At 38.9% G+C, this 72,089-nt stretch overlaps 2 protein-coding genes across 3 annotated transcripts; one reads left to right on the top strand and one right to left on the bottom strand.

Annotated features, from left to right (window-relative positions):
- Window positions 1–23,843: 23,843 nt before the first annotated feature.
- Window positions 23,844–26,242, bottom strand: LOC18429822 (lycopene beta cyclase, chloroplastic/chromoplastic). Of its 2 annotated transcripts, XM_011623495.3 has the most exons (2): window positions 24,725–26,242; window positions 23,844–24,193 (listed from the first exon to the last, which is right to left on the bottom strand). In XM_011623495.3, the coding sequence occupies exons 1-2, from the start codon at window positions 25,989–25,991 to the stop codon at window positions 24,186–24,188; spliced, it is 1,275 nt and encodes a 424-aa protein (XP_011621797.1). In that variant the 5' UTR covers window positions 25,992–26,242; the 3' UTR covers window positions 23,844–24,185. The 2 variants fall into 2 exon arrangements, with proteins under 2 accessions (XP_011621797.1, XP_006839161.1); XM_006839098.4 differs by lacking the exon at window positions 23,844–24,193 and having other exon boundaries at window positions 24,273–26,242.
- A 1,540-nt stretch (window positions 26,243–27,782) lies between these two features.
- LOC18429814 (Early-responsive to dehydration stress protein (ERD4)) lies at window positions 27,783–55,214 on the top strand. Its single transcript, XM_006839096.3, has 9 exons — window positions 27,783–28,126; window positions 28,619–28,762; window positions 35,311–35,374; window positions 38,344–38,556; window positions 39,330–39,628; window positions 40,581–40,856; window positions 42,051–42,333; window positions 42,608–42,841; window positions 55,059–55,214. The coding sequence occupies exons 1-9, from the start codon at window positions 27,834–27,836 to the stop codon at window positions 55,212–55,214; spliced, it is 1,962 nt and encodes a 653-aa protein (XP_006839159.3). The 5' UTR covers window positions 27,783–27,833.
- Window positions 55,215–72,089: the final 16,875 nt, after the last annotated feature.

Raw genomic sequence — 72,089 nt, 5'->3', positions numbered from 1 at the left:
TCTGCATCTTAAGCTATATCTTCTAATACGTACGAGATTTCATCATGCCATAAAAAGAAAACTTGAAGTAGATATCTGCTTTTCATTTGAGACTAATTGGTCCCATTTGGACGCCATTTAGTCATTGAACATATAGATGCAAAAACATTACAACTCTGGAAATTCATATTCTCGAGTTAATACGCTTTTAAGAAGCACTTAATATTTCATGGCCACAGTACACTTTGGGCGTGGAACCTTGTTCATGTTAGAAAGCCTCACAATGAGAAATTTCATGAGTCTTCATGAATAAAAAAATCATCTATGCATGGTTCAAGTAGTCATGGCATTTAGAAGCATAACTCTAAAGTTCCATCCTCATGTCAACCCATTCACACTTCACGTTTTCCTTTATATCATTTCAATATTTTTACAACAGTCATGGATGCATAAAAACTAAACCCACTTAGCTTGATTCTCACGGTGTCTTCAATCTCCTTCAATAGCCTTCTTTGGCTTTCCCACACCTTCACCCGTTGGTTGTCTTCAAGGGGCAACAGTGGGCTCCAAAGTTGAGAAAATGGGGAAGATGGTGTTACATAGGGGAGGAAAAAGGTTTTAAAAGGAGGGGGTGGTTGTAAAGCACTGTGGCTAACGCCATCACTCATGGCTCTGACACATACGGAGCGGCGCTGACATGTATGGAGGATGTATGTTTGACCAAGACACTCCCCGCACTACTCTTTCTTACTCCTCTTTTCCATACAGAGTTGGGTCACAGCTGGCGCTAGGCCTTGAATTCACAGACGTTGATGTCTTCCTCTTACTTAGCCGGCACTATGTCTTTGTCTTACTCAGCCAGCACTGTAATTTCAAACACCCAGTCGGCGCTGCGCTTTCAAAAACCTAGCCGGTGCTATACTTTCAAACACCCAGCCGGTGCTGCGCTTTCAAACACTCAACCGGCGCTACGCTTTCAAACACTCAGACACTGCGCTTTCAAACACTCAGACACTGCGCTTTCAAACACTCAGTCGACGCTATGCTTTCAAACACCCAGCCAGTGCTATGCTTTCAAACACCCAGCTGGTGCTGCACTTTCAAACACCTAGCTGGCGCTGCTCTTTCATCTCTTTTTTGCCGCTTCGTTACTGACGGCGTTAAGATTCAAACACCCAGCCAGTGCTGTGCTTTCAAACACCCAGCTGGTGCTGCACTTTCAAACACCTAGCTGGCACTGCTCTTTCATCTCTTTTCTGTCGCTTCGTTACTGACGGCATTAAGCTCCTACACGTGGCGATGCCTCAGATTATGCTCCATACACCTTTCATGTGCAGTGATAATCCTTGCGCCTTCTCGCTCGACATCACATCTCTCTTCTCGCGCGGTGATACTGTATTCGGAGAAAATTGTGGCCCTTACATGTGCAGTTTAAGGTCATGCATCTAGGATCGTGCAGTTTAAGGTTGTGCAACTAGACCTCCGCTGCAGTTTAAGGTCATATATTTGGGACCATGGTTATGCAGTTTAAAGTCATACAATTAGGACTATGCAGTTTTAAGGTTGTGCAGCTAGACCTCTGCTACTGTTTAAGGTCATATAGTTTGGACCATGGTTATGTAGTTTAGAGCCATGCAATTAGGACCGTGCAGTTTAAGGTCGTGCAACTAGACCTCTGCTACAGACATGCAGTTTATGTCCATGCATCTAGACCAGGGCTGTTCAGTTTAAGGTCATGCAGCACGGACCAAGGCTATGCAGTTTATGGTCATGTAGCATGGACCAAGGCTGTGCAATTTTAGGTCATGCGGCACAGACCAAGGCTATGCAGTTTATGGTCATGTAGCATGGACCAAGGCTATGCAATTTTAGGTCATGCAGCATAGACCAAGGCTGTGCAGTTTAAGGTCATGCAACATGGACCAAGGTAGTTAGGGTCAGCATGTAGGAGAGACTTCATGTGGAATAGGTCTGTGGGCAGCAGTCAGACTTCCTGGGGATAAGATAGGTAGGACAGATGAGGGGTCCAGATAGGAAAGCTGACCTTATTGGGGAAGAGGTGACAAATGTGGGTCTTTTATAGGCATTAGAGATCACTGGGGGTTGCAGCGGCAATAATGACCTTAACTCTACTGGGGATAATAATACTGACATGGTTTTCTTACTGGCGATGAGAAGTCATGACCGGAGTTTGATTGACCTAGGTTCCACTTTGCTAGGGGCAACATGTCAGGGTCAAGGTGTAACTCTACTGGTGATAATAATGATAGGGCACTTACAGCTTCGGCCTAGGCTGCTTAAAATATAGCCTGTGCTAGGTGTAACAACCATTATTTCTTGAGCAATCAACAGGTGCTAGGTGCAACAACCATTATTTCTTGAGCAGTCAACCTGTGCTAAGTCTTCGAAAACGCAACTGGCACTGAAGACGGCTAGCATTGCTTCTTAACCAGTCAACCAGCGTTGGAAGGTTAAAAACATAGCAGGCACTGAGGACGACACATGCTTGAATACAGCCGGCACTGAGTTGTTTAAGAACACAACCAGCGCTGAGTTGTCGAACGCACAACCGACACTAGGTAGCTTTGACTGGCATTAGGTGTGGATTGACATTCGGGCCATGACCCGAGCCAGACCCGGTTGAATTGTTTTGTTGGTAGCGATGAGAGTTGCCTTGGGCCTTGGGTCAAAGCTCGACCCGGCCCATAGTAGTTTAGCTTTCCAGGAATGACTGGAATTCTCAGTTTGAGAGGGGCGTTTGAGGGTAGTGTTTGGCTATATTAGGGGGTAAAACCCCATTTTCTTCACTTTGCACCGAAGGTGAAAACTTAAACAAAATTTTTTAACAGTGAGCAGAGGGTGCCTAATAGAAGTTTCGGCAAGCAGTGGGATTCTAGCAAAAGTTTTGTGGGGAGGGTTTCAGCGAGCAGAACTCTATCAGGGATTGCAAGAAATGGGAGGAAGAAAAGGAGAGTTCTCTAGGGAATTTTTCGGGAGGACAAGGAGTTTTGAGCTGAGGTTTTGTGGGTTGGAGCTGCAGTGGGCATTTCTAGGAAGTAGGACAACTCCGGCCATGGTATTTCGATGGTAGAAGAGGCGGAAAGTGTAACGGTGGGCATTTCCATGAGTCTTGGTAGACTTCTGGTGATATTTTGGTGACTTCCCAGCCAAGGCACAGGCAGAGAAAGTCTCTCAGTGTGTTTCCGATGGGAGGCCGAAGGGTCAGGGAAAGGAACAATCACTGAAGGTGAACCGTCCAAGGGAAAGTGAATGGTTGCGGTAGGTGGACCGTCGCGGAAGGTGGACCATTACAGGAGGTGGGCAGTTGTCCTTGGAAATCGTGCAACTGTTAAGGAGGTGTAGATACTTAGGCTTTGAAAATGAGGAGTCTCGAGAAGCGAACAGTCACTGCAGGGCCGGCGTTAACAAAAGCACAGCCGGTGCTGAGACAGTCGACGCTAATGATTAGAAGTATAACCCGCACTGACATAGCCGGCACTGTTCCTAAAAAAAGGTAGCCGATGTTAAGAGTTAGGAGCACAGTCGGTGCTAGCCTTTGGAGGATACAGTCGGCACTGGCTTTAGACAACGCTCATCAGAGCGTGTGGCTTGCTTGAAGCGCACAATGTTGCTCGCATGTGGCAGTAAGTTACATGCGGGACTTACGATGCTCGACGATGGGCTACGTGCAGCGATGTTCATGCATGACGCTGTCATGGGTCGGCAAAGGGTGGTGAATGATGGTAAGGCATGGCTTGTAATACCTGTTGGAAGCCAAGTCCTCTCGCACAATAGTGAAGTCCATGTTTTTCTGTGGAAGGGCATCCACTGTGAACAGGGTATGCTCTCTATCATAGGCCAGTTCTTTGACAGAGCATCCTGCTTTGTATGTTTGATATACACGTCAGATGAGATCTCTGACTTGTATGTTTGATATACATGTTGGATGAAGTCAAACTAACTTCTCTGAGTGGTTTCACTTCGTCTTTTGACCTGTAACCATCCTCTTACTCGTCAGATGAATTGAAGTTAACTTCTCCAAGTGGTTTCGCTTCTTCTTCATGAGGAGAGTATTTTCCTTGGCATGTAGGCATATTCTTATCCTCAGATGCAAGAGAAAATCTACAGACTTTCATTTGTAACCGTCCACTTATCCACAGATGCAAGAGAATTGTAACCTCCCTAGTAATGGGCTTTTTAGCTTGTAAATTGTAACTAGTTTTTGCTGCAATAAAAAGAGTTAGACTTTGTTTGGAATGTCTTGCTTAATTTTACGTTGAGCCCTTTTCCTTTGAATACGCATCATAGATAATACTTCTTTAGGTATCGCCCATTGATAGGGGGCATTGCCTCCTCCCCCTCAGGATTTGCCACTATATAGGCTCCATTTGGTGAGACCTTTTTGACTATAAAGGGACCTTTCCACTTAGGCTTAAAGTTCCCTTTATGTCGATCATGCATAGCAATAGGCCTCTTGATAGCAAGAACTAGATCGCCACGGGTGAATGAGCAAACCTTGACAGACTTGTCAAAAGCCCTCTTCATTCTCTTTTGATTGAGTTTAAGGTTATGTTGAGCCTCTAGCCTCTTTTCATCGAGTGCATCCAATTCTTGATACCGAAGTTTGACTCTCTCATCTTTGGTTAATCCTTGATGTATAGTGACGAGTAATGAAGGAATCTGAATTTCGAGGGGGAAAACTGCTTCACCCCCATATACCAAAGAGTAAGGAGTTGAATTAGTAGCATTTCACGTAGTAGTACGATAGGCCCATAGTGCTTTGGGAAGCTTCTCATGCTAGTTTTTCCTTGTCTTTGATGCTGAATTTCTTAAAACATTGCATAGAGTCTTATTGAGGGCCTCAACCAAGCCATTTGATTGAGGGTGGTACATAGTCGAGTACTTCCACTCAAAACCAAACTGATTAACCAAGCGATCAATATGGTGGCTCCGAAATTGAGGACTGTTGTCAGATATTATCCAGTCGGGCACTCCTAATCGATACATGATGTGATGTCAAACAAAGTGGGCCACTGTAGTCCCAGGAACTTGCTTAAGGGGGACCGCTTCAGCCCATTTAGAGAAATAATCTGTTGCAGCTAGAATAAAAACATGGCCCATTGCCGAATGAGGGTCAATAGACCCTGCGATCTCTATACCCCATTGTGAGAAGGGCCATGATGCAATTGTAGATTGTAAGGGCTCTGGAGGCTGGTGAACAAGGCTCGGGTGTATTTGGCACACTTTGCACTTTTTAGCATAGTTTAAGGAATCGGCAATCATGGAAGGCTAATAGTATCCCAACCTGCGTAGTCATTCATAGAGCTTATGACCGGACTGGTGTAGTCCACAAATGCATGAGTGGACTTCTTCTAACACCTTATTTTCTTCTGGGACGTCCACACATCTAAGAAGAATACTGTCAAATGACCGTCAAAAGAGGGCATCTCCTTAAAGGAGGGTATACTTCGTAGACATTCGACGTATGCTGTTGCGTTCGGCACGATCTCTTGGGAGCCTACCATGTTTTAGGAAACTAGTGATGGGCTCTCTCTAATCTTCTACTTGATCAATTTCTACACATATTGGGTCAAAAAATCCTGGTTCTTGATTTCTACCCTTAGCTCCTTGACTCTGTGCCATTTCTTGTTCAGTCTTAATTACTTCCTTAGCTGATAGAAGCACTTCAAATGGATAAGGACACTCTGGGAAGATATTTCTCTTGTCATTTGCATCGACCTCGGTTCTTAGTTCATGTGTCTTTATTCTGCCACCCAAACAAGCGTGGGTCCTGATGAGGACAATTGAATTGTAGCGCCGAGTTTCACAAGTGCGTCGTCAGCTTGCGAGTTTAGCCTTCTGGGGATGTGACTGAGGGATACATCCTCAAACTTGGCCATATATGATTTTGCAGTATTGTGATAAGGCTTGAGAGTGTCATTTCTCACATCATAGATTCCTTTGAGCTGCCGGATAACCAACTCAGAGTCACCATGGATCTTGAGCTGCTTGAAGTCTAGGTCAAAGGCTATCTCTAACCTAATTATAAGGGCCTGATATTCTGCCTCATTATGAGAACTGGCTTCAGCGAGAGAGAAAGAAAGTGGTAGTACTCCTCCTTTTGGAATCAGGAATTCCACTCCGGCTGCTCCTCGATCAGATTGAAGTCTCCATCAAAGTACATTGCCATGCATGAAGAAGCTCAACACATAACACTTCTTCATCAGGGAGGTCACTTGATAAAATTGGTCAAGGCTTGGCCCTTGATAGCCTTTTATGGGACATACGTGATGTTGAATTCCATCAGCAATAATGCCCACTTAGCAAGGCATCCTGACAGGCATGGGCGTGTCATAAGAAACTTTACAGGATATGCTTTTGATATAAGTTTCACTTCATGACCAAGTAAGTAATGGTGGAGTTTTGTACTGTAAAGATTAGGGCCAGAAGCACATCTTCTCAAAAGGGGGATAATTCTTCTCGGCCCCTTGCATCATTCGACTGAGGTAATATAACACAGTTTCTTTTTCCTCGTCATTGTTTTGTGCCAACAATGCCTCGAGTGACTTGTCCAGAGCAGTCACATATAGAAAGAGAGGTTTTCTCAACACTGGTGTAGAGAGCGCTGGAGGGTTGAGTATATAATGCTTGATGTCATCTAGGGTTGCCTGACATGCTTCATCTCAGATGAATGGGGTATCTTTCTTTAGCAAGTTTGCGAAGCGTTTACAACGACCCGAGAGGTTTGAGAGGAACCTGCAGATGTAAGTCAACTTCCCTTGAAGAGAGCGCAGCTCTGGCAATGTAGTTAGTGATGACATTTCTTGGATCGCCTTGATCTTAACTGGCTCAACTTCAAGCCCTCGATGTCTGATAATGAACCCCAAGAATTTTCCAAAACGCATGCTAAAAGCGCATTTTAGGGAGTTCATTTTAAGTTGATTAAGGTGCAACCGCGTGAATACCTTTTCAAGGTCTCTCATGTAAGCATCCTTCTCTTTCGATTTTACCACCAAGTCATCTACATAACACTCCACCTCTTTGTGCATCATGTCTTTGAAGGTGGTCACCATTTCTCTCTGGTATGTGGCACCAACATTCTTTAATCCAAAAGGCATCATTGTGTAATAGAAGACCCCTTTTGACGTTAGAAATGCAGTGGCCTCTTCATCTTTAGACGCCATCTGTATCTGATTATACTCGGAGTGTCCGTCCATGAAGGAAAAGATTTGACAGTGAGCTGTAGAGTCGATGAGCATCTCGGTGAATGGCAACGGGAAGTCATCCTTGGGACATGCGAATCACGAAAGTCAATGCACACCCTGATTTGGCCATTCTTCTTCTTGACTAGGACAACATTTGCTAGCCATTTCGGGTACTTGACTTCACGAATGAAGCCTGCTTGTCTAAGTTTGGTCACTTAGGCATCTATCTGCATTTCAAGATCAGCCTTGAACCTCCTCGACTTCTACTTGACCAATTTGACAGTCGGATCAATGTTGAGACGGTGAACGACAACTTGAGGGTCTAAACCAGGCATCTCATGGTAATGCCAAGCAAATACGTCTTGGTTTGCTCTCAAGAAGGTGGTGAAATCTTCTTTATCTTCTGGAGACATATTCACTGAAATGAAAGTGGGTCTGGGTCCTCTTCGTCTCCGAAGTTTATCTCTTCGAGTTCGTCAGCTGTGGTTTGACCGCCTTCTTCCCATTCTTTTGGGGCTTCCTGCAACTCCTCCTCGTTGTTTTCAGAGTACGACCTCAAATGCAGAGACCCATGATCCTGACATCTCCACCTCCGATAGAGATCTAGGGTGGATCATAATTTCTGCACCTTCCCGAGATTGAGGAACAGAAGGATCTTTTGTAATTATAGATTGTTTCTCAGGTTGCAGGAGTTCGAATTGGAGATTACAGGGAATTTGAGTTTCAGCAATGGTGATGCTAAAAGTGTCCTCGTATGAATCGCACGGTATTTGCATGGGTACCTACTGTGTTTGCCCTGCACCGACTGATACTTCATAGACTTGTACCATGTGTGCAGAGCATGTTTTAGGTCTTTCCCTTTCTTTAACCGTTGGGGAGTGATTTTAACGTTGTCACCCTCATTGGATGTGCGTAGGGAATCTTGTAGGTTTTTCCCTTGCTTAGATTGTTGGGACATTGTCACCCTCATTCGACGTGTGCAGGGAATCTTTTAGGTCTTTCCCTTGCTTAGACCATTGGGGACTGCTTTTAACATCATCACCCTCATTGAACGTATTCTGAGTGGAAGATGGCAAGGAGAATCTTCTTGACAGGATGAAGAAGGAACATGGATTGTGCCAGGGACAAAGTTCAGTAATGTTGGCAATGGGGGAAGGGGCCAAAGAAATTCCTGCTCAACTGATGGTTGAGTGGCCTTGTTTCTCCGACAAGCAGCCCTAAGCTTGTGACTCCTTCTGGTTTTCTGAGGTGATGTTTGATTCGTCTTGCTACGCTTGTGAACTGCCCTAGCTTGGCGAGCTGCTTCTCGTCTTAAGGACTTGAGTTTGCTTCGCCCGTGGTGGACTATCCATGGTTGGGAAGTCGAGGGTTCCGCAGACTTTGAGTCATTGATAGGAAGGTCCTGCTTCGGGAGATCCTCTTGCACCGATGGAGCAGTAACTTGGGGATCACTTACTAGGACATTGTAAAATTCATGACATTCCCGCATTTTCTTTGCGAATATATCATGGAAGCTGGTGCATTCCCACAAGTGATGGCCTCTTATCGGGTGAAACGGGCACCAACGATCTTCAGTTCCCTTAGCAAGGCGACGGGGTTGCCTTGCCTGCTTCAGTGTGATTATGCCTTCCTGAAGCATTATAATGAAGAAGGCATAAAGGATATCAGGCATTTTGTCTTCCTCTTAGATGGTTACCTCATGAGAGGCCTCGGCTGCCACGAAGGCCTTCTTTAAGTCTTCAAGCTTTATCTGACCCTTTTACATCAAGGCCTCGATAATATCTTTCAGCATGTAGCAGTCATCTGTGGGATGATTGATCCTCTGATGGTAGGCATAATAATTTGCCTGAGTGTCAAGACCAGCTTGCTCGGGGAACTTGGCATCTAAAAGTTGAATTATATTATGTTCTAATAATAATCGAAATAGCACAGGGACCCATTCCTTCTCAAAGGGGTAGACCTTGTTCCTATGCCTGGTGAAATAATCACCTCGATCAAGGTCGGTCGGTGGGGGTACTCGGTTGTACGACTGTTGTTGCTTATCTACCTGGGGAGTTGTCTTCACTATGCTCACACCTTTGGAAAGGTCCAAAGTTTGAGAGGGAGCCTTCTTTGAATCAGTGACCGTGATGGTTGCACTGATTACTTCTTTCTATTGGCTGCCCCGTGTGTTGTTCCGAGAGCTCCGGTTATTCATTGAGCTTGCAGGCTGTTGTCATGTCCCGCCGGGGTGGTGTGATAAACTTTCTATGCAGACTGATTTAGAGATCAATTCTGACATGAATGTAGGATTAGAGGCCTCGACATGTAGAGCGATCTCGGGTTGCATGTTCCGCACACAAGTTTAGACTACTTCCTTCTCAGGCATAGGATTAGGATGGCGAGCAGCCAAATTTCTCCATCTTGATATGAACTAGTCCACGGGCTAGCCAGGATCTTGAATCAAGGTGAGAAGTTCGATGGTTTGAACCTCTCTCTCAACCTCATAGAAGCATTGATAGAACATTTTCTCCATTTCCTCCGACATATGCACTGAGTTTGGAAGAAGTCGAGCATACCACTGAAAAGCTGGGCTGTCAAGGGTTTCAACAAACTGACAGAGAAGAAGTCTACCGCTAGCCACTGTTTCTCGACATGTTGCTTGAAAGTGGGCAATATGCTGGTTCGGGGACATGGTTCCGTTGAATAAAGGGAACTTCCCTTTCTTATAATCTGAGGGAAATAGGACCTGGTCAATATATGAAGGGTATGGCCTTTGATAAGGCATTGCACCCTGTATCTCTGGAATTTGTCTGTTCTTTAGACTATGGGTCACCATAGCATCAATGTCTGCTTGAGAGATAGGATGAGGAAGGGGGAGGGGCTTGCCTTAGAGGTGCATCATCAGAGTGATGGGGATTGACCTCATGGTTAGCTGACTGGCATGCAACATCTATACGATTAATCTTCTCCATCATCGTGAGCACCATTTCTCAAATTTGTTCATGCGCTCTTCCTACGCGTCACCAGGCTCGCTTACAACCATCACACTGACTATTTCTCGATGGAGGTTAGTGTTAGTTGCAGCTGAGGGTTTGCGAACTTGACAAGTCATGTGCGGTAGATCAGTCATCAGGGGGTCAACATGTCCTGACTGGACCCGGCTCTTGTATGTCGAACGCGTGAGGACCGGTTCTTAAGGGTGTTGGGATCGTGGCTACTGGGTGATTGGGTCATCTTCCACGAAACTAATCACAGTGCAGGGTTCATGGAGTTTCTCTTCAGGCCTTGTCATCTGAAGAGGGTAGAAGGGGTTCAGGGGAAGAGGGTCCTCAAAGCAGGTTGCCCTGATCGCCTTGGTCATTTCTTTGGTTATAATTCGTAGACCTCTATCAAATTTAGCCTTGAGGTTTTGATGGACCTCACGCCAAAACTACGATCTGGGTTGCGGTTGGTCAGCTCTTCTTTAACAAGAGAGAGCTGTCTTCATTAGGTGTGGTAAAGGTTGAGGGCCAGGGACTGGAGTCATCTTAGGTCGGGAAGGATGAAGGACTCGATCTTCCATCAGGTCATTACCCCGAGATCTCTTGTGGGCTTCAGAGATACGACCAAAGTGACGGGGCTGGTTTAGGATGGTACTCTTGGAGGAAACCTTCGCGTACCAAGGTTGAAGGTGCATGCTCGAAGAAGGAGGAGCAAGCAAGAGCAGGGTTGACTCATGAGGAGTCCTGAGTCGAGGGAGAGGGGATGTTTGTGATGGCGACGCATGTGCACCCCTTGAAAAGGGATCACAGGTAACCTGGGGGTCAACTCGGGCTTGAGCAAGTGGTCTGACCTTAGGAGGCCGAGAACTGCGAGCAAGTATCTGTAAGAGAACATGTGAAGACCTGACCCTTATAGGGTGTGATTGTATGTGCTGAGTAGGAGGACGCGGAGGTCGTCTCCTATGTACTCGGGTTGACACAATGACGGTGTTGCCCCGAGTAGTGAGATGCATGTGATCAGCGTGCGTTGGACCTGGCCTTAGACCGTCTGATCCTGGGTGTTGACTTGAGGTAGCACAAGGGTTGCCCCGAGGTGTGGCTCGAGTAGGTGACCCGTTACTTGCTTGGTCCTGAAGTGAAACTCATATCAAAAGCAGATCATGTAAAGTTTCTCATGACACGCCCCTGCTTTTCAGGGCGCCTAGCTAAGTCCGCAATATTGCTAATTGAATTCGACATCACGTATGTCCCACAGAAGGCTATCAAGGGCCAGGCCTTGGCTGATTTTCTCGCAGTACACCCTATACCGGTGGAATCTCTGTTATCGAGCGACCTCCCTGATGAAGACGTGTTATGTGCTGACCTTGTTCATGCGTGGGAATTGTACTTCCACGAAGCCTTCCAATCATACCGAGGAGCCACAAGAATAGTATTCCTAACTCTGAAAGGAGGAGTATTGCCACTTTCTTTCTCTCTCGCTCAGGTCGGTTCTCATTATGAGGCAGAATATTAGGCTCTTATAATCGGGTTGAAGATAGCCTTTGACCTTGACGTGGAGCAGCTCAAGATCTATGGCGACTCTGAGTTGGTTATCCGATAGCTCAAAGGGATCTATGACGTGAGGAAAGACACTCTCAAGCTTTATCCCAATGACAAATCGTATATGGCCCAATTGGAGGATTTATCTCTGATTCACATCCCCAAGAGGTTAAACTCGCAAGCTGACGTACTTGCAAAACTCAACGCTACGATTCAATTATCCTCATCAAGACCCATGCTCGTTTGGGTGGCAAAATGGAGACACATTGAACTATGAACCGAGGTAGACTTGGATCATGAGAGAAATATCTTCCCCGAGTGCCCTCCTTATCCATTCGGAGCACTTATATCAGTTAAAGAAGTAATCAAGACTGAACAAGAAATGGCACGGAGTCAAGGAGCTACGGTTCAAAACCAGCAACTGGAGTTCTTCAACCCAATATGCACGAAAATTGAACAGGTAGAAGATTGGAGAAAGCCCATCACTAGTTTTCTAAGTTTTCTAAAACTTGGTAGACTCTCGGAAGATCGTGTCGAGCGCAACAGTGTACGTTGGATGTCTACCAAGTATACCCTCCTTGAAGGAGATGCTCTCTTCAGGTGGTCATTTGACGGTATTCTTCTTAGATTTGTGGACATGCATGAGGCAAATAAGGTGTTAAAAGAAGTACAGACAGGGATTTGTGGACTACACCAGTCTGATCCTAAGCTCTATGAACAGATACGCAGATTGGGGTATTATTGGCCTTCCATGTTCGCTGATTCCTTAAACTATGCTAAAAAGTACCAGGTGTGCCAAGTACATTCAATTCTCGTTCACCAGCCTCCAGATCCCATACACCCTACAGTGGTGTCATGGCCCTTTTCACAATGCGGTATGAACATTGCAGGGCCTATTGACCCTCCTTCGGCAATGGGCCATGTCTTTATTATAACTGTAACAGATTATTTCTCTTAATGGGCTGAAGTAGTCCCCCTTAAGCAAGTTCTTGGGACAATAGTGGCCAACTTCGTCCGACATCACATTATATACCGGTTTGGGGTGCCTGACCGGATTATCTCAGACAATGGCCCTCAATTTCGAAGTCAACACATTGATCGCTTGGTTAAAAATTTCGGTTTCAAATGGAGATAGACTATGTATCACCCTCGGGCGAATGGCTTGGTTGAGGCCTTCAATAAGACCTGTGCAATGCTTTACGAAAATCAGTATCGAAGACAAAGCAGAATTGGCATGAGAAGCTCCCCGAAGCATTATGGGCTTATCGTACTACAACACGAAATGCTACTGATTCCAATCCTTACTCTCTGGTTTATGGTGTTGAAGAAGTTTTGCCTCTCACAATTCTTATCCCTTCATTACGTGTCGTTGTACATAAAGGACTAACCGAAGATGAGAGAGTCATACTTCGATATCAAGAATTGGATGCACTCGATGAAAAGAGGCAAGAGGCTCAGCAGAACCTCGAACTCAACCAAGGGAGAATGAAGAGGGTGTTTGATAAGTCAGTCAAAGTCTTCCCTTGGGGATTTAGTTCTGGCCGTCAAGAGGCCGATTGTTATGCATGGACGTCGTAAAGGGAAGTTTGAACCCAAGTGGGAAGGTCCTTTTATAGTAAAAAAGGTTTCACCAAATGGAGCTTACATATTAGCACATCCTGATGGAGAGGACGCAATGGCCCCTATCAATGGGTGATCCTAAAGAATTACTATCCATGATGCATATTCAAGAAAAGAGACTCAATACAAACCAAGAAAGACAGTTGAAACAAAGTTTAAACTCTTTTTATTGCATTAAAAAGAAGTTACAAGATATAAGCCAAAAAGCTCATTACTAGGGAGGTTACAATTCTCTTATATCGAAGGAAAAGAAAACAATTGACACTAAAAGTGTCGCTCTTGCATCTGAGGATAAGAGGACAATTACAAACCAAAACTTGCAGTGTTTCTCTTGCATCTGAGGATAAGAGGACGGTTACAGGCTAAAAGAATTGCTCTCCACAAAAGAAGTGCTCTCTTAAAAGAAGCAAACCCACCAAAGAAGCACGCTCATCATGAAGAATAAGCAAAACCACTTAGAGAGTCAGCATCAATTCATTTGACGAATGCCACCATAAGAGGACGGTTACAGGCCAAAAGAAGAAGCCAACCATTTATGAGTCAGCTTCAATTCATCTGACGAGTATATCAAACATACAAAGAAGACTTCTCTTACAAGGAAATGGCCTATGATGGAGAGCATACCATGTTCACAGTGAATGCCCTTCCACAGAACAACATGGACTTCACTATTGTGCTCGAGGACTTGGCTTCCAACGGGCATTATAAGCCAAGCCTAACCACCCTTTGCCTACTCAAGTCAGCGCCGTGCGTGAAAATTGTCGTGCATGGCTCAATGTCGTGCACAACAGTTCCCACATCATGATGCTGACCATGCGCTGGTAAGTGCCACTTGAAGCTAGCGCCGGATGTGTCTTCCAAAGGCTAATGTTGGCTGTGTTGTTAACTCACAACACCGACTGTGTCTTTTGAAGGCTAAGAGCCAGTTGTGCTTTTAAGCCCCCAGCTCCAACTGCCTTTTGAGGGTCAGCGTCGGTTGTGTTAGCGTCGGCTGTGTCTAGTGCCGACTGTGTTTTTAACAAACCCAGCGTCGCCTGTATATTTTAAGTCAATGTCAGCTGTGTTGTGATCCTCCAACTCTCGGTGACTCTTCGTTTCCGAGACCCCTCATTTTTTGGCCAAAGTCCCTTCACCTCCCCAACAATTGAGCGATTCTCAAGGGCAACCGTTCATCTTCTGTGCCGCCTGACACACGTCTCACTTGTGTGAATGGCAACTGTTCACCTTCCATGTGACCGTTCCGCTTCAACGACGGTCTGTTTCCCTAACCCTTCGATTTCCTGTCGGAATTCCCTCCTGCTGCCGAAAAAATCTCTACAACACCACCAAGTTACCGGGAAACCACTTATGTCCCCAGAAAAACTCCAAAAAAACTAGCAGAAATGCCCACTGCTGCACTTCCCCCCTCTTTTACCCTCGCAAATCACGGCTAGAAGCTCCCTGTTGTCTTGGAAAACGCATTGTTTCCACGAAAAAGCTCACAGCAACTTCACAAAGCTCAGAAAAATTCCTGCTTCCTGTCAGAATCCTTCCTTGTGCTCACTCAAGCTCTCACCAGAGATTTTCCTCTCACCGTTAAAAAATTCTTAAGTCTTTTTACCTTCAGTGAGAAATAGTGAAATGGGGTTTTTCCCCCATTATATAGCTGAGCTTTCCCTCAAACACCCGTCACAAACTGGGAACCCCAGCCACATCTAAGAAAACCAAACGTCAATAAGCTGGATCAGGTCGGGCTCAGGCCCGAGCAAATCTTACTGATGCCCATGAAAACCCATCCAACAGAAGCTATGGCTGGGTCAGGCTCGAGTCAGAGCCCGAATACTAATCTACGCTAAGCGCCGACCGGGTTGTTGTAACTACCCAGCGCCGGCTGCTTCCTCAGTAAACTCAGCGCCGACTGTGTCCTCAACAACTCAGCGTGGCCTGCGTTCTCAACGACTCAGCGTGGCCTGCATTCTCAACGACCTAGCACCTATCGTGTGTTCAAGAAATAATGCAGGTTGTACTCAGCGCCGGCTGTGTTTTTAACAAACTCAGCGTCAGCTGATTGTTCAAGAAATAACGGTCACTGCACTTTGTTGTCGACCGTGTTTTAAACAATCTATTGTTGCACACCCCATGCCAAAGCCGTGTGTCCGGTTACTCTTATCCCCAGTCACCTTGATTGTGACTTATTATCCCCAGTAAAGTGGTACCTAGGTCATTCAAACTCAGGCCATGACTTCTCATCCCCAATAGGAGAGTCATACCCGCGTTGCAACTTATTATCCCCTAGTGGAGATAGGGTCATTTTTACTGCTGCAACCCCTAGTGGATCTGCTTCACACCTAGTTCTTATGTCTTCAAGGATATAAAGGGCCCACATTTGTCCTCTTTTCCCCAATAAAGTCATCCTTCCCATCTAGTCTTGCTGGCTTTAATCATTTTATCCTCAGGGAGTCACACTTGCCCACCTAATCCCCAACAAAGTTTGTCAGTTCTCGTAGGGTCACCATCTCCATCTAAAAAGCTCTCTGCTTGTGTATAGGCTTAACTATTTTATCCCCAAGGGGTCAGATTGTTGTCCACAAACCTATCCCCCATGGAGTCTCCACATGGCGACCCAAGCTTTGGTCTGTGCTTCATGACCTTAACTGCACAACTATGGTCCGTGCCACATGACCTTAAACTACACTATCATGGTCCGTGCTACATGACCTTAAACTGTGCAGCTATGATCCGCGCTGCATGACCTTAAACTGCACAGCCCTGGTCTAGTTGTACGAACTTAAACTGCATGGTCCTAGTTGCATGACTTTAAACTGCATAACCACGGTCCAAACTATACGACCATAAACTACCGCGAAGGTCTAGTTGCGCGACCTTAAAACTACATGGTCCTAGTTGCATGACTTTAAACTGCATAACCACGGTCCAAGCCATATGACCCTAAACCATAGCGCATGTCATGACTACATGACGATAAACTGCTTTGCACAGGTTCAGGAGGTATGACCATAAACTCGCCCCCACATACACACCACACCTTTTACGTGCATCTTCATGCACGTCTTCCCTAAACAATCTGTTGGTACGCGTGCACCACTTTCACTTTCTCCCCAGTGAGTCCATTCATTTTATCATTCTCCACCATTCCCCAGTGAGTCTCACCCGCGCTCACAAAAAGGTGAACCATCCGCTACCTATACTCATTGTAAGCTAGTGGGTCACCATTTTTCACCAACCTTTCATACATCATCTATCTTTCATAGGTAGCCTTGTATCATTTTTCCCCAAGTAAGTCAAACCACTACCATACTCACTCCATGGCCTCCATGGACTGTCGTTCATCACCATCATCATGGTCCAATTATATGACCTTAAAACCATAGTGCATGTCCTAACCGCATGACGTTAAAAGGCTTCGCGCAGGGCCCGAAGGCATGACCTTAAACATGTCTTCACAAAAAATAATAATAATAACGGACATGGAGTATACCTTAATAAGGGAACGTCATGAGTAAAATGATGGATGGGCATGGTCATGAAACCATGAGTAAAAGAGTTCCGTGAAAATAAAAGCCCGGGCACGGTGAAAACACAAAAGGGTACTGTGAGTAAAAATTGAAGAATAAGGGTGCACATGGTCGAAAGGTCATGGGTAAAAGAGCCCTAAATAAAAAGGATGTTGGTGAAAACCGTCTCTACGGCACCGCATCCTAAGTTCAAGTGAAAATCTGCGAAGGACGCGTGGACCAATAAAGAGGTTGATGCAGCACTCGCCTCAACAGACGGCTTCAGCCCACACTCAAAAAGAAAAATCCCTGGTGTCACAATACCAGGACCCTAAAAATACGAGCTTCAAGGAAAAGATTCCGACAACCTGAGCCCAATCGCAAAAAGGACTCAAAGGACAGAAGATTCGTCAAGAAAACAAGACAAGCCTCATGAAGAAGAGCATCATTCCCACGAGCTAACAAATACACTTCAAAAATGCTAAAGGTCACTACAAAGGCTAGAAACTGACCAAGCCAGGGTGAACCTACCAGAGATTTCAGTCTGCCTAGCCACAATTCCCTCTAGCTGATAGGCCCAGATTTTCAGGACTGACTAACAAAATGCCCCCGACTGGACCCGACAGCTGGCTCACGAGGTATCCTGATTGTCAAAAGTAAACTTGATGTAGCAGCAAATAGCGCCGACGAAAGGCTCTTCAGCAAACCATCCAGAACAAACAAACAAAGGAAATCATTCTGATAAACCAAAAGACTCCCCAAGCAGCCATGACTTTGGAATTGCTAAGTAAGGACCTACACAGCAGTGGGTACTTATACCTAAAGTTGGTCACCTCGATAAACTGAGGTACCCTACCCGCTAAGGAACAATTGGTGCACGATGCAGACGAGCGCCGACCAAAGGCTCTTTTGTTGTCTATCCAAGACAAAGAAACTCAGACCAAATGGGAACAATGCCCTTCGACATGGCACTCAATTGCCAGATAGGCCTGATTCTGACTGACCAGGTCCGTACAAAATCCTCAGCTGCAAAATCACAAACAGTCCACACTAGTGTGAATCTGCTCGGCATTCACGTGATCCTGTGGCTAGGAAGAAAACAGTAATAAAGCCGAAGGAAATTTTCTGAATGTTGTCCTTCTCGCTTCTCTCGAAGCACAAACATTCAGCGGCGCAATATGTTTGAACGCATTTTCAGCAGCTTGGTCCCTGATGCAGAATAAAGAGGAAGTAGGTCAATAAAGCATACAAAATAGTGAAAATTTTGATAGTCTCAGAATGGCCCCAAAATTGGTCAAGATCTTCATCAACACCCCAAAAGGCCACTTGCCAAGTTTCATCATGATCAGACATGTCTAACGTAGTGAACACAAAGAAACAATTTTGAAAAAATTGGCCTCTAACACGTTGAAATGGACCCCGTAGCTACAGTTATATTTTTGGTAAGTAAAACAACTGTAGGACCACCACCATTGGATCCGAAACTGTAGTAAACCCTTGTAGGTCAAGTTTCGACATAATCAAGGTACTCCAAGACAAAGTTAGGGGTAAAATACTGAAAAGGGGTAGGCCACACACTATTCCCATGTGGCCACCTTGCACCAAAACACCATTAAAGGTGGTTGTTTTTATAGTCGCGTGCAGTGATTTTTTAGGCCCATATCTCACTCGTTTTGAGTCGAATCGTGCTCAAATTTTGTGAGCGCATTCGTCTCATCAAGATGAGCGTTTTGATATGTGGTATGCCCTGTGATGATGCCCCAGCAAGGAGAAAAACTAAAGAGAAGTTGCTAACTCGTGAAGAAAGTTATAGAAAATTCAGCAACAGCACGCCTCACTCTGGTGACCAAATCATGACGCTCACACACCCAATCGACATGAAACTAATTGCATTATGTGCATAAGATTCGTTGCTGTCTTTGGCCCGAGCCTCACGTCCGATGAACAATTGGATTTCACACACAAAGGCGTCGAAGCTGTTGTAAATTTCGACCACCGGATTTTAAGATTCCGATAAAAAACTCAAGACGACAAAATTTTCATCCGAACATGAAATCGAGCTGCGTTTGTTACAATGTGATAGTGATGGCATGCTCAGTGTGATTCAGCAAAAAAATAGACTAAAAACATCAAGGAATGAGCACACAATCGATCCAAAATTTTCAAGATTCATCCAAAATTCAAGTCTCATGATCATGGCTTAAAAACATGATTCATGGCTCGAAGTTGGTATCAAATCAATTTTCATGCCAACCCCTACAAGAAAACAATTATATTTCGATCAAACGGGTATCAAAATAACCCCAGATCAGTCATGGAAGATCACGTAAGTTCTTGGGCAGCAGCAGTAACTGTTCTGAAATTCCACACATTGTTAAGCAAGGGCAAAACAATCATTTTGCACCCATTTTTAGAATTTCTTTTAATTCAATTAAATTATAGTTGTCCTCAATTCTAAGTAGTTTTTGGGTGTCCACCCATGTTTGGGCCCAATTCTATATAAATATGTAAAATTTCATTGTAGAGCACCCTTGGGTTTATTCTTCAATATTCAATAAAGACTTCATTTTTGCTTGAATTCGTGGGTGCGTCTTGAAGAAAGAGAGGAGAGAGAAGAAAATGGCTTGTACCCCTTAGTAAGATAACTTTCTCTCTCCTCCCTTCTTTTTCTCTCCTATTCCTTTTTCTCTCTCGTCTCTTTCTCTCTCTTCTTCTCATATCTTTCTTTCTCTCTCTTTCTCTTTGTTTCTCATCTCTGTCTCTCTTTTTCTCTCTTCTTCTCATGTTTATCTCTCTTTCTCTCTCTTTTTCTCATCTTTATCTCTCTTCTTCTCATATCTATCTTTTTCTCTCTCTTCTTCTCATCTCTCTCTCCTTCTCTTTCTTCTCTCTCTAAACATGGCTGGTGATGTTAGCGCCACCTGTGTCCTTCTCTCTTCTCTTCTTCTAACATAGCCGGCGATGCCAATGCCGCCAATATCCTTCTCTCTCTTCTTCTAACCAAGCCGGCGATGCCAACGTTGCTTGTGTCATTTCTCTCTTCTCTTCTTCTAACCCAGTCGGTGATGTCAGCGCCGCCTGTGTCCTTCTCTCTCCTCTTCTTCTAACCCAGCCAACGATGTTACCGTCGCTTATGTCCTCTCTTCACTTCTTCTAATCCAACTGGCGTTGCCAACACCACCTGTATCTTTCCCTCTCCTCTCTTCCTAACACTAGTTGGCGATGCGTAGTGCGCCTGTGTCATCTCTCTCTTCTTTGTCTAACCTAGTCAGCGATGCATAGCGCTGCCTATGTCATCTCTCTCTTCATTATCTAACACAGCCGACGAAGGCCTAGTGCCTTCTGTATCTCCTTTCTCTCTCTTCTCTCTTCATGTCATAACCGACAGGGACTCATCGTCGACAAATTTTCTTTCTTCTCCTCCCATTGTTGTCTGCGTGTTTGGTCCTTCCTTCTCTCTTCTCTCACACTCTTCCCCTCCTTTCTTCATCTTCCTGTCCTTCTTTATATTCTTTGTTTCTTCTCTTATCTTACTTCTTATTCTTTCTCTATAATCTCCATTCTTTCTATTATTCTTTTGTTTGATTAAGAGGGGTTGAGATTAGCATTTCATGGCAGTCTTGTCGTCTAGCCATAATGTTGTTGTGTCAGAATTACTGTGCCCCTTTTATTGCCATGACAGACTAATCATCATGTCTAGCTAGTTAGTATTGGTATTGACTTTTAATAGAAATTTTGTTGAGCTGGTCTGAGTTACCGAGCGCGTTTTACTGCCACATCAGGCCAATTACCTACCAGCTTAATCATCGTGTTGATCTCCCCGCCTAGTCAAATTCTTCTCTTCCCCATCTTTCTTCTCTCGTTATTCTCTTCTTCTTTTTGAATGTGCACACTTTTGTACCTTCACTTGAAGGTGAGGTGAGGTCTGTTGAACCACCGGTCTTATAACATTTTACATATATGTGTGATTGCAGAAAAAAAGATAATACAAGCCAAGGGAGGCAATTCCGAACCAGTTTTACAACTAGGTGCTTTCTTTGTGATCTAAGATGGTACACATGCAAGCTAACCCAAGTAAGTCCCGAATCCACCTTAAATTTCTCTCTCAGGTAATACCTGCCCTTGTTCACGAATGAGGTTCCCGAGATAGAGATCTCAAAGTCCCTGGTCTCCCTGAAACCCAAGATGTGTGCCGCCCAATCATAACTAATCAAGTAGTACCTTAAAGAAATTGTAAAGACTCTTGATATTGGATAAATGAAATGGTTGTTCCTTTTGGATTGATATTTGTTTGACGAATGGATTTATTCTAGTTTTCTTTGGTGGTTTGCTCTCGATTTCATGTTTTTATGCATTGAGCCACTCCCACCTGAGTGATATTTGCGACCTCCTGTCGCGATCTCGCGCTCTGTCGCCCTCCGACAGTAAGTCACACCCCTCGAAATTTATATGATGAGAATAATGAGTGATGCCTTGTAAAGTAAGTGCCTATCGAAAACCTCAATGGTCTCTGGGGACCGTGTGGGTGAGTATGAAAACATTACGAAGTGGATTCACCCACTTGTCATTGCCCTTCCCTCTGAAAAATAGTAGAGGTCCTAAGCAATAGGATTGGCTTAGCCCGATAGATAGGGTTTCTACTTCGGGAGTGGGTGAACTAAGGAGTGAGTGGGTAATGCTTGAATAGTAAATGAGAATGATGATGATTACAATGATTGCAATGATAATTATGATATTTGAACATGATGCGTGTAATTGATGCACTGATATGATTCCTGATTTACATGACAGTAGCATTGTGACTTCTTATAATTGAATGAACGGCTATGATGCATGAATAAACTCATTAATGATGCATAGTAGTTAGATCTACTTACTGGGCTTTATAGCTCATCCCCCTGTATCTCCCCTCTTGTAGATTTATAGCGTCCGGCCGAGGGCCAAAAGCTCGTGTTTTACGGTTGAGAGTTGAAGTCTTAATTTCAATTGGGGAGAAACTCAGATCTTGTAGGTGGTTGTGCGTTTCTAGCCCTGCATTTTGTTTATTTTGAAAAGTATGTGTTTTTGGGCCTTGGTGCCCAGACTCAAGTGTAATATATTTTGAAGAACTTTATGTAATGCCCCTTTTTATGATGTATGGGTTCTCCAAATTTTACTTATTCACTTGTACCCGGAATTGTTGAATTAGTTATTTTCAATGGTTTGCTCTGTTTACCGCTTTATTAAAGCATTGAGTTCACTTCGACCTGGGTGACGCATGCTACATCAAGGTCACGAACCCGCACCCAGTAATCCTCCATTGAGTACGGAATGGGGGTCGGGGATGGGGTCGTGATAGTTATAGTATAAGAATAGCCAGGATAGGATTCTTGGCCAGCATTCTGCTTTACATTTAGAGAGAAGTAACATCCCCAATCATGAGTTATCATAGGTAAATGAGTGAGAATGGGAAATGGAAATCATTATCCCGAATAGATACTTGAATGTTTCCAGAATGTGGCATAAGAACTTACGTGTCTGCCAATCCTTTTGAGCAGGAATCAGAGTTGAAGTAGGAGTAGGGAATTGCATTTAATTTTGGGATGATTTATGGTGTAGGGTTAGACATAGGTTCACAAGACTTTATTGGTTGGCCACGACTAAAGAAGTGAGGGTTTGTGACTACTATGAAAAGTGGGATAAACTATACAGTGCCCTGTGTTCTGATGGGATCTAGCTGATCATGTTAGGACAATGTTCACTTTTTTGAAATATTTGGCACCTGCGTACATCCCCAAGGAATGGAGTAGATCAACTTGTCTGGAGAGATGATCATAAGGATTGTTCTCAATTAAAATGTAATACTTTCCATTGTAGACCAGGCTCCCACCCAAGCATGTAAGAAGTGGAATAACGTGTAGTATGCGCTGGAAAGTTGAGGAGAATGGTAACTTTTGTACACCATCCTTTGTGCACAATATATGAAAATACATCTTTAGATTCTTTGAAATGAACTGGATTCCTCCAAAATCAGTAAAAAATGTGCTATCTATGTGGAGTTTTAGCCCTTTCTCACAAAAAGGAATGATCCTACGAGTCTTTAGCACTGTAGCTATTCTATGGAGCATTTTGCTTGCGTGAAATAAGAGAAGTTTTGAAGTGAAACACATTAATTCCAACAACATTGGTGAGAGAGTTACAGCAACGGTTTTTGCTGAGTACTCACTGTGGTGGAATTTAAAGGAACCTGTGCGCAAGATCTAGTTAGAAAGTGGAAGTTGGTGGTTGGGTGGCACAATGCCTTACATGAGAGTTGCACCAACCATCAGAATGATCACTTGAGCTAAACTTTAATGGTTGTTTATTGGGAACCCAAGTCCCACAGGAGTCGGAGAAGCTACCAAAGACAAATTGAGAATATTCAAACTATCAATGTGGGTCCTTCGGGTATTGATGATGCTAATAGGACTGAGGTGATTGCCCTTCTCTCAGGACATTTCGTTCCAAACCATTACAATGACATAACTTATAGGGCCATAAAAGGAGATCCTATGCATGTCATCCAAGTGGGTCAATAACAAAAGCCTGTTCCTATGGGGTCTTGTCAAATACTGTAGAGCATATCGATATCTTTAAGGGGAAGATGGTTATCTTTCATCAAGTGCAGAGGGTGGCAAACACTTTGTAAATTCAACTACACACATCGGAAATGCAATGTACATCAGATAAGCAAAAAAAAAATCTCCTCACATTAATCTCCGACGCTTTCCTTCACGTCTCTTTTCTCTATATTGTGCATGTCACAAAATGTATGCTCCTCCGAGCAACAACTTGAAGTGAATATATTACCATTCAAAAAGGGGGAAAAAAAAAAAAAAGGAGAAAAAAGAAAAGAATCCTTGACTATGATTGTTGTAAGGTCTTTAAAGTAGAAAAGCAAACCCTGGGTTCTCAAGCCCAAAAACGTTTTACACGAGTTATTTAAAACCATCCTAAATGCATAGGCAACAGCAATTAGGTAACTGAAACTCTAACGAAGACTTCCAAGTTGTAAATTACAAGGATTGGCGAGGAAATGTAATTTGTATTTCAAAGAGGACTATGAAGACTGGCTGCTCCACTCCAAGCATTTGTTAATTTATTTATTACACATAGGTATCACTATTCAGATTTCCGAACATTTGATAAAATATTAGCACTTCCCCACCTTTTATGTCATGTTACCAATTCTAATACAATCTAAGTTTCAGTCAAAAATAAATAAAATCATAAATTGGGGGAATCTTGCTGCTGCACTCATCTCAATTCCTAGATAAAAATCAGATAAGGATACACACATCACTATCAGGCGATGTATATTAGAGGCATAGAGCTCCAAACCTTCATGTTCCATTTTGATTCCTAGCTTACATAACTGAAAAGGAAAACGAAACAAAATTAAGTATTGTAGTTACTTTTCAGCAGAACAAACTATCAATACGCCATGCAAGGTAGAATCTTAAAAGATCTTGGGATATATCAATGCAAAACAAAAATTTGTAGTACACCAGCTAAGTTAACTCAAAGCCATTTCATGATTTCTCAAAACAATTAGCCCCTCAATCCCAACACTGTTCAGATGGGAGTGAAAGAAATAGATAAACCTTAGAAAACATGTGCATACAAACATATCAAGGCAGCAGTACAAAGAAATGCAAGCCGCTTTATTCCCTGTCCTTTATTAAGTTATTGATCATATTGACCAAGGGAAGAGTTCCCTTTGCCATAATCTCTAACCTAGAGCTATTAGAGGCATGTGAGAACAGAGAAAGGCCAAACCATAAAAGCTCAGGAAGAAACAACCGTGAGGATAAAAACCCATGCCAATAACGAGGCTCTAGATCGAAAAAGGCATTGAAAAATCTCCTTGTACCCACTAAATCAAGCTTGAGCAAGATATCCATACCAAAGCAAAAGAACTCCCTTTGCTTTCTTCTCTCTATAGGCCACAAGTCCTTCCAAACCTTCGCCGACAAATCGTCCCCCATGCCTCCTCCTTCTGAATCAAGATACTTAGCTATCGCATTAGCTACAACTGGGGCAGCTGCTAATGTCCTGGCCACCATATACCCAGTTGAAGGGTGAACCATACCGGCAGTTCCACCTATCCCCACAACTCTTTGTGGAAGAACTGGCAAAGGACCACCCATTGGAATTACACATCTCTCATCCTCTTCTATGCTCTTAACTCTAATTCCCAAGTGCTTAAATCTAGCAACCATCCTCTCTTTAATATCTTCCATGGCCAAACCAGGCCTAGCAACCAAAGAAGTCTCCTCCAAGAAAATCCTATTCGATGAGAAAGGCATGGCATAGAGAAAAGTAGGAATTTTATTGTTTCTCTCTCTTAATTCTTTCTGTCCACTTAGATGAGAATCCCTCCAATCCATGAATACCATCTTATCCACATCAAATGGGTGCCCTTCTACCTCTGCTAAAATCCCATAAGCCACTTGGTACCCAGGATTATAAAGCTTATCATATTGAACCAGGCACCTTGAGAACCCTGTTGCATCCAAAACAACCTTAGCATGGACTGTAACTCCATCATTACAAAACAAAACTGACTGCGAATCTTCATGAACAACCTTATATACCTTTGCTTGGTGAAATTTCACACCATTGAGAATGCATTTTTGCATCATTTTGGATTTCAATTGTCTCCTATTGACTCTACCATAAGGTCTGTCAAGGAATTTCGTGTTGGTATCATCTATGAAAACAACTGCACCAGACCAGGTGGTATCAAGGCAATCTAAGAGATCCATGGCCTCGAATTCATCAACCCAAACACCGTAATTATTTGGCCAAACAAGAGTTGGAGATGGGTCAATAGAGCACACAGAGAGGCCAGCCTCGGAGACCAATTGAGCCACTGCAAGACCAGCAGGTCCACCCCCCACAACCACTAAGTCCATTACAATGTTCTTCAATGATGGATCGAATTTTGGGAGCTCAAACGCTAAATTCTCCTTCTTTATCTCAGGAACAAGCTCTAAAAGAGCACTGCAGGCTCTTACATGACCATCCAGGTAAAATGGCTTTTTGCGTTGTTTTGGGTGGGCTTGAGATGCTGGTTTCTCAGACTTGAGAGAAGAAAAGATGGGCTTCTCAGAGAGGTAATGAAATGGGTAGGATTGATGCCCACGGTGTGTACTGATGATGGTATCCATACAAATCAGGAATTGGGTTTTCTCCCAAGTGGGTTATAATTCAATCAAAATGTAGATTATATATAAACAAAGAGAGAGAGTAAGGGTTCAGACTTCAGAGAGAAGAAGTTTTACAGTTTGGGGAAAGAGGTGAAGAGCTTACCGATAAGAAAAGAGTGAAGTGGTTGGTTGCAGAAGTAAAAAAAATCGAGGGAGTGCGTTTCAGTTTCAGGCACTTCTTCCTTCTGGCGATTAGAACCGAACTGCAACCTATCATTCACAGAGAGAAAGAGAGAGAGGTACGCTAGTGAAGAAGATAATGGAGACGTAACAAGAAGAAACATAAAAGAAAAGCAGTGGACCAAAGCTCTCGGAAATTGGTGCACCCTGACCTGCCACCACTAAGATCTAAAAAGACCACAAAATTTATTGGGAGAGTATACTGTGATCCGAAGGGTAGAGCTTGAGACTGGTCATGAGCATCATCACTGTGTAGTCAAACGATGAATGGCACCCACATGGTCATGTCTAGCACTAATGGATCCTTATCTTTCTTGATCTCTTTGGATTGGACGGTTATGATGCGTATGAACAATCTCATGAGCATGCATATGGCTTATGCTACGCTTTCCCCAAGATGGATTGCATATCTAACGCCCTAATAAATTTGCCCAAACTTCTCTTCCCTCTAATTTGTCTCGATTATATTTTGGGAAAAAGTTTATGCAGAGTCGAGGCTCTAAACAATCAAATTAGAGCTTAGCTCAAAAATTTAACTAAAAGAGATTGATCGAATGCCCAAATATACTCAAATTGATCATTTAGACATAAATAAGCATGGACATGAGAAAAAAAAAGAATTTTCAATTTGGAAAATAGTGCATATTTGTAAATACATTTTTGAATCATCAATTTTCAAAATTTTCATAGATCTGCTCAATTTATATTTCAAAATTTTCATAGATCTGTTCAATTTACACTATTTTTTAAGCTTTAAATTTATAATTAAAGGTGAAAATATATTTTAAGGCTATCACAAATATTTTTAGAATTGAAACCACATTTCTCAACATTATTTGATGGTGAGTTTTATTTTAATTGTTTAGAGCCTTCAATATGTTTTAAATATAATTTGATTCTAATTTTTAGGAAATATATTTAATATAAAATTCATGAATATGAATTTTTTTAAAAAAAATAAAAAAATAATTATATTAAAAAAATATTTGGACTGTTTGTTACACTTATGTTTTTTTACTTCTAGACCGCATATTGCAGAAAGCCGCTTTTCACGGAGTTTCAGCAGATGTGACCTTCCGTTTTTCAAATCGCATGGTCGACAAATTGCTATCATTCTGTTTGAAAAACAACTACGGCATACTCTCTCCCCTCGCCTAAGGTCCCCAAATCGGGCGGCTGGATTCAAAAATCTGAAAACGTCGTTTCATGCATGCGCCATACGGGAGCACCCCAGCGTCCCCAGGTGTCCCGCTCACTACACTCCTCTCTAACTCCTTTTTCTCTCTTCCTTTCCCTTTCCCTTTTCTCTCTCTAACTCCTGTCTCTCTCTTCCAGCCCTTTTTATCTCTCTAACTCTTTTCTCTCTCTAACTCATGTCTCTCTCTAACTCATTTCTCTCTCTACCATCCCCTTTTTATCTCTCCCCTTTTTATCTCTCTAACTCCTTTCTCTCTCTTCTTCCCCCTCTCTCTCTCTTCCTTTTTATCTCTCCCCTTTTTATCTCTCTAACTCCTTTCTCTCTCTTCTTCCCCCTCTCTCTCTCTTCCTTGCAAACCGTGCTACATGCTATTTCTCTCTCAATTTGCTCTCTCGACACTTCACTGCTATGGATTTATGTGAGGAATGAATGCACAGGGCTTATTAGCATCAGCCGGCATTAACATAGGGCTGGCCATTGTTGTTCTCACTTTCTTCTCCATCTTTAAGAAGCAGCTCTGCAGCGCCCCTGTTTATCTACCTAAGAAGCTAGCAACAGGCGGTATTGGGCCATTACAAGAAGAGCTGGAAGGGTCAGGGTTTAGCAGGTTCCTTCCTTCTGCTTCTTGGTCCCTTCGAGCTCTTCGACTGTCAGAGGATGAGTTTCTTCAGACCTGCGGCCTTGATGCTCTCGTCATTCTTCGACTTTTCAAACTTGGGTAATTTTTCCTTGATGCATTACCCGGAATTCATCGTCTGTCTCCTTCCATTCAACTAATTTCTAGAAATGTAGAAATGTGGTGTATCCCTTTTCTTGTGCTTTGAGTGTACTTTCTTCAGAAAATACTCTCTCCCTCTCTTTCTCTCTCTCTCTCTCTCTCTCTATATATATATATAATCTCCCAATTGCCTCTAATTTTGATATTGTAGTTTCTCTGTGTCAACAATTCATGGTTGATTGTACTGACGAAGGTAGTTTATTGTTGGGTTTTACTGGCTCGTATGTATCATATTATATCCTTCTATCTTTCTTACAAATATTTATTGTGAGAATGTGGTCTTGTGATTTGGACTTTCTGGGTCAGTGATCTTGTATTTTTACTGGCAAAGGTATATTGTGTGAGTATGATGCAAATTCTCTCTGCATCTCATATATCTCTGTGGATGGATTTTAGCATTACTCTGGTTTACTATATTGCTTTCTTTTGCAGCATCAAGCTTTTTACAGCTTGCTCAGCCATTGGATTATTGGTACTTCTCCCTGTCAATTATACCAGTGAACATGAACCAACAAAAACATTATCTCATTCTATGGATTCATTTACTATGTCCAACATTGGAAGAGGTTCCAATAGGTGATGTTTCCTTCTTTGTGTAATGGCAGTTTATTCTTTGTATAGCAGGATTATTAATTTGTTGCAATTGTCTAATGCCTAGTTCTCAAAATTGTAGACTGTGTTATGGGACTTATGACTCAAAGATATACAGATTATTGCCACCAATGCAGGATTTTGTGTGGTTATGTGAGAATTGTGAAAATAATCAAATGATTCAAATTCTTACTTATGATATGCAACTTGTTATTTGTTTGTTTCTGCTTAGTTGTGTAATGGTATAAATGAGGAAGTGTAATCCACTAAGACCAAGAAAGAACCTCAGCTATGCTACAAAAGATTCATTACAATGCCAAACATTCACAATTTATGCTATTCCTTTGAAATTGAGTCCCCGAGGTACCATAGGTTAAGAGCTAATCCAGATGCTCCAAAGTTCAATAGCTTATTTTCAATGTTCATTATCTTTAGTGTGTGCCAAAACCCGAAAGGCCCGATTTGTAAAAAGGATGATGAAAGTTAATGAGGCTTAAATGTTGTGTCTGGGTGCTTTTAGTGCAACAAATAAACTAGAAACAAGGAGGGTACAGTGAAACATTATGGAATGATATTCATGGCACAAAAAGAACGAACTGATGAAATATTCCCTTAGAAGCATATGCTAAAAGCTTCTTCTCCAGGAGATTGAATAATGATCTTTCTTTGCCTTTTGGTTAGATTATAACAATCTTCTCTTTATAATAGATTAGGCAACTTGTAGACATTTTAAACTCAATTAATGGACCGCATTTGACTCTTAGGGGTTCATGTAGCTTTTCATATCAAACACTTGTAAATCACAAGAAATTGTTTGATGTCGCATCAATTAGGCCTTGTTTTTCTCTTTTCTATGCTCCTTCTTTACTTGCAAAGGGGTAGGTCTTATTTAGGAAAGGATTTGTGCAAAGACAATATTAGCGTTCCAAAAAATTCTGGGCGGTGCCTAGGCAGTTATGGGGTCCTGGCCGCCCAGCACCTAGACAAGCACCCAAATGTTTGGGCGGTCTAGTACCTAGGTTGAAGAAGAGGGTAGGGGAATATGATTATACAACATAAAATATTAAAAATCTCACAATCCAAAGTTCCAAACCATTATAAATTTGTACTAGACTACTAGCACAACCAAAAATAAAATATAATAGTAAAATAGTAATGCAGGCACAATCCATAATCCACACTTTGTATACCATACTCCATGCTCATAGTCCATACCATTCCACAATCCATAGTTCCATACAATGATATAACCATACAGGCATGTGCATAAGAGTAGAAAATAAGAAAATAAAAATATACAGTCTAAGACTCAAGAGTAAGGAGTCTTCAGTCATCATGCAAAAAAGTGGTGTAAATCTCATCATATGAATCAGAGTCATGTCCATCATCGTCAAAGTTATCTTTCTCTTCAACATAACGCTCGTCCTCCTCTGTTTCTTCTGAATCTGTCTCTTCCTCCTCTTTATCCCCCTCGTACTCTGTGCAGATGATCTAGAGGCCCAGGAGTGTTGGTGGCTCTACCTGGTGCCTTTTCACCATTTTTTTGCTTTTTCTATTTTACTGAAGTAATTGAAAATTGCTTAATCTCCTTCTTGGTAGCCTCAAGAACACTTTTACAAGGGGCAACATCCCCCTTAATACCAGCGAGGTGTTTCTTGAACCGATAAATATCCCTATTAATATTATTTCCACAATAATTACTCCGTATGCAATTCATATTATTTGGATTCGAGTTGTGACCATACTTCCAACCCGGATCACCACTTCTAGAAGAACCTAAAGAAGATATTTTCATATTAGCAAGGCTCCTTTTCTTCCTTTCCTGGTTTTACCAAAGTCAAATATAGTTTAATCTCATCCTTAGCAACTGCAGGAGCGTTTTTACAAGAAGCAACATTTTTTTTAATATTGACAAGTTGTTTATTGAATCGGTTAATACCTCTATTGGTATTTTTTTCACAAAAATTACACCTTATACAATTTTTATCATTCGGATTCATCATAACCATATTTCTAACCCAGATCAACACTTTTAGAAGACCTCGAAAGAGACTTATCCAAATGACAAGGCTCCTTTTGTTCCTTTTTGTGTTTTATCAAACTCATACATTGCTTAATGTCCTCTCTGATAGCTTCAGGAACAATTTTACAAGGGACAACATTCCCCCTAATACTGGCAATGTGTTTTTTGAACCAGTTTACACCCCTGTTAGTATCGTTTCTACAATAATTATATATCACACAATGTTTGTCATTTGGATTATAACCATAGTTCCAAAACCTGGATCACTGCTTTTAGAAGAATCGGAAGAAGACATTGAAATAACAAATAAAAATATCAAATATGAAGATTTTTAACTAACCTTTTTGCTCAATCTTCAATCTTTAATGTTTGAGATGTTTCCCAATCTCAAATAGTTTCAGAAAACCTTTAATAAGCTTAAAACATCTACAAAAATCAATTTCAAACCAAAAGAACAATGTTTGGATGGTTTTTCAAAACTCTGAAATACACTATTGATCTCATAAAAATTCAAAAAAGTTTTTATTTTATTTTATTTTATTTTATTTTTTTAATTTTTTTCCACTCCAAGGTAAACAAAGATGTTTAGGTCGTACAAAAATCTAAATCCCGTTTTCCCCCTTATTTAGGGGAGAAAAGGATGAAAATGCTCCTCAATGAGGGGCGTTTTTGCCGCTGGGCTGGGCGCTGTCCATGTGAACCTAGGCGAGTACCTAGGCGCCTATGTGGGTGCCTAGGTGGCCACCCAGGCAGCCTTCCTAGGCTTGGGCGATGCGCCCAGCCCCTCTGGCCTCCCTAGGCGCTAGGTGGGCCGCTTTTTGATACACTAGACTATATAGATTGGAAATGTGAGGCATAGGGGCTCATTGAAGGGGTTTCTACAAAAAATACAAAATGATTTTGTTTTTGGTTTTTATTTTTAAAGTAATCTGCTGATGGGCATCATTGTAACTCTATTTGCCAAGCTCTAACCCTTTGAGTTATAATTTTGTTTTCTTTGAAGAAAGTTAATGATAGTAGTAAAATTAAGAAGCATTACAAGAGAGGGTATGGTCTCACAGGTTGGATGCTCTATTCATTTGCAAACGTGAGATTTGTGTACTGATCTCTATACAAAAAAAGGTGGATAACCTTTTCTATCACAGTGGACACCAAAAAAAAGAAGGACCACAACTCAAAACGGTGCCAAAATGGTCCCACTGTTAGTTCCAAAAGTTTGATGCCTTGAGAGCTATGGTTATTTTGAGAGGTTCTAAGGATTCAAAGGTGATAAAGTGCTTGGTCTGAATTCATAAATGAAGGGTTTGATTTGTTTGAATGAAGTCTTAAAAGTATCATCATAGTGACATGTTGCTTAATGATTATAGCAAATTAAACAAGTGCAATGCCTTAGCTTCCTACTCCGATCTCTAGATAGGGCTTTTAACAACTTCATGGATATCATCTTGATTTGAGAAGCTAATTATCAGTTTCAGAATTTTCTACATCAGAATTCAGGTGTCTGGAAGGCCCTTTGACCTTGTTTAACTTTACCTTGAAATTTTAGTAGTTGAGTTTCTCAGATGAAAGTCTAGCTTTCTAACTAAGAAAGTAAAATCTGAATGTTTAAGCTCTCTTTGGTTCATAAGAAATTTTCTTCTCTAAGTTTTAGGCGTGCTTGGATTCGAAATATGACACTATCATTAGTTAATGGCATTTTGATTCTTCTATGTTTATGGCGTTTGTTTGGTTTTAAATATTGGAGTCTGGGTTTTTGTGGTGATCTGGGCTGGCTATTGCTAGTCAAGGGGTATCTAGGAGCGCTTGAACAATCTTTGATATTTGGAGGTCTTTGTGGTTTAGGATGGTTTCAAATGTAATGCTGATACCTTTATCCTTGCTGGAAATCCGTTTCAAATGTAATGCTGATACCTTTATCCTTGCTGGAAATCCTTTTTTTAGGTTATCATCTCCAAGGAAATTCATTTAAGTTGTTGAGTCACAATGATTATATGGGAATCCTAATGAGTTTTATGGGAATTTTAGGCTTGTAGTGCTCTGAAGATACATAATCAAGGAGGGGGAAAATTGATGTTGAAGATTTTAAAATGTTATCGACATGATTTAGGATGTCAACGGAGTCCAAGGTTGAGCTAATAGTGGAGTATTATAGTTCCATTTTCATATTAGTCGTCATCATCATCATCATAGCCTTTTCCCAATTAATTGGAATCACTTACACAAATTCTGGTTTGCCATTCTGCTCGATTAAAGGCCATACCCTCAATGAGGCCATAAGTCCTCATATCTTTTTGGAGTACTTCCAACCACGTCCTTTTGGGCCTACCCCTTACCATTTTCAGTCTTTCCACTTGAACTAACTCGCACCTCCTAGCAAGTGTTGTACTTGGTCGGCACCACACATGGCCCTCCCACCTATGTCTTCTCTCTCTCATCTTATCGCCTTTTGGTGCCAAACGTAAATTCTCCCTAATGGATTCATTTCGAATTCTATCCCTTGTCCTCCCACTCATCCATCTCAACATCCTCGTCTTTGCTACATTCATTCTATGGGTATATTGTTTTTTGTCCACCCAACTTTCCGTCCCATAGAGCAAAGCTAATCTCACAGTTGTCCTGTAGAACTTGTCCTTCAACTTCATTAGTATGTGGCGATCACATAAAATTCTAGTTGCACATTTCCATTTCGCCCACTTAGCTATAGTTTTGTGTGAAACATCTTCCTCAATCTCTCAATTTTCCTAGGTTATCGACCCAAGATATCAAAAGTTTGTACTTCCTGGCTGTCAATCTTAACTACTTCCCAATCTCTACTCCTATTATTACTAAACTTGCATTCCATATACTCTATCATAGTCTGACTAATTTTTAAAATCATTGGATTTTAGAGCATCCCTCCAAAGTTCTAACTTTGTGTTGATGTTATTTCGGGTCTCATTGATCAAAACTGTGTTATCTAAGAACAACATACACCACAGTACCTTATCCTATTGGTGCCTAATTAAGTCGCCCATACCTAAGACAAAGACGTACGAGCTCAATGCTGACCCTTGATGTAAACCTATTGTCATTCAAAGCTCACTTGTCTCTCCACTAGTTGTTTGTACACTAGTTAACGCTTCAGTGTATGTATCTCTCACCAAGTCGATGTAGTGTCTGGAGATTTCTTTCTTTTCCAACACCCGCCAAATCAAATCTCGATGTATTCCATCATATGCTTTCTGTAGATCAATAAAGACCATGTGGAGGTCATTTCCCTTCTCCTTAAACTTCTCAATCAATTGCCTAAGTAGGAAATTAGCCTCAGCTTTTGACTTTCTTGGCATAAAACCAAATTGGTTTTTAGATACACTCGTTTCATGCCTTAATCGTTGCTCAATCACTCTCTCCCAGAGTTTCATAGTATGGCTCATAAGCTTGATCCCTCGATAGTTCGCACAATTCTATATCTCTTTTGTTCTTGTAAATAGGCACCACAATACTTTTTCTCCATTCGTCTGGCATTTTCTTTGTTCTCAACACCTTGTTGAACTGCTACGTCAGCCCGTTGATGCCAATCTCCCTCATGAACTTCCAAACCTTTAGTGGGATACCATTTGGTCCTAAAGCCTTTCATATCTTCATCCTTTTTAAAGCTTCTTTCACTTTTGACATCCTAATCCTACGATGTAATCATAAATATTTTGTGGCCTGTTATTATCTTCACCTAATAGGTGCCATCCAAGGACCATTCTTGTATATATCATTATTACTAGATCGCTGTAGCCTTTACATATCCATTTACTGTAGAGATTGTAGAAGAGGAATCCTTTGGTTAAGAGTCAAAGTATATGACGCCATTAGAACATGTAGTTTTACCTGAAGTTCTTTAAATTCTAAATGAAATTCTTATATGTGTATTTGAAATACTTGATATAGTGGAATACAAAGATGAAATGCATTATGAATTTTCTTTATTTATTCTTGTTTCATTAGTAATTTACAATAATATTTATGTTAAAAAATGTAACTTATCCAAATTATGGAAAAAGTATGTATAGGTTAAAAAATATATGTATCATTCTTGTTTCATTAGTAATTTACAATAATATCTATGTTAAAAATGTAACTTATCCAAATTATGGAAAAAAAGTATTTATAGATTAAAAAATATAGGGATCGTGCTTTCTAGTTACATGCCTGAGCCAACTTGCTTTTGCGGGCTGACCAATTTATGCTATCAGTATACTTCATAAAATAAGAATAAGAAGTAATAGTTTACCTTGTTTGTTGTGAAGTGCATCTTGTTTTGCTTTCTAGGATTTATAATGCAAATTGTATGATAAAATCCATTGTGAAGTCATTCCATTGTTTAAATTACTTCTGTTCTGTAAATTATTTAGTTACATGCACATACGAATCATTATGTATTGAGCTAAATTAACTTCATAGTATAAATGTATAACCTTTCTAATAGCTGCAGTACGCTAGATAATCTTCATATCTCTTAACCTATTTTAATGTTTTACAGGTTATGGGTGCATTTTTTCTGCCTATATTTTATTTCATTTTACAGTTACTACCTATTGTATCAGGTAAGATTTCCTTATATCTTGTTTAGTTATTTATAGAATAAAAGTATGTACCATTAGGAAGCATTTGACATCAACATTTGCTTGGAATGCTTGGAGTGCTTTCCAAGCTTTGTTTAAGTATAACATGTACACAAGGGAAATATTAGCTTGCTAAGCTTGAAAATTTTCTTTTAATTTATTGTTAAAATTGATATTCAACCTCAAATATTTAATGTATTCTGAAATTTGACCAGGATTATTCTTACCGATTTATTGGTCTTCATATAGCTGTAAACTTCACTATAAGATGTGTTTGCATAATTTGTCTCGTTTTTTCTCGGTGATTCTTCGTAAGAATAGTGGAAACTCAGTGGGAAAGCATGAATGATGTGTATTTCATTGCAGGTTTTACAACGTTCTTTGTCCGAAGTCTTTGATGGAATTTTGATTGTTTATACTTTATACTCCACGATAAGCTGTGTGAACAAAGTGTTATCTCTTGGATACTTATTTTGTTTGATAATAATTAGGTTGATGGTAGTATTGACAATCTGGAGATCAGCATAATGATCATCATTTACCATATCTTGTTCTTGTAGCCTATTTGTGTAGCATTTCTTCTTTTTAAACTAGTTCATCGTTATAGCAAGTGGTCGGGTATGATATAGATGCTTACATTCTGCAAATCTTGAAGAAGTGCCGCCCTGTGGTTCTATTTTGCATTTTCATCTTATGGTAATTTCCTTATGATGATTTTAGTTCCTCCTCATTGATATGAGGCATCTACTTAGTGCCTACCCATTGACATGAGGAGCCTACGTAGTTGGCTAATGTATGCATTTATTTGTGAACCTTACTTTGTAGAGTACTTCTTACATTTGATGGTTGGCACATTGATGAACCTGTGGTAGCTTTTGTGGCTTGAATGGATAGCATCTCATGATGATAGTGAAAAATCAAGACAAACAAGATTGAAGCAGAGGCATCAGCCAAACATGATGTAGTCCTTGTAGGGTACAGTAATCGAGTGGTATTAGGCCTTGAGGTACATCATACTTTCTTTGAGATCACTTATTTGTGTTAGCATGCATGTATCATATTTGAGGTAAATCTTGAAATTCCCTTGAGCTGCACATTGCAACCATAGTAAGGGAGGTTAGCTTGGATCACATGAAGGACGAACTTCAAGATTCAAACAGTTCCCTCAATAATCAAGTCTCACACCATTAGATGTGGAATGCTTCCTTTGGAATGTGTATCTTATCACAGAGGCATCTGTACTATTGCAACCCCTTGAATGTATACAAGAAATACTGCATGGGTTGGGCAGGCACACAAGATCACTTTACTTGGGTCCTCATGCAATTTTGTTTTTCGATATAGTGATCTGATGTCCGTATTGAATACATTCCTGGATTTTTGGATTTGTGCTGCTTACACGAGCTTATAGTAGTTGTTCATTTTCAGACCTAAATGAAGCATTACTATAAAAATTTAATAACTTAGAATGGTTTTTTCATTACGAAAACATTGTAGCTTCGGAAATTTCAATAGTACTCTCTCTCTCTTTCTCTCTCTCTCTGTATTTTAGTTCTCTTGTTTTTATGCATGAACTCTCTTGGTGTAAATTTCATTTCCCCTTTTATTGGTTGCACCCTTTATCCAAATTCTTAACTTCTCTTAGCTTAAACCCTCACTCTCTCTCACGCAAACACATGCATACACACATTTCCGCCTGTGAACGCATACTCGCACACACGCACACAGTCCTTCTTTTGCCTACATTTGCTAATACCACCATGTATCCTCTCTTTTTTCATTAAGTATTATCTATTTCTCTCCATTCCATTGTCTTATTTTCTCTCCCCCTCCCCCCCCCCCCCCCCCACCCATCTTCTAATTTTTCCCCTTGTACTAATTGTCCATGTGTGCATTGTGTTTTTTCCTGCTTTGTAGAAGAAGGAATCATGTAAAATGCTGTTGTTTCTAGTGAACTGTTTCCCATGAGCAACACATATTACATCAAGAGTTTTGTTCTCATCCAGTCGTGCACCTATGCTGTTTCTGATGTCTACTGACAGTGATAAGATCCTTGAATTCCATTCCTTGAAGAGTAAGGCACATGGGGCATTAGGATTATGGTTCCAAAAAATGCTACAAATCCAGATTGATCCGAAATGCCTTTATTTAGAATAATTAAGGACTTGATTGTAATAAACCCTGTCAACAAAATCAGAAAGATTGGTCTCATCCTCTTAGAAGCAATGGACTTGGATCAGTGAGAAACTTAGAGTGTCAATATGCTTTTCTATGAGAACCTTAAAATAAATGATCTATTTAACAACCTAAAGCTTTTAAACCAAAGGGGGTAATTTGAAGAGCTTTAGAGAAGGTTATATGCGTGCTTGTCACTGAGGAACCATGCAACTGGAATAATGTTTTTCTGACAAAAATTTGATATTGAAAAGTGTGAAAATGAGATAGAAACCTCACTAAGGTGAAAGTGATGTTAACCTTACATGAATGAAAAAGTTAATCTTTTCTCAAAGAAAAAAAAAAGTAAAACCTTACATGAATGAAAAAATGTAAAGTTAAAGAAGACTTAATGATGGTTAATGGGTATACAGGATCACATATAATATGATCATCTAAGGACTAAACAAATTTATTGGGCTCATATTATAACATGATTTATGTTTGAGGAAAAGTTTATCTAATCTGTCATTTAATATATGAGTTCAGAATGCTGTGTAAGTTATTTATTAAAATTCGATGCCCCATATATGAATTTATAATGTAAGACGTTTCATGAAAGATATCCTACTTTGTTGCACTTGGTTGTACATATTTAACCTATATTTGGACATACTACATATTTTAAGTGCCAGAATAGTCCCTTGTAATACATCTATATGTATTTGTATTTGTTATTGTTTTCTTGTTACTATGTTTTGAATTCACAATCCAATTTTTCAATTCCTCATATTTAGGAATACAAGAACATCTTGACCAGAAGGATTGAGTGGCTCAATAAGGATTGCTCTCGGCCTGATCAATTTACTGTAATTGTTCGGGAAATTCCAGTTTGTACGGAACACCATGATCTTGGATGCTGTGTAGACCATTTTTTCTCTAAACACCATCCATTTACATACCAATGGCATATGATGGCATATGATGGGCAACACATTGAGGAGTTGATGGTAATCTTCTTTCCAGTTTTCAACTAGAACATGTGATACAAGTTGAGTTTTAAACCTAGCAGTTATTTGGAAATAGAATTTGTCATGTTTATTGTTGTGTATTACAATGATCTTCGGGAGTACTTTATTTCGTTTGATGTGTTCAATTGAAAGACTTCCTGTTTATTCAAAATCAAGACTTCTTGGCTTTCTAGAGTTACATCTTCCGCTAATTTTGTACAATTTGCATGAATAAATGAATGTTTGGATGCCACTGTTTGCAGCATGAGGCGAAACATATTGCCAAAAAGATAGAGCATTTGAAAAGAAAGGCTTTGATTAGGAAACGTACAAGGAGGCGAACATTTTGGGACTTCTTTGGTTACAGTGCCAATCAGATTGGTGCACATGAGGAATAGCTTCGAGATTTATGTCAAAGGATCCGCCAAATGCAAAGTGAAAGTATGCTTAAACAGAAGATGATGTTATGGTTGCTGTTTTTTGCTAGGCAAGCAACTTTTGACTAATCAAAGAGATCTAGGTTTGAAAAAATGAAATACGTATGTAAAACTCCAAGCTGAAATTTTGTATGCAAGAAGTATTTGACAACTTAAAAAGGTCATTTCATAGAAAACATCTTTGAACCTTGGTTGTTTGCCCCATAAATCACTTAAATAAGTATTTTCATTAGAAGTCGTGCATCTTTCTTTGAAGTTCTTCTTTTAGCAGTTGATTTAAATTGGATAAGTTGATCTTCAGTTTCATTTTGAATTTTCATTTTTTAATGGTTGTAGGAGTTGCCAGTTGCATTTGTATCGTTCAAGTCTCGTTGGGGGGCAGCCATTGCTGCACAAACTCAGCAATATGTAAATCCACTTCTTTGGATCACAGAAATGGCACCAGAACCTAGGGATGTATTATGGCACAATTTGGCTATTCCTTATGGGAATTTGGTATTTCACAAGATCGGGGTTTCTATTGCAGCTTCACTACTTACAATTTTTTTTGCTTTCCCAGTCACTGCTGTTCAGGGGATAGTTCAACTAGAGAGCATTAAGAAATGGTTTCCACCGGTTAGAGCTTTACAATTGATGTAAGCATGCTGGAGCATCTAATAATTTTTCCTCATTTATATGCTCATTTAATTGAGTCTAGTATGGATTATGTAAACAAGCTTAGGGCGTTTAACTTGTTTTTAGATCATGAAAAACCAATAACTTTTGGCAAAAAGGAGGTCACAAACAATCTTGACCATTGAATGTGAAATTGGGTGGCTGGGGTTGCCTCATTAACAATGCTCAAAGTTCAAAAGATAGTTTTTCAAAATTGGTGGCACTATGAAAATTGTCAAAATTGCACACCTGATGATTATCAGTGATTGAGACCCTCTCATACCAGAGGTAAATGGTCTTATGGTATGCAGACCCTTCTAATTTATGATAATGCTCTGAAAGGAGACCATCAGAAATCATGATTTTAAAATGAACTGGTGGTTAGGTTGTTGAAAATATACTTTTGCTACATAATTGGAGCTTAATACATCCAATTTTCTTAGTCTTCTGGAAATCATTTCCTTTTAATTTTTTCTAGGTAGATGTCGGTGGCTTCACATACTGTTATTGAAAGAGTACTACGTGGATCTGCAAGTGTGATGGCTTTATCAAATTAGAGGACAATATCTAGAGCATCCTTCCATGCTGGACTCTAAAATTTTATCCTTCACATATTTTATATGCATGACAGGAAATCCAATCAGATAGATAGCAGGCAATAAGCAATATCAGCTTAAAGTAACTATGGTAGAATGTCAAATTAATGCACAATTAATATTATAATTGGCCTCTGAGCTATTAAATGAAAGAAAAAATGAACTAGTTCAGGTGGAGTGGTTTCAACGAAAATTTGCGATTTTAGTCATGTAAAAGATTGGGTAATCTGGTCTTTAGAACTAGTCAGGAAATCTAGTTGAATGTCATTCTCAGGAGCTGATTGCAACTCTCTGGTTTCTTGAATGATTTTGTCTGGTTTCTTGAATGATTTTGCAGACCAGGCTTAGCCTCTATAGTGACAGGATATCTTCCGAGTGTCATCCTTAACAACTTCATTTATTGCGTTCCCTTTGCCATGCTTGGGTTATCATCTCTAGAAGGTTGCATGTCAAGAAGCAAAAAGGAGATCAAAGCATGCAGCATGGTGTACTATTTCTTGGTTGGGAATGTATTTTTCTTGAGCTTGCTATCAGGGTCATTACTTTACCAGATTGGGGAATCTTTCACACACCCAAGAAGTTTTCCGAGCCGCCTAGCCAGTGCTGTCTCTGCCTAGGTAAAGCTTAATTTTCTTGTAAAGTGTTTTACACTTGGCTTTTATGCAAAGATTTGCATTATTGGAACTGGCAGATTTGAGATATTATTCTCACCATTTTGGAAGGATTTTCAGAATAACAGTTGGCAAACCTTGAAATCATGAATTATAGATGAAATGCATTTGGGCTGGCAGGGAAGGGAAATTTCTTGTATTTCATTCACAATACCACATTGACAAGTCGACAAATATTTGTCTTGATCTTGCCCCAGAATCTGACAATCCTTGATGTCTTGCCAGTGTGGTTGCTAGTGTCTTGTGTAGTTATATGTCATGTGAATATTCATGCATGCTTGGAAGCCATGTTGTCATTTATTCATTTTTGTTTTTTAACCAACTTTATAGGCCTTCTAGTGATTTGTTAGACATTGAACATAGTTAACTTGTTTATAACTTTAATGATCACATCAGTAATTGAAATAACTTTTTTTTTTTTTTCTAACTTTTCTAGTTCTAGTGGTACTAGGAGCCTTTAGTCTTGGGAGTTATATGTATTTTCAACCCCTTGTTGTTTCATTGGATCTGTTGTTTTTGACGTAATAGAATACACAAGTTTCTCTATCAGAAATCTGAATTTTCATTTTCTTCCTCAGATTTCAGGTGGTTCACTTGGGGTTCCTCGGAACTCCATATTGAATATTTTGCATTCAAGCGCATTGAAGTCTGTTTGGGATTATATTTAGAGGACAATTTAAATACATATTTGATGATTTATTGTAAAATTATCAGAGGTTCTTGGAATCTTTCTAATTTTTGTAGTCTGATAATTTTGCAACCATCCTAAATTTTGAATTACTGAGATCAACAAGCATAGTATATGAGAAAATTTTTCTTGCTGGCATGATTTTGATTAAATACTAGTGTGTCATCACATTTTAAGAAGCCAAAAAGCTCTTCCAATATCAATATTAACGGATACTTGAACAGATATTCCTGTGTCATTATTCTGCTCCTTCAGGTTAGTTCCATTACTCTACCTTATGTTTAGAATTTATGATTCTCTTTTGATTATTTGGCTAATATGGGCACTTTGACAGTTGGAATAGTTTTTAAAAATTGTGAAAAAGACTAGCATTTTATGACTGATGTATTAAGAAGTGTAAGCCATTGAGGTAGTTTTCATAGTGTTTTAATAATTGATGTTTTCTTTTTCAAGCGGATTTCTTTATTACCTACATATTAACAGATGGACTCTCTGGTTTCTCGCTGGGAATTCTTCAGCCTGGTTTATTGATCTGGCACCTCATCACATCAAATTCATTGTGGCGAGGATCAAAGAATGAGCCATATCTTTTTTCTCTACCCTATTACAAAGTCCTTCCCACTGTTTCACTTTCTATATTGATTGGTTCAGTGTATGCCGTCGTTGCACCTTTGCTTCTTCCTTTTCTTATTGTTTACTTCATTCTTGGCTACATGGTGTACCTCAATCAGGTAATTCTCTCCCATTTTGGATGGCCACTTTTTGTATCATTTGTTCTGAAGAATGCAGTTCCTTTCCTGCATTCTTTCCTTATTCTTTGTTTTAGAATCTTTATAATGTTTCTATTGTTCTTCTCCTAGATTTATCTCTTACCTAGTTTGCTGATGGTAATGAAATGACTGTTACATTAACTTTCATAAATTTGTTATTAGTTGGTATTTAGGTTTACTTATGGGTCTGAACTTAACTTCATAGTGACATTACTTGTTCTTATTTTATTTGCAGATACAAGATGTATATGCAATTGTATATGAGACATGCGGACAATATTGGCCACATATCCATCATTATATTATCGTAGCTATGATTGTTACACAGATTACTATGATTGGTCTGTTCGGGTTGAAAGCAAAACCGTCAGCATCAATTTTAACAGTTCCACTCCTAATGTTAACCTTGCTGTTTAATGAGTACTGCAAAATGCGCTTTCTTCCAGCATTTTACAAATACTCCATTCAGGTAGTACGAATTCTTTTATTCTTATGTTTCATAAGGCTTTCCGTTGAGTTTTATTTGGCTTGTCTTTGGTGATGTAAATGATACACATGAAACAATATATTTAGTGGTACGATAACGTGTATGATGAGCTTGGTTAGATAATAAGAAGTTCAGTGTATATTTCGATAATGTTGATCATCATCATTATTGAGCTTTATCCCAGCCATTTACTACATGAATCATGTTCTGCCATTAAGCTCTATCAATGGCCATACCCTCAGTTAGCTATAAGTCACCATATCTCTTCTCACTACTTTCATCCATGTCTTTTTGCGATTTCCTTTTGTCCTTTTAGAGCCTCCCACCTGAACTAAGTCATCCCTCATAATTGGTGTTGTTCTTGGTCGATGTGGTCGACGTTACATATGGATAGATCATCCAAGTCTACTTTCCCTCATCTTATCGCCTATTGGAGCTACCCTATGTATTCTTTTTGAATTTTATGATTTTTTGTCTTTAATCATTAACCCATCTCAATATCCTCCTCTCAGCCATACTTATTCTCTAGATATGTTGTTTCTTAACCACCCAATATTCCTTCCAATAAAGTATGACTAGTTTTACTGTCATTCAGTAGAACTTCCCTTCAGTTGACGATCACATAGAACTCCAGATGCACATTTTCACTTCGTCCACGGAGTTCTAATTCTATGATGGAGGACAAATTTATTCTTCTTTTTAATTTTTATTCATTTTCGAAGGATGTATATTATAGTTTTAGTTTTAGGGGTTTTTTCTAAGTTATTTACTTTTTAAGGATTTTAGGTTTTTATATTTTTTATTTACTTCATAAGTACTATTCACGAAGAGTGTTCACATGGTTAAATTGTCATTATGAAATTTAAGTTTAAGTTGGGTCAATGTATTATGATATATAGCTTAGCATTTTCCTGACCAACTTAGCACCCTTATAGCTTTGGACACTTTTTTTTACTTGGAACATTAAATTATAATATATAATAGGTGTGTGGAGCCTTGAGGGGGCATTTCACATGCTTTTTAGAAATCTTTTTAAAAAAGAAAAGTTTAGGCTTTTAGAACCCTAGCTTGGGCTATGGAGAAGAAACCCTAGGTTTTTTTGAATTATGCTTATGTCTGATTTTACTGTTCCCTCAAATCGTCTTGCATCATTCTATGCACACCATCTTCCTCAATCTCTCAATTCTCATGGATTATTAGGTACTTCTTGGTCATTAATCTTAACTAATTCTTTGTTTGTACTCTTATTATTACTTAACTTGCATTAATACATTTTCTCTTAGTCTGAGTAATTTTAAAATATTTAGATTTTGGAGCATCTTTTCAAAATTCTAACTTTGTGTTGATGCCGTCTCTAGTCACATTAATCAAAGCTGTCATCCGCAAACATCACCAGAATAGCTCATCCTACAGATGCTTTTTTAACTCATCCATAACCAAAAGAAAGAGTTCTTGGCTCAACGCTGACCCTTGATATAGGCCTAGTGTCCCTGAAAATCATTTCTCTCCACTAGTTGTCCTCACACTAGTTTGTGCTCCCTCATCTATATCCCTCACCGTGTCAATATTTCCTCTAGAGATTCCTTTCCTGTCCGTCACCTACAGAATAACTATCTGGATAACCCTATTATATATTTTTTCTAAACTAATGAAGACCATGTGGAGTCTATTTTCTTCTTCCTAAACTTCTCAATCTATTGCCCAAGTAGGAAAATAGTCCTCAATGGTTGACCTCCTTGACATAAAACTGGACTGATTTTTTGATACACTCATTTCATGTTATAATCACTGTTCATTCACACTCATCAATAGCTTCATAGTTTGGCTCATAAGTTTGATCCCTCTATAGTTCTTACAACTCTGTATGTCTCCATTGTTCTTATGAATAGGTACCCCAGTAATGTTTTCTCCATTTATCTGGCATTTTCTTTACTCTCAAAATCTTGTTCAATAACTTGGTCAACCAGAATATGCTAATCTCTCCCATTCACTTTCGAACCTCTATTGGTATGCTCTCTGGTCTATATTGCATAAACATGAACCTATATTGTATGGTCACACTCTCTCATGGGATAACCTTAGAGTCTTTGCAAGATGATTTTTCTACCTTGTTAACTAGAGAAAAGTCTATTTGGCTTTTAATGATCCACTTTTTTAAGTTATTAAATGACTATCTTGGTTTTTGTAGTAGGTGTTTGCCATTACTAGGTTGTAAGCCAGAGAAAATCAATACTAGCATCACCCATCACATTTCTTCACCTAAATCCATATCCTCTATGGACCCTTTCATATCCTGTACTATCTTTCCGTACATGATCATTTAAGTTCCCTCCTGAAAATGTCCTCTTTGATAGTGTATGGAACCAATACTAATGTACAATACTTATGGCAACTTTTGCCTCAATTACAGCCACTTAAAATTAAAATACAGTCACTTAAAAATACATCCATACACTCTTAAGACCAAGTATTACCACTCAATTTGGGTCCCTTTACATTCAACCAAACTATGCATTGAGATTGAGTATACAACATATAAAACTAGTGCCTTGCAAATGCATTGCCAAATTATACATGAATTTCAATTACATAACACCACAACATTCAATCTCCGAATTACAAACACAATTACGCTCAAGTGCTTAATGGATCATGATCATGGGAAGCCAATTGGAGCTCAATGTGTGCGATTTACAGCCAAGGACTTGGCAACATACCATAGAGTGATTATATGATGGCAATTCGCAATTGGATGTGGTTTGTACAAGGCTGAGGCCCTAAACTATTAAAGTAATGAGCCCCTTCAAACAATGTCTAAACCTGTTGTTTTGGTATTGGAAATCTCATCTCCAATTATAAAATTAAAAGCTTAAAAAATAGTGTACAATGACCAGATATATGAACACTTGAAAATCTTGAAAATTGAGGGCCATTGATTTGAGATGATCAAAAAAGGATAAATTGATAGCCCAGTGATGACATTTGAGAGTTTCAGCTGCTGAGATTGAATTCTCTCCCAAGAGGTTCACACTTATTAAGACAAGAGTAGTATGATAAGGGCACGTTGTTCCTTGGATTCAAATTTCTACGAGTCACTTTTCTTAGAAAAGGCCGGGCCAATCGTGTTTGGTTTGCTTAGAATTGCCATTTATGTTGGAATTGAGATTTCTGTGGGATTCCTAAATGCTCATTTTACGCTTGAACTTTGTCTCAATTCCACCAAAATAGTTGGAATTGACATTTCATGGAGACAACCCATTTTTTCACGGACTCGTCAATGCCCTACGGTAAGTTAGATTGAACAAATTTTTTGAGGTCTGTGGGCTTCTTTAACTGTAGCGACTGAGGACCTTTCATCTGTGAATGAAAACGAAACCTAGTGGCGGTGAGAACCTCTGCCATCGGCTGCTGAAGAACGAAAACATATTAAAATTTTAGAGAGGAAAACTATGTCAAATTTTATAAAGAAAGCATATTAAATTTTTTAGAGAGAAACTATATCAAATTTTAGAGAGAGAAAGTATATGAAATTTTTTAGAAAAAAAATATCTCAAATTTTTAGAGAAAAACTATCTCAAATTTAAATTTTTAGAGAGCATCTTATAATTTTAGAGAGAAAAACTATTTCAAATCTTAAGTTTTAAAGAGAGAAAGTATCTTAAAATTTTAGAAAGAGAAACTACATTAAATTTTAAAGTGAGAAACTACTTAAAAATATTTAGAGAGAAATATCTCAAAACTTTTAGAGAGAAACTATCTCAAATTTTAAGTTTTAGAGAGAGAATATGGTAAAGTTTTAAAGATAGAAGCTATCTCAAATTTTAAGTTTTAGAGATAAACTATACCAAATTTAAGATAGAGAGTACTTAAAAATTTTTGACTAACTATTTCAAAATTTTTAGATAGAGAACTATCTCAAATTTTAAGTTTTAGAGAGGAAGTTCGTTAAAATTTTAGAGAAAGAAACTACTTGAAAATTTTAGAGAGAAACTATCTCGAAATTTAAGTTTTAGAGAGAGAAAGCATCTTAAAATTTTAGCTAGAGTAACTACATCAAATTTTAGAGTGATAAAGTACCTAAAATTTCTTAGAGAGTGAAACTATCTCAAAATTTTTAGAAAGAAACTATCTTAAATTTTAAGTTTTCGAGAGGGAAAGTATCTTAAAATTTTAAAGAGAAACTATATCATATTTTCATATGCAGAAAAAAAAAGAATAACAACTGTATCATATTTTAGAGAGAGAAACTACCTGATATTTTTTAAAGAGAAACTATTTCAAAATTTTTATAGAGAGAAACTATTTCAAATTTTAAGTTTTAAAGAGAGAAAGTATCTCAGGCAAGAAGCCTGGTTATAAACTGGCCATTGTGTCAGGAATTCGCAACGCTCGGTTCCTAGGCTCCAGTCCTACCAATGCCAGGGTAAGGGATCTCTCCACTGAGTTATGGAAAAAAAAATAAAAAAATAAAAATAAAAGAAAAAAGAAAAGAAAAAGATGGAAAATATATCAAAATTTTTGAGAGAAAAACTATATCAAATTTTAGAGAGAGTATCTAAAATTTTTAGAGAAACTATCCCAAATTTTGAGTTTTAAAGATAGAAAATTTTTAGAGAGAAATTATCTCAAAATTTTTAGAGAGAATCCCAATTTTTGAGTTTCAAAAAGAGAAAGTATATCAAATTTTGTTACCAAACCATGGACATGAAAATGATTGTAAAGAATCAATAAATTTTGTATTGTATATCCAAGCAAGAAATTTGAGGAATACATGACAAAAATCCTTGATATAAGAAACCCATAGATTTTCTTGAATTTCAAATATCCAAAATTCGTAATTTCCTCCTATCCAAATGGGTCCTAACAGTTTTCTCTCTCTTTGCTAAAGGGAGTTATATTGTAACGAATTAAAATTGGGTTTTTTGGTTCCTGCACTGTTTTCTCTCTCTAAAACTTTTTTCCCTTTGCTAGAGAGAACCTTGTCTTGCATCATTTGTTTCCCTTTCTTTCTTCAGATGGGTACTTGTTCCTCTCTCTTATTTGAGTGGAGATTTGCCTGAGAAGATAAGTGTTTCAAGAGTTGATGGTCATATGCAAATATTTGTGGATGTTATGCCAGAGAGAGAGAGAGCTTCTCTAGTTACTTTTGTTGGTGTTATTCTAGAGCATAGTTAGCAAGAGGGGGATTAGTAAAATATCGGTAGACCAAAACATCAGTAATAAATCGAGTTTATTTCAAAGTCGGAGGAAGAAATTGGGTAAAAAATACTGATCACCAAAAAATAACGTAAGTTATAGTATCGTTAATATTTCGGATTTGGTTCAAAAAAATGTAGTGAAAACATTGGATATGTAAAGATGACACAATATGGTAATTATGATTTGCAGCTATTATATAAATATATTAAAGCCATTAAAACAATAATTTTGTAGCGTTACAAGTGTCATTAGAGTAATACTTGACAATTTTTTGTTGAAACCTTCTATAAATCGAGCAACAATGCTTAGTCTGTTGTCACAGTACAAAACAAATCATAGATTTGTTGGGAGCATAAAATGAAACAACAACAACAATACTAAACGCAAGGACTAATTATCAAATATCAAGAATTGTGAATTAAGGTATAGGATTATTTTTCCAAAGAAAAACAACAAACAACACCCTCAATATATAGGATTGCAGTTAATTTAAAGAAAATACAAATACTCAAACATGTAAAATATCGGTCAATCCAAAATGCTATGTTGTATACACCAATGAAAAATAAAATAAAATAAAATATAAGATATAAAATTAATCAACTTCTCTATGCATAAAGAAAGCAACAAAGTGCTTAACAAAATGCTTAAGATTTTCCAATTGGTTACTCTTCCTCTAATTCTACCTATTATTCTAAGATATACAATTGTTTTAATTACTTTTTTTTGGGGAATATGTTGCTTGTATTTTTTCGTATACTTTTTTTTTATGGGAATTCAATGATCAAATGTTTTATGGAATTTTTTGTTAAATCAAGATTCTTAATTGACTCTCATTGTTAATGTACTTATCTTTAAACCAAAATTTAATAATATTAATTTAATGAAGAAATAAAGTTATCGTGCAGAATTTTTTTTGAAAAGCTTTTTTGAGAAAAGATAAAATACGGATTTATATCGGTTTCATTAAAAAACCTCAATGTTTTAAAGATCTTTTGAAACACTCGGAGTTCTTAACAAATTTCAAAAAATCTGAAAAAATATTGAGACTTGCTATGCTCTAGAAAGAGGGAGAGAGAGAGAAAGAGGCCCGCAGCTGGCTTGGTGTTTGAAAAGTGAGGATGAGCCATTTCTTGACATTGTATGGAGGAAACAATAGATAGAGAGAGGGTTTGCATTTTCAGGAAAAAGATATTCTAGGGAATCCAAATAGTGAAAATGCATTTTCATGGTTTCTACCAGATGCAATCAAAACAGAATACCCCATACTCCAAGAAATGCCAATTCCAGTAAATACCATTTCCAGGATACACTTTTCCATAATATTGAAAAATTCAGGGAACCAAATGGGCCCTAAGGAAATTGGTTACTATTGAAACAAGAAGTTTAGACTACCACATTGCTATAAAATCAATGCCTATCTCTCCTAGAGGATTATGCAATAGATATTAGAGAGAGCGAACACAGTGAAGAGAGTGAAATATTTGATTCATTCAAGGAAAACATTTTGAGTTCCCAATGTTGGGCACAACGTGGACTTAGAGTGTTGTGGGATATTACACCCCTACAAATCAAAGATTTGTTCCTTGTGGTGATTGGCTTCCTTTTTTTTATGATGTTTGATACATGTTATACATTTTCCAAAGTCAATATCTTTCTCGAATTGAGCTTCAAATCAAATGTCCCTTTTCCATGCATTTTTGCAAGTGCTTGAGTCCCTAATTGGACTGAGTTACCTTCTCCCACAAGTTCATATGCCTTGAAGAGGTTTTGGTCGTTAGTCACATGAATGGTAGCACCGGTCTCCCCACCAACCTTTCTCTATATCAACCATATTAACTTCAGTGACCATTGCCACTAGTTCTCATTGGTGCTTCAATTGGCTTGACTTTGAGGCTTTTGAGGCCTTTTGCAGTGTCGGGATTTCTTTGAATAATGGTCGTGTTTTCCATAGACGAAGAACGTACCCTTCATCTTTTTGAATTTTTTTATTCTTAGGGTCCTTTTGATTTTGAGAAGAGAATGAATTTTTATTATTTTGAGCCAAGTCCTTAGATTTTTGCTTCACAAGAATTGTTTTTGTTTCACAAGATTTGCTTTGGAATTATATTCCGTGCTTCATCCTCCTTTTCCTGAATCCTACTCTCTTCCTCCATGCGAAGAGATTGATGAAGTTGATCTAACTAAACATCAACCTTTTTGTGCTTCATTCCCTTTTGGTATTCTTTCCAAGAGGGGAGTAACTAATGTATCATTGTCCCTACTTGATAAGCTTCATAAAGATCAATTCCATTGTCTTTGAGTTCACTTGCAACAAGTTGCAACTCATACACTTTGTTGAGTATTGGCTTGTTGTCGGTGAACTTGAATCTCAAATAATTAGAAATTAAGAAACGTTGGTTACCAGATTCTTCCAACAAATGCTAAAGTTCCCTCGTCGATGCCACCGAGCAATAAATGTCATAAATCGGACGGGTAAGCACTGTTTAGATATGACCCTTGCATATGTAAATCATTTTCTATCCATTTCTGTCGATAGTTGGATAATTCAGGTCCTACTCTTAATGTGGTGATGGCAACTCTGACAAATTATAGGTAACCTATAAGCCACCTTAAGTGTGGTCAACAAAAACATAAGCTTTTGTTGACACGTTTTGAAATTTGTCCCATCGAATCTATCTAGTCTAGTTTTACGAATCTATCTAGGCTAGTTTTGTAAAGTCTTGACTCATAGCTTTGATGGAACTCATACTGCTTCCATTGCTTCACCCATATTACAGTCTTGAATTTTCAAAAAATTAGTGTAGGGTGAAACGGGGTCTGAAAATTGTAGTAATAAAGGAATCATCATCATCGTCAAATCCTTTTCCTAACTAATTAGGGTTGGCTACACGAATCCTGGTCTGCCATTCTACTCTATTAAGGATCATACTCTCAGTGAAGCCATAAGTACCATATCTTTTCTCACTACATCCAACCATATCCTTTTGGATCTACCCCTTGTCCTTTTTGAGCCTTCCACTTAAACTAACTCTCACCTCCTAACAAGTGGCGTACTGGGTCTGCGCCACACATGGCTAGCCCACCTAAGTCTGCTTACTCCCTCTAATCTTATTGCCTATTGGTGCAACATCTAAATTTTTCTGAATGTTTTCATTTCGAATTCTATTTCTTCTTGTCTTGCCACTCATCCATCTCAACATCCTCATATCCGCTAAACTCATTTTATGAGTATATTATTTTCTGACAGCCCAACATTCCCCCCCATAGAGCCAAGCTAGTATCACAGTTGTCCTATAGAACTTGCCATTCAGCTTCATTGGTATGCGGCGATCACATAAAATTCTAGTTGCACATCTCCACTTTGCCCACCTAGCTCTAATTCTATGTGCGACATCTTCTCCAATCTCTCTATTTTCCTGGATTATCGACTCTATATATCAAAAATGCGTTTCTTTTTGTATTTCAGGGCCGTCAATATTCACTACTTACCTCATCTCTACTCCTGTTATTACTAAAATTACATTCCATATACTCTGTCTTAGTTCGACTAATTTTAAAACCTTTATATTGTAGAACACCCCTCTAAAGTTCTTTGTGTTAGCGCCATTTCAGGTCTCATCGATCAAAACTGTCATCTGTGAACATGTACCTCATCTTGTAGGTCTTTAGTTGAGTTGTCCATGACTAAGACAAAAAGGTATGGACTCAATGCTGACCCCTGATGTAGACCTATTGTTACTGAAAAGTTACTCGTCTCTCCTTTAGTTAGTGCTTCATCATCCATATCTCTCACCAAGTCGATGTATTGTATAGAGATTCATTTCTTTTTCAACACCCACCAAATCTAAATTCGAGGTACTCTATCATAAGCTTTTTCAAGATCAATAAAGACCATGTGGAGGCCTTTTCCTTTCGTCTTAAACTTCTCAATCAATTGGCTAAGTAGGAAAATAACCTCGGTTGTTGATAGCATAAAACTGAACTGGTTTTTTAATACATTTGTTTTATGTCTTTGTAGTTGCTCAATCACTCTCTCATAAAGCTTTACAGTGTAGCTCATAAGCGTGATTCCTCGATAGTTTGCTTAATGTTTTGTCTCTGTTAGTGCGTATTTTTTATGCTCTCCTTTTCCTAATGCGAACAAAAAAGCAGGCGGTTGCAACCAAGCCTTGTAGGTACTAGACACGCCTATGGACTACAGAAGCCCTACGCACAAATAAGCCTCATTTTGAGGAGCAATAGTTGTGATGTCTTCTTGGACCCAAAAGATGTAGATGAGCCTCTTATGATACCTCAAAGACACCCTCCAAGTTTTGTTCCAATTGGGTAAAGGTGCGAGAAACGAACAAAGATTTAGTTTGGAGTAACGCTTTCTAACGTGCACGAGATGAACTATAGATAAAACTCCTTGATAATGATCTATGATGATCATGAGACCACCGCAGATGAATTCTAAATTCCGAAACTAGATTGTCAGTCAAATTCAGCTCAAACGGACATTCCTAGGTCCTACTTTCCCAAAATGGCGAGGCTCTTCACTATTCACTTGCATCACTAAGAAAGAATTTCCATTTATGGAAACTGTGTTTTTCAAAAACGAGAATTCTTGTGAGAGTCATATCTCCTTCGTTTTGAAGCCAATCAAGCTGAAATTTTAATATGTCGTTCTTCTCATAGAGATGAATATTTTGACATATGGCACGTCCCAGGACAATGCCCGAGACAGGAGAAATCTTAGAGAGAAGTTTTCCTGGAAAGTGCTTTATGCAGAATTTTACATGCAAAACGTCTCTTCACTTCGATGGATGTTTCTCAGAGCCCTTAGATCCGATGACTTAAAAACAGACCCATTGTGATCGTGACTCGAAGGATTTTGATTTGAGGTAAGATTTGCTTGAAGATAAGGCTGGAAGACAGCGTACCAAAGCTTCATTTATGCCAACGGTTCCTTCTTCCACTATGTTCCCATTGTGTTCATCATTTAATAATTTTTGAAAATAAACTCTCCACCTTTCGTTGACCTTTTCATCCTTCACCAATGCCCTTTGATCCTCACGCTTAATACATTTAATATGGTCTAGATTCCTACACTTTTTCTCTCTCATTTTTACTAATTTGTAGCAATAAAGGTATGAAAGACATAAATAGGACTTTCCTGTATACAACCACGTTGTGCGCTCTCTCAAGATTGTAATTTACAGCCTTACTGTAGAATAAGTGTGTGCAAAAGGTAACCCGGGCAAATCTATCCTCGGGATATCTGTAAACAGAAGGTCGATGATGATACTCGCCTAATTTTGGACAGTATAGGGAAGTCTACTTAGCACTAAAGTTGCATGAATCTGGAGAGAGAGTGGCTCGTTTTTTTGTTTTTAGATAGATAAAGATAGTAAGAAAATATTGAGAGAGAATTTGAAATTGTAATAAGGTAGTTCAAAAAGAGGAGTAAAAAGTCCCTTTTAAAGAGTGAATAGTGGTTATTAATGTGACTATTCGCATGACAAATGACTATTGGTTTCCAACAGTCATCATCCAATGGTTACCAACAGTTGGATCACTTAACAATATAAACGACTGGTGTCCCAGCCGTTGGAACTCGCACGCGCCACGCTCGCACCCCTTCACAGACGTGTGGGCACGAGTTGTGTCAAGCAAAAATGAATTGAGCCCCGAGCCCATCCCATACGTGCTCGGGTGTGGGACGTCTCATATGCCGCTGCGAGCAACTGCAAAATGTGCCATCAAACACCCTTGCGCCCTCGCACATGGGCGTGCATGCGTCGTACAAGCCACACTTGCTCCTTTGTTTCATGAGCATAAATCATTAAAGTGTTCTTATATTTACATGACTCTTTTCACACTCCACTCTTCAATGTGGGACTAAAACCCACTACTTTCTCTTCTATGTATTTAGAACTTAGGAAAACAATATTTATAAATATATTATTTTGAAATAACTTATAGTATTTTATTTATACTAAAATACTAACACATTTGAGCATATATTGGAACACATCAGATATCCTCTAGCACAAGTTTAGATCTTTCTTGAGGTATCCCCACATATCTTCCCAAAAATACCTTTTTGTAAATGATTTTTCTCTCGTCTACGATGACATTTATCCAAATGAGCTCCTTAGTGAGAATCTTTTGGTGTTCACATTACTAGGAATACCACTGATAAACTTGCCACTACAAGCTATCACAGTTACTCATAGAGTTGGGCACGCATTCCAGAGTAAATTACATTTACACGTTTTCAACATTATTATTTATTCTAACTCCTGAGTCTTTTTTGGAACATATGTTTGAGATGATATTGTGCTGTAGGCTCTCATCGTGTTGAGCATCCCCAATTTCTATTGCTATACTAATATAATTTTCTCAAGTTTTTGATTTTTCTTAGCTGCTGTAGAAGTCATTTTGTTCTGTAAGCATGTAGCATGCCGTATCCTGCTGAAGTGCTTGTCCATCTGACTGCTCGCCCTGTTCATTGTCTGCTCATCTGTGGTGCTGTGTAGATTGTGTGCATCTTTTTTTATGCATATGCTGGGTATGTTTCAAGTGGTCTAGTTGTCAAGTATTGTCCATTAGCATTTAACACTTAGACTATATCTTTTTTTTTATGCATATGATGGGTACGTTTCAAGTGGTCTCGTTGTGAAGTATGTCCATTAGCATTTAACACTTAGACTACATCACCTACAGCGCTATTGAGCTACGTTATATTGCTTTTGTGTGTGTGTGTGTTGTGTGTGTCTTTGTGTTTTTGTGTGTGTACGTCTGTGTGTGAGAGAGAGAGGGAGAGAATCTTTTCTAGAAGCTTCTGACTTCCATTAGTATTCCATATACTATGTTATGTATTCTTGTAATATATTATAGACGATGTTGAAAGCACCTTCATATATGCTTTAATTAGTCACTATTTTGAAGAATTGGCGGTATACAGTTATGTGAAGTATGGCTTGACTTGATTTCTTTTGCCATGCAATGCCAGAACTCTATGGAAAGGGATGAGGAGGATGAGAAGGAGGGCGTGTTGCAAATGAACAGTGAACATGCTCTTCTTGCATATTCCCCACCTTATCTGCTGCCCTTGAACTTCACATCACCACAGTCTAGCACCATCCAACCACTGGTGTCATCAACGTAGTCAGTGCCTGAGCTAAACTGTGTGTGTGTATGTGTAGTTATGGAACCCCTGCACAGATTTGTCATGAAATCTGTGTTAAATCCGCAACCATGATTATAGTTGTATGCGATGTTGTACTTTGTTTATAATGAAGCTATGTCGAATACACTTCCAAGCATGAAAGAAAAAGTTGGCTTCCCTTCATCTCTCATGTATCTATTCCCATAACAGTTTTTACTCTGTGATGTCCATACATTACATGCACATACATCCACAACCGTCAGGATAGCAGTTAACTGTTGCTTTATTTGTATATTTTTTTTTCTTATCAGTGGGGATGGCGGGAACAATTGCAATATCAAATAGCAACAAAGGATTTAAATCATTTGAGGGGTGAGACCGCCATAATGTTGCTTCTGTCATGTGTACTGCCTTCTATACTGATAGTCAGCAATCATATTGGCCTCCCTGTATTTGTGAAAAATCTGTTTTATTGAAGAAAAATGAGTCTGGATACAATCATTTTACACCCCTAGTGTAGTGAACAATTGCAATATCAAATAGCAACAAAGGATTTAATCATTTGAGGGGTGAGACCGCCATAATGTTGCTTCTGTCATGTGTACTATACTGATAGTCAGCAATCATATTGGTCTCCCTGTATTTGTGAAAAATCTGTCATTGGTCTTTTGCAAATGAGGATAAATTAGGTCTGCACTTAGCTGAGACTACGTGTAGCTTCCATGGGGGCTTACATATTTGTTTCAAGGATCCCACGAGCCATTTGGAGTCACTTTCGATAATCAGGGCTTTGCAATTAAGTTCCTTTGCCAGAAAAGAAGCATGGAATTCTGAATTGAGGCCCAGGGGCATTGCAAAGGCACCTATGAAACCACCTTAATACGTCCGCATCCAGCATTAAGGTTGAAGGGACCAAGACGGGGAAGCGACCATGCCACTTGTATTGGAGCAGGAGACAGCTCTGCTTGCCAGTGCAACTTGAGATTCTCACATGATTCTGCGCTCCAAGTGGTGAAAACCCAGACTTTTACCTTTGCAAGCGAGCCAACAAAGTGTATGATTCGCCTCAACAAGTTTTCCCTGGATGTCTTTCCTAGGTGAGAGTTGCTTCTTTCCATAAGCACCAGATAATGATAGAAAAGATAGACAACCAGATTTGTCGTTCCAAATTATTTTAATTGGAACTTAGTGCAGGGAATAAAATTTGAACACTGCCCAGGTATTCAACAAAAGTTGAGTTTGATATTTTTTCATGTCTATTACAGTCGGGAAAAGGTTGCATCGGGGCATGCTCGAGTGTACAAATGCACATGCAGGGGTTTTGCTCTACCACCCATATCTCAAGTGTATGTAATTGCACATTCGGTTGACATTCATGGTTTTGTGGCTTGATGATTCGGTTTAACTTGGTAACGTTCACAAGAGTACTCTGTACTTCTTTTGACCTTAAGAATATTGAACTAACCAATATGATGTTTGGTGGTTTTGTGGCTGGATGATTCGGTTTAACTTGGTAACGTTCACAAGAGTACCCTGTATTTCTTTTGACCTTAAGAATAATGAACTAACCAATCTGATGTTTGGCTGGATTGGTGTTCACTTGGATTGGTGGGCCAGATCGTTCACCTATACATCTTTGTCAAATGGTTGGATCAGTGATCTGTATCGGGTTTGAATTGGTCATTTAAAAGATATGAAAAAATGAAGGACACAAAATAAAATTGAAATAGGGGTTTATAGGGTAGGATTTAGAGGGGATATAAAAAAAACAATAGATAAACTTAAAACAATATATATATATATATATATATATATATATATATATAGAGAGAGAGAGAGAGAGAGAGAGAGAGAGAGAGAGAGAGAGAGAGGGAAATGACCTTGTGGCATCTACCCACACCCATGTGTGTAGGACCCCAAATGATCACAATTAAATTTGACTTTTTACATCCATGTGATAACTTTTCTAGATATTTGTGTTAAATTTAATGATCATTTGGGGTCCTACACACATGGGTGTAGGAGGGTCCCCTTTGAGCTGTTTAGCGTTCCATGTAGGAAAAGCCTCTGAAATAGAAAGAGGGGCTATTGTCCACTGTGTTACTAAATTTCAAAGTGACCTGCTCAACCAAAAATTTCTTATCCGGACTGATTGTAAAGCTGCTCGAGATATTCTTCTCAAGGATGTCAAAAACCTTGTTTCTAAGAAAATTTTTGCTCGTTGGCAAGGTATCCTTTCTTCTTTTGACTTTGACATTGAACATATTAAAGGCCATTCTAATTACCTTCTCGATTTTTTAAACGCGTGAATTTTTGCAGGGGGATAGGAGGATTATTCCAGTAAACAAGGGAATGGGAAAGATGGAGGTTACTCCTGTATCATCAAATAGAGTCCTGATAAGCTCAACCTCACCAATAACACCAAATCAAACAATCAAAAAGCAGGCACAAGAAATAACTTATTCGCCTGAATCAATACCAATAGCATTATCAATTGACCAAAAAAGTAGGTTTATAGAAACCGCGTTTATACCAATGATCATAATAGAAAATAGCCATAGATCCATATGAAATAGTAAATATTTACTTGAATAACCATTTTGCATCCAAATAATGTAATCAAGATCCGAGAATGGTATGAAGCCATCCTCCTGGAAACAGGGTCAATCACAATAGTCTATTATTATAAGAAAAATACAAATATAATAGCATACTCCATATTTCAAATACGAAGAATAATCTCATATAAAGAGTGGGGTATGGAACCTTCAAAACCCAGAAAAATGCAATCTGACAGGTTTACTAATAGATATTTTCACTACTTCAAATATATTGAAGTCAGGCACGAAGTTTTCGCTTTTCAGAATAGTAATAACTCCCATACTTGGTTTTTACAAATGAAAATACCAATAATTGGAGAACTCCCATACTTGAATGAGGAAGAAATAACTTATGTAAAAGTTAGAAATATTTCATATGTAAATTGGATTGTAATTGATATATCACCGCTTTTATGTATTCTCTGTTTCGTAGTACTTATTTCTGTAAAATTTGTTTCCTTATATCTTGTTTGAATATCCTGGGTTTAGTTTGGTATCAGAGCCATAGGCTTACAGTGGTGAACTGTAATTAGAAGAACCTACTGTTCTAACTGTTAAGAACTTAATAAAATTTTCCGTCTAGATAATAAGATATTGAGACTAAAATTCGTCGTGACCTGCACTACAGTTAGGCCAGGAAGAGAGGCGAAAGGTATAGGGACTGTTTTTGATTGACTCAGTACTCAACTATTATCGAAAATGACAAATTTTATTAGGACCCTATCCAATAGAACAACTTCTTCTTCAAATAGTACATTACGAGTAAGAAATAGAGAAGAGGTAACTATAGATAACATAGAAAAACAAATACAGAATTAGAATATTCCAAAGGTTCCTGCTTCAGACGTTTATAAAGAGGGAACTTTTGATTTTAAATCTAGTTTTGCTATAAAAACTGTAGAACAGAGTATTTCTATTACTAGTGAACAAAATGGTTTTCAATTGCTTTCTGATAGAATGATACGAGACCATAAAAATAAAGATTACAAATATTTATATATAGGACTTGTCCAAGTTACGATAAAACCATTAACCCGAATTGGTTTAAACAATTATGTCCTTCTATGCTGAAGAGACGAGCGCCATAATAAATTTTTGGATTCTCTTTTAGGAATAGTAGAATCCAGCCTATGCAATGGACCTATATATTTCAACTGTTTCCCAAATTTTTCAATAGCTTTAACAGATCCGAACCTCTTGAAAGTCCTTACTTTAAATATAAAGACTCAGGGATTTGATATGAATCCAGGATCTCAAAATATTGCACTAGTTTATAGGATTTGCTACAAGGTTATGAATACCTTGTGCCCAAATGCACTTCATATGGATACTAAAAGGCAAATGGCATTTTTCCAAACCAATATGGAAAAATCAAATACAGTTATACTTAGGTCTATGAACTGGTCCCAAATAAAACTTCCTGATAAATGGTCCCGACATTATGATAACCAACAGTCTAAAACTCTGGTCAACAGAAATCCTAATCAAATAATTGAATACCCTGACGGAGATATAGAAATCCAGTTTAACTCGAATAGGCGGACAGGAATAAACTTTTCTGAGGGTACCTCTCGAATACCTTCAAGACACTCTACTTCTTCTATACCACAGACCGAACAAGAAGAATCCAATAGAAGAACTGTAATTGAAGGATTAAATAAAACAAATAGTCATATACAACAACCAATATACAGAGTTTACGAACCCAGCTCCCCCGATAAAGAAACAACACCCTCTGATCTAGATTTTAGAAACAACACCCTCTGATCTAGATTTTAATATTCTTACTCTTCAAAAAGAAGAAAATTTTAAAATAGATAAAGAGGGAATCATGCAGGATTTTTTATCCGAAGAAAATAGAGATATACAAGAGTGGTACTTAGCAGAATTCCCTCAATAAATACTGGATGCTTTCCATAAAAGATTTAATAGAGTTCTCAGAAAAACTAAACATTTTATCAAGTTTTTTGTCTGGTAAAGGTATATTCTAAAAGAAAAGGAAATAGAAGTCCCAAATTTTAGGCTAAATACCTTAGATAAACAATATCAAACTTTTACACTCCTCAAGGAGAAGAGATACAAAGTATTCACCCTCCAGAACAAAGCCTTCAGTTAAAAGGAGCTTTGGATGATAAACCTGAAACTAAGGCTTCACCCTATAAACTCATTCCAAAAGATACCGAGCACCATTCTCACAAAATAGACGTTATACCCCATATTATTGAACAAAATAACTATACTAATCTCTGCCTTCAAACCATTGGAAAACAAACAAGTAGAATAGAAAATATGATGGTTATTAAACCTCAGGATAAAACAGTAGCCCATAAAAATAAAAAAACACTTTTGTTTAAACCACCCCCAATAATAGGCAAATATCAGTTTAGCTTTCAAGGGATGAAAAAGAAAGAAGATAATAAAGAATTGATTGATGAACTAGTCCAAAAATTGGCAAAACTTAGCATAAAAGGAAAGGGAGTTTCTATTGATCAAGGAGCCATGGTCTTACAAGAAGAATCTTTCTCCAATAATGAAATTCATGAAATGGAAGAAGCCTTCAAAACAGAAGGCCTTGAAATGAACATAATAGATTATGGAAGGAAAGTAACGCCAACTTCTCAAACTAGAATGTATTATCCTAGACTTACCCTTGTAGATCTCCAGTTTGAAAAAGATCTGATTACAAGTTCAATATCTTATTCAGGAAGATTAATAGTAAATTGGAATATTAATGGAATGTCAGAAAATCAAATACTGGATTTAATGAAGCATATGACTATGTATGCAACTGCATGCAAAATAAGTGGAAACCTAGACCACGAAATATCTAAAGCCATTGTTTGCGGATTCACAGGATGGCTAAGAGGATGGTGAGATTCTATATGGAAGCGACTACAAAAAATGAAATATTAACCACTACAAAACAGTGAGCAGTAAAAAATGAACATGGTCAAGACGTAATAAATAGTGAAAGTGATGCAGTTAATACTTTAATATATACGATTACTCTCCATTTTGTGGGTAGTACTGCTTTGCTTGATGCTAGATCCGAAGTTCTTCTTTCTAGTATTAGGTGCCCAACACTATCTCATTACAAATGGTATACAGATGTAATTTTTTCTAGGCTCCTATCTAGGGAAGACAGTAGATTGGATCACTGGAAAGAAAAGTTTATTGTCGGTTTACCCCACCTTTTCGGGGAAAAGGTCAAAACAAGATTAAAAAATAAACATGGAGGGATAATACCTTATTCTTTATATACATTGGGAGAACTATCTGCCGAAATTTGTGCAGAAGGACTTGCTCTCTGTACAGATTTAAAACTAAAAAGGCAACTAGAGAAGCAGAAGATGACTGGAAGGAAAGAATTAGGAGACTTTTACGAACAGTTTGGATTCAATACTTTACCATCCTCTAAAGATATTGAGAAAAGAAATTATAAGAATAGGAAATATAAAGAAAAAACTAAAAAGTCTATTAAAGATAGATTTTCTAAAAAAATTTCTCCAAAAAATAACTTTAAAAGAACCAAAGGAAAAAGGAAGATCCCTGTCTATTATAATTGTGGCAGAGTAGGCCATTATAAAAATAAGTGTAGAATAAGGAAGAAAATAACTGTTCTACAGATAAATGATAATATTAAAGATCAATTGTTTAGTATACTACAAGTAGATAATGAATCATTAGATAGTTCTGAATTAGAAATGCTTGCCGGTGAAATAGAAGATGAAGATCTATTTTTTAGTAGTTCTGAATCTGATATGGATAGCAATATTGATACTAATTGTGTTTGTAACACCCTTTCAAAAGAAGAAAACCTAATCATTGATATAATAGATAAAATGACTGATCCAGAGGCTAAACGATAAGCTCTTGTCCAATATAAAAATATAGCTAAAAAAACCAAAAAACCCTCTCCTCTAGTAAGGACCCAGGAAGATTATAGCTTTGCTAAAATTCTTAAAAGGGTTGAAGATTAAAATAATACCATAAAAGAACCATCTATTTCTGAATTAAGACAAGAAATTAATGAGGATCGAAATGAACTACTAAGTTTGAAAAATAGAGTCCAGATTTTAGAATTAGCCTCTAACCTGGAAGAAGACAGCCCTATACATTCAGACGATGAATTAGAATTTAATAATATATTAAAAGGTTATAAAAACCCTCTGCCTCTTAAGAAAGAAGAATTTCACCCTGAGATTGTTAAAGATGAACCAGAATCCTTTAATACACATTGTAACTATATTAGTCTCCTTGATAAAGTGGTTACCCAAAAATGGTTTACCTTAATAAAAATAATTGTCCATAAAGAATACAGCTTTCAGGCCCTTGCTTTAATAGACTCTAGGGCAGATCTGAATTGTATATACAAAGGACTTGGTTCCTACTAAATATTTTAGTAAAACTACACAGATATTAAATGCAGCAGATGGTAGCAAGATGATAATAAATTATAAACTTTCAAATGCTGTAGTTTGCAATAACAGTAATTGTTTTGAATTCCTTTTTATAATGGTAAAAGGCTTAAGCCAATCCGTAATCTTAGGGACTCCTTGTTTGAATATGCTATATCCTATAAAAATCGATAGTACAGGAATTGAAGCTAATATAGAAGGTCACAATGTGAAATTCAAGTTCATTAAAAAACCTAGATCCCGTGAAATAAATAATATTAAAGAAACAATCTCCAATAAAGAAAAATTCTTATATTATCTCAAAGAAGAATTAAATTATAAAACGATTGAAATTAAACTTTCAAAACCTGAAAATAAAAAATTAATAGAAAATCTTAAAAATAATATCGAAAAAGAGATATGTGCTGAACTTCCAAACGCTTTCTAGAATAGAAAAAAACATATTGTTAGACTGCCTTATGAAACTGATTTTCATGAAGATAAAATTCATACGAAAGCCAGACCAATACAAATGAATCCCTGACTCTTAGAAATTTGTAAAAAAAAAATCGCTGATCTATTATAAAAAAGGTTTATTAAAAAAAGCTCCTCCCCTTAGAGCTGTTCAGCGTTCTACGTGGAAAAAGCCTCTGAAATAGAAAGAGGGGCTCTTCGTTTGGTAATAAATTATAAACCATTAAATAAAGTACTAAGATGGATCCGATACCCTATTCCCAATAAAAGGGATCTACTTGATAGGATTGTAAATGCTTGCATCTTTTCTAAATTTGATCTTAAGTCTGGCTATTGGCAAATCCAAATTGCTGAAGAAGACAGATATAAAATTGCTTTCAATGTACCTTTTGGGCAATATGAATGGAACGTCATGCCTTTTGGCCTAAAAAATGCCCCTTCGGAATTTCAAAGTATTATGAACAATATATTCAATCCTCATACAAAATTTATGATAGTTTATATTGATGATGTTTTAATCTTTTTTTAAAGTTTTGAACAACATATCAAGCATTTAAACATTTTTGTTAAAGCAATAATAGCTGCTGGTTTAGTTGTATCAACCAAAAAGATCAGCCTTTGCCCAATAAAAATAAATTTTTTAGGACATACTATTTTTCAAAACCATATAATCCCTATTGATAGGTCTATTGGATTTGCAACTAAATTTTCGAACACAATTACAGATAAAACTGAGTTACAACGCTTTTTGGGTTGTCTTAATTTTATTTTTGATTTTTATAAAAATTTGATGCTAAACCATTATTTCAGAGATTACGGAAAAACCTGCCTGAGTGGACTAAAGCCCATACTGCAGCAGTCAGGAAAATGAAAGCTAAAGCTAAAGACTTACCTTGTCTCACACTTTCTGGTCCTACTACTTTCAAAATTGTTGAATGTGATGCTTCAGAAATAGGACTCGGAGGAATCTTAAAACAAAATATTGTTAATACTGAACAATTGGTTAGATTTACTTCTAGAGCTTGGAATCCAACACAGTAAAATTATTCTACGGTTAAAATATCCTATGAGACCCTCCAACACTCATGTGTGTAGGATCCCAAAGGATCACCATTAAATTTTGTACAGATCTTTAGAAAAGTTATCACATGGGTGTGAGACTTGAATTTTCTAGAGATTTATGCCAAATTTAATGGTGATCCTTTGAGGTCCCACACACATGGGTGTGGGAGGGTCTCATAGGATCATTAGTTATATATATATATATATATATATATATATAAGGAAGGGGAGGGGTTGTGTGAGGGGGGAACCGGGCTGGGATTCGTACCATCCCAAAACTGGTTTGGTTCAGACAAATTTTAATCCAAATTAGAAATCGCCTAGTTTTAAAACACTAGGCTGCATAATTTGTTTGGCATGTATGACACACTTACGCAGGAGTGTGCTCTACTCTTGCACCCTCAGTCAAATGACTTATTTGGATGATTCTCTTAGATCCAAAATTGTGAGATTCACTTTGAACAAATGTACGAGTATTTTAAACTGAAAAATGATGGGTTTCAAGTTCCTAAACATTTAGATCTGGTCGTGAGAAAAGAATTGGGGCTCTGTCTAATTCGATGGTCTCCATTCCTACGTTTTCTTTTTTTTGAGACACTTGGGAGTTGTGTGGAGGTTGCATCTGCAAAGGGGACTTAAATCACTCCTACAAATTTCCTACTAAATTTGGGGCTTAAAATCACTCCCAACAGTCTTCGAAAGTGCTACTCGGACCAATTAATTGGTCCTGACCCGACCAATTTGTTGGGCTGAATTCAAGTAACTCAGCCTGAGTTGGATTTTCAACACAAAAAAGGGGGGCTAAAAAACATCACAAATATTAAAAATTTTTAAAATTTTTGAAATGCCCTAACCCAAGAGAGAGAGGTTTGGGCAGGTCCCTACAAGTAGGATTAATATGATTTAGCATGGTGTATATAATTTTTAATTTTTTCCTACACCAACTTGAACTCGTGCAATGATCTTTTACAATTAATTCAACTCAAAGAAATAAATAAATAAACAAAACGGCCATCACTTGTTGCCACTAGGAACAATTCATTAAACAAAGAGAAGAAGAATACAAGACTAAGAAATATTGATCTGCATAAATAAAAATAAGAATGTGGAAAAATTATCTCAATCGGTTTTTGAAACATCCCACACCGGGTCTCTTTCTCTAATGGTGTGTGAGATCAAAAGATCAAACTCAAATCTTAACTTAGAAAGCTTTGGCTATCTCCCTATAATATGATAGCTTAGGAACTATAAGAAAATAGATCTCAACCTAGTGGGGTGTGCTCATCCTCTCTCCTTAGGTGTGCCACCTTTTACAACCTAATTAGGAAGAGAGAGTATTTAGGAGAGAGAAGAGAGATCTAGAGTGCAGTGTGCCCCCTTAGAGAGTAGAAAGAGAGAAAGAAAGAGAGAGAGGCGTGCAAAGAATGGGAGAAGGGGCCCGTATATATAGGATTTCTCAGAGCGGATAGAGTTTCATAGAGATAGCCATCACAAAATCTGATCCTGATATTGGAGACTTGTGGGGTGAGAGATCTGAGCAATCCATTCCTCAGATTAGCCATCATGATAAAAAAGAATGAGCTAGAACCTTATCATTAAGTTCTCAAACATTTATCTCAAACATAAATCTCCATATTTGTTTCTATCTTTTTAACTAATTAAATCTTTCAAAATATATTGCTAACTACCATTTTATGGAAACGTCGTTTCCTTACCAATGACGAGGCTAATGAGTGCAAAGAGATCTCTCTCGTCTGTGTTCTTGAGGCAAAAAGGGGCAACCCATTTTCTATGAATGTGTGTATTCTTAAAACCATCCAGCAAAACTAGAAAACGACCTCAATGGTCATCACCTGTCGCTTGCCCGTACGCAACCGGTGCCATGAGCATCCGATTCACATGCACACTAAGAGGCTTAACCTATACAAAGTGCAAAAGCAATCTGAAGGTGTGTGCAATTGGTGAGTGACTCATCAGATTCACACATACGCTAAAAATTCAAACCAACATGGGGCGTGATCGGTAGGATTCCTATCCATGCACATGTGTGCGCATCTGACAAAGAAAAGGATGTGCATACACACAAATGGCAATTAAAGCACAAAGAGCAAAATTATCCAAGGAATTTCCGAATGTATAAACAAACTAAGGTTGGCCACAAGAAGGGGTACAAACACCTCGAAAATGGCCCTCGAGGAGGTCTTCTTGAGGTACCCGAGGGGTTGACAAGATAGTGCCCTTGGGGGGAAGATCAGTGGGCTCGGGCCATTTATCCCTAGGTCCTCATTTATCAGAGTGGTGGCATCCTTTGGCTGATTGCCGGCGGCCATCATGGGTATCTTTGAAGATGATTCATTCTTCATTGGCTCACAATTCCAGGGTTAAGGCAATCCCAAATGGGGTTTCGAGAATCCCCAGTTGGGCGGCAGTTTAGTGGAATTTGACAAGATCTTTCCCGCTGTCAGCATTCCTTCTCACCAGTCCCTAGGACAAGAAAACATAAAAATATGCGGGAAACGGGACGTAACTAAACCCGAGGCTAAGAAATTTGCCATTAGAAACTGAAAGTGCCGTTTTAGGACCTTGGATGCCAAGAAGCATTCAGATAGGCGCCGACGCCAGCTCCAATGGCGCCAAAACCATTCAAGGGGTAGAGCAGTAACTTTGCAACCGAGCCACGTGTTCGTAGGAACCCAAAGTCAAAAAATTGTCCCACAACAAACAAGGCAATGCAATGACTTCAAAAACAAAGATCTAGAAACAGAAAACATGACATTAATCTTTCATTCGAAGCAAAAAGGGAAACACCTGCAAGGACGATAACATGTCACACAAAAGCAAAGAAGGCCCCTATGAGGTGTTAGGCTCCCATCTCGGAGAAGACTAGCTGCTGCCTCTTCAAATCATCCCTCAGTTCTTTGATCTTCACGAAGCCTGCATACCTCATAGGCTTGATCAAGCAAGAGCATGGTCCCCCTAATCGCTTGGGTAAGGCGGGAACCCTTGCCATCAGCGGTACTCCAACAAAGTAGACAAAGGATCTCCTATCGCCTCCTGGGCTTGATCAAGCAAGAGCATGTCCCCCCAATCCCTCGGGTAAGGCGAGAACTCTCGCCATCAGCCTTAGGGAATGTTGACTTGGCATAGATCTCGAGGTTTGTTCGAAGATTCTACAAAGACTCCACGACAAAGGCAACGACGGAGGCTTGATTGGAGAAAACTCAAAGCAGGGGTTTGAGCGAGGGATCTCATCTACATGTAGACACCCCGATCTAGACTGGAAAAATTATGGATAGGTTGAAATGTCCCAGGTGGAGCACCCAATATTTTAAACCATTTACCCCACTAAAACCCTTTATGTAAACCTAGCCTCCACTGACCCGACAGTGCCGCAACGGAACCAAAGTCACAAAGAGGTGAAATAAGACAAGATTGATTCAAAGCAACCTGACTTTGAAATGCTTTCAGAAGGGAAGGTTCTATCGTTGCCTCAACGGCACCCGAAGCCCTACAAAAAAACCAAAGGCACCACCCCAAAGGGACCTTAGTCACAAAATGAGCGGTCAGGGAAGACAAAAACTTGATGCCATTCCTAGTGGCGCCAAACTCAAGGTGTCACAACCCGGCCCCAACCGTCCTTGTAGAACCCATAGAGGGCTAACCCAGGCCCACCGTGAGGACAATAGAGCATGGGGACGCGACCACAGGTAGCAATAGCTACTCAGGTGTAGTGCGCTCAACGCTTTCATAAATAAGGATCAAAGCCAACCATGAAAGAAAGGAAAACCGCGCACAAAAAACACAACCATGAACCAAAGGACAAACAAGTCCCACAAAATTTCATATGATAGTTCCAAAATATTACAAACGAGTACAAGGCACAAAAGGCCCAACAACAATACATGACCAAACTGCCGCCATCTAACACATACAATTAAACAGAAGAAGCTTCCATAGGAAGGGAGTATGGGGCTCCAACCGCAATCACCAGAACGTCCTTCCAAAACCCGCTGACTATCACTCTACATAGAGAAAAGTTAAAAGAGTTAGTTGTAAAGCCCAGTAAATAGATCAAGGTGTCATGCTTTCCTGCCTATGAACATTTTCTCATAATAATAATCAAGATATCATGTAAGTCTTACAAACATGTAGCCATGTGCCCGTATCATATTTAGCAATGTGTCATGCGTGATTCATTTCATGGTGGAGCAATAACAAATAAGATATCATATCATTCAAGCATGTAAATCCTAACAGATCAACATAATCAAGCAAGCATAAATATGTTCAACAAATACCAATTCATTCTTTAGATCACCTACTCCCGAAGTAGAAGCCCTATCCATCAGGCCAATCAAATCCTAATGCTGAGAACTTCTACCATCTCATCAAGAGGGAAGCATCACCAATGGATGACCTGATGCGTAGTGCCTCACATACACACACAGTCCCCAATGCGCTTTGGGGTATTGATAGATTGTGGTCATGCAAGACACGACCCTCTCCTATGCCCTTCTAGCGAGAGAACGTTACACCACCAAAGGATGACCCAATGCATAGTGCCCACATATATTTTGGGGGGGCCAACCCTCCCAAATTCACATCACATCCTATCTCCCTTCCTATCAATAGAAGTAAGGCAAAGATTCTCAATTACCGGTACAAGTTTCTCATCATGTGCCAAGTCCATGCTCACACATCATTTCTCATCGTTTGGCAAGTCCATGCTGGCACATCATTTCTCATCATGTGGCAAATCCATGCTCGCACAACATTTCAGAAGCATGTTGTCATGCACAAATATCATATAATAGCATGTTTTCGTGCGCACATATCATATCATAAGCACGTCTTATTACAACCATGCACATTCATTGTTTCATAAGCATGTCTTACTACAACCATACATACGTATCATCTCATAGGCATGTCTTATTACAACCATGTACATTCGTCATTTTATAAGCATGTCGTATGACAACCATGCACATTTATCATTTCATAAGCATGTCTTATTAAAACCATGCACATTCATCATTCATAAGCGTGTCTTATTATCATGCATCTATTTCATAACAGGGCATGCATTCATTTCATAACAGAGCATGTTTCATTATCAACCATTCAATACATGACAGGGCATGCATTCATTTCATAACTGAGCATGTCTCATTATCATGCATTGAATCCATGACAGGGCATGCATTCATTTCATAGCAGAGCATGTGTTATTATCATGCATTCATTTCATAACAAAGCATGTCTTATATTATGCATTCATTTCATAACAAGGCATGCAATTATTTCATAACAGAGCATGTCTCATTATCATGCATATATTTCTCATCAGCAGCAGATTTCCACTCTCACATATCATAACGAGAGCATGTTATATATATACTCAAATGAAACATTAACATGTTCAAGGAATATTATGCATATGATCATATCATCATGATTATTAGCTCAAGAGGCATCATCATATCAATACCATACAATATACTAATGCATTTGACATCATTATGTCATATTATCATGCTCATCATCTCAAAAGACATCACAACATCATATTTCTTGTTTTTCAGTATAAACACAGTCCACCTTCAAAGGCATATCATGAGGTTCAAAAATTATTTGGACCTGAGACCACTTTTATGACAATCCAGGCTCATGAAAACACAACTTTCATAAAAGGAGTAACACTAAATATTGGTCTAAAGTTTGTCAACTGTTTGATGTTATTGAATGAAGTTTCTGTTTTCACAGTAGAAAATCCAAGGTGACATCCTCTTAGAAATGCAATCATAACTTTCAAACCACAAGGAATTTCATAATGATTTCAAAATAATTTTTAAAGTACATTCATCTATCTATTATTTAGAGGTACTTTGACCTCATTCTAATATGTTTTAGGTAGTGAAAATCTCCACATAAAAACACATTAAATCTCAGGAATGTTATTTTATAAATCTGGCTTGCTTTAGTAAATGGTTAATAACTCCCAACTAAAATGATATATTTACAAAGGGTTGTTTTCATGATAAAGTAGATTCAATGGGTTGCTTTCCCACCAAATTTCATGACCTAATGAGATATTTAAGATACTCAAATGATCTCTCAAACGGATGCCACAATTCTAGAAATCAGAACACAATTTACAGGAAGTTCAGTAGCATGCACCCTCACTCACATTTACATCCATATTCATACTTGAGTTTCATACTTTGATTAAGTAAGAAAACATGCATTAACATAAGCATGAATTCATGGAAACCAGATCCACTTACCTACTCCAATCGAAATCCCACAGTACTCCACCAGCCTCACCTTGGAAGCCAAGCTCCGAAGGTTAAGGTCCAAGCTTAGGGAACTATGGCTTGGAGAGGTCAACTGACTAAGGGAGGAGAAGGTGAACATGGGTGAGAGATAGAAACCCCATTTCATGAGTGGTGAGGTGAATAAATAAGCACGGATGGTGGCAGCATGCAACTGCAACATGGCACACTAGTGGGCATGCATGAGGAGATAGAAGGGAACAAGCATGGGAGACATTATGATGGTGGGTGGACGCATACATGTGCCACTTGACACTCATGCATGAAGAGAGAGAGAGTAAACATGAGTGAGAGGGAGCTCCCTAAGCTACCATACACCACCCGTGCCCAGCAGCGCGCTCATCTGCCGGGGCTCTCAACGTGTGTCTAGCCACCCGCACTCACCAGCATGTAATATCCACCCGCGCTCAACATCTCAATATCATCCATGCTCTACAACGCAATATCCATCTGTGCTCTATCGCATGCTTAGTACGCTCAACAATGCACATCAACCCACGCTCTCAATGTGCGTCGATCCACCTATGCCTAACTGCGTGCACAACTGCCCGCGCTATAACGCGAACTCATCTACCCACGCATGCGCTCTAACTCACATCCATGTGTGTGTATTCGCTTAGCCATGCACTTAACCGTTAACACCTTGGGAAAAATATCGGTCCTTGCATCATCCCCCCCTTATAAAGTATTTAGTCCCCTAAATCATACACTATCCAGCATCCAAGGGCTACTCAATGAAGGACAGATCTTTTCTGATCTGTACAGGTTCATATCTCAGAACATGGGACAGGTCTGGTTGATACTTCCCCCCTGAGTACAACTTCAAACTTAGAAGGGCCAACCCCTACACCATCCTTAGAAACAATGTGCCTAAGAAGGGCCACACTAGGAAGCTAGAACTCACACTTACTCGACATAGCATACAACTTTTCTGACCTAAGAGTCTGAAGGACTACTCTCAAGTGTTACTCATGCTCCTCTTGGCTCTTTGAATACACCAAAATATCATCAGTAAAGACCACTTCAAAACTATCCCAAAAGAGTCTAAATATCCTATTCACCAGGTCCATCAAAATAGCTGGGGCATTCATCAATGGGAATGGCATTACCAAAAACTCATAGTGACCATATCGGGTTTTGACTGCGATCATGGGAACATCTCCCTCGTTGACACGCAATTGGTGATAACCTCCTCGGAGATCAATCTTAGAGAACATTTGGGCCCTTTGAAGCTGGTCAAAGAGAATATCAATCTTAGGCAAGGATACTTGTTTTTCACTGTTACTTGATTCAACTGCTTTAATCGATGAAAAGCCTCATGGACCCATCCTTCTTTTTTACAAAAAGGATAGGTGCATCCCAAGTTGACACACTAGGTCGAATGAACCCCTTCTCTAACAACTCCTGCAATTGCACCTTTAGCTCCTTCAATTCTATCGGTGCAATCCGATATGGGGCTTTAGAGATGGGAGTAGTGCCAGGGGTCAAGTCTATCTTAAACTCTATCAAACTTATTGAGGGCAAAGAGGACAACTCCTCGAGAAAAACCTTAGGGTAATCTCTAACCACTAGTATCTCTACTAGCTTGGACAGGACATCCTGATTCTCTACCACATAGGCTAATTACCTGACGCACTCTTTAGCCAAAAGACGGTAAGCCCGAAGGGCCAAAATAAAAGGTAGAGGAGGCATTCTTGATACCAATAAAGTGCAGCTCAGGCTGGGCAGGGGGTCTAAAGGTCACATTTTTATCATAACAGTCAACAGTGGCATTGTGTGGGGACAACCAGTCCATACCCAAAATAACATCAAAATCCTGAATATCTAAAAGTATCAAGTCTATGGGAAATACACACTATTGTATTTTTTATGACCTTCGTGAGCCTGTATGAAGAAGGAAAGAGCCAGTGACAGCTTGGTCTTGCACGTTCATAAAGCACCCACAAACCAAGATTGTGTTGAAAATAAAGCCTACAGCCTAGTGACCTGGGTATGGTGCCCTCGCAC

Source organism: Amborella trichopoda, chromosome 1, assembly GCF_054954075.1.
Source record: "Amborella trichopoda isolate Santa Cruz 75 chromosome 1, AtrichopodaSantaCruz75HAP2 v2.0, whole genome shotgun sequence".
Taxonomy (NCBI): Eukaryota; Viridiplantae; Streptophyta; class Magnoliopsida; order Amborellales; family Amborellaceae; genus Amborella; species Amborella trichopoda.
Note: the sequence above shows the minus strand (reverse complement) of the source record. Positions and strands in the feature narration are given on the sequence as shown.

Bases quoted from the DNA above. Each gene is read 5' to 3' on its own strand.
- LOC18429822 (XM_006839098.4), bottom strand. From the start codon at position 25,991: ATGGATACCATCATCAGTACACACCGTGGGCATCAATCCTACCCATTT.
- LOC18429814 (XM_006839096.3), top strand. From the start codon at position 27,834: ATGAATGCACAGGGCTTATTAGCATCAGCCGGCATTAACATAGGGCTG. The intron at 28,127-28,618 runs GTAATTTTTCCT...TTTCTTTTGCAG, and splicing joins CTTCGACTTTTCAAACTTGG to CATCAAGCTTTTTACAGCTT. The intron at 39,629-40,580 runs GTAAGCATGCTG...ATGATTTTGCAG, and splicing joins GTTAGAGCTTTACAATTGAT to ACCAGGCTTAGCCTCTATAG.